Here is a 58,421-nt window from a genome sequence, read left to right as displayed (position 1 = left end):
AGTTCTCCCTCATCCCAAAATACCCTAGCACCAGCTTTGGGTTATGCTGTGGCAGGTCTCTGTGTGAACAGACATTCTACCCTGGACTCAAGAAAGTGGGTAGTGGAGATCACAGCAGGGCTGCTGGAGCTCTGCTGACTAATTCTGCACAGCTCTCCTGCTTTTCTTGGGCAGCTGTAGCTCAGACAGGATCTGCGCCAAGACTGGTACAGAAGGTGTTATTGACCTTTGTACAAACACAAGATTCCCATTGCTCTTTGGGCTCTCTGTCCCCCTTGTCAATTCTATAGCCCTCTCCTCACTCTGGAGTATGTCACTTCCCCAGGGCAGCTATTAATTCTCTCGCCAGCCACTGCCATCCTGCTGGTCAGCCAGGATCCAGTAGCAAACACCAGAGAGGAGCGCTGGGATTAGTTAAGTTTCCTCAACTAGCAGTTGGTTTTATACGGTTCCTGCCTGTATTTTGCTTTAGTATCCTCCACTGGCTGAGCTGGCCAACCACAGGGGAAGCATGGAGGGAGTCCTGAGCTTACCAGGGTGGTGGCATTTGGACTATACAGAGATACTGGTTGACTAGGCTAACTAGCCCCATTCAAGCCTATCAAGAAGACTAGTGATCACACTGAGATGAAGTACAGCACTGATGCTCCATGTGCTGTAAGACTCAAAACAAGTTAAGCTCCTTGGTGCTGCTGCCAGATGAGCAAAGCAGCTGTTTTCTGGCTGGGAGATCACAATTGTCCATTCCTGCACAACTAGTCAGACAAGGAGTAGGCAGGGTTGGGCCCACCTCCATTGAGGCAACAGGCAGGAGTGGCAAGCCCTTTCTCTGGTGCTATCACTGAGGCAGGAGCATCAGTAGAGACACAAGGTACTTCACTGGGCCTTCCTCCACAGGCTTGAGTTCAAATCCACAACTGCTCACCATGATGAACAGCTTCCACTTAGCCATAGCCAGTAATCGAGGTGAAGAGACAGGGCAGACTATGCCAAGGGAACCAGGAGCCTTTGCAGAGGCACAGGGAGTGGATGGAAAGCTTCCATAAACATGTCTAGCAGGGTTTTTGCCCTGTTGCTCCACCCACACTCATCTCAGGTTTGTTCTCATGGGGAGACTGCAGAGCTGGGCACAGAAGAGCCAGAGACACAGTATGTCTGGAATGGTTTTAATTCAAGATTCTGGTTTCACAAGCTGCTTTTCTCCTTCATCTCCACCATGCAGTTTCCAGGAGTGACATGGACAGGCCCTTCCTGCCACCCCCCGACTGCAGCACTGGCCCGAGCTGCAGTTCAGGCTGCTCTAGTGCTCAGAGACAAGCCTGCAGGACAGAGGCAGCAGTTATTAGCCATACACCCAGCCTGCACAGCCCAGGGAGGGGTAGGAGGGACAGGAATCCTATCCCTCCCATTGCCAGCCCTTTCCTGCTCAGGGCAGACTCCCACCCTGCCCAGGGCTGGAGAATGTGGCAGCTGTAGATAAGGCAGCAGATGCTATTTGAGATGTGACCACAACACCCAGAATGCAACCTGAAATGCAGAGTCATCCAGTACACAAGTTGTTGCCCTGGCTTAGTGCCCTTGTTCGGTTGCCCAGCAACATGTACAGTTCCCTTGAAGTGAATTTCTACCACTGGGCAGCTCATGCCAGACTCAGGGAGAAAGTCAGCTTCAGACCACAGTTGCACCACGGCTCAGATACTCACCACATCCATCTACAGCAGCTTCTCCTCATCCAGTCCTAGAGGAGTATCACAGCCATCCAATTGGTGATGGGGGAGAGCCCATCCTGAGGGTGCTGCTCAGAGCTCCTCCTGCCCCCCGTAAGGCCAGCAAGAGTTTAATTGAAAGGCACAGACAAGAAACCTGTACTTCCACACCACCAGGTCCCTACTTCAGGAGACCCACGTTGCCTAGCACTCCCCACCATCCATAGCCAGGGTGCTCCCCATTGTTCAGGGATTGAGGAGTACACGTCCTTTTCCCCTGGGATGAGGACAAATTTGGACTTCTCAGAGAGGCTCTGGGAGATGGAGCTGCTCACTGTAAGAACGATGTTACCTCCAGTATTAGAGGAAGTCTGTGCCCAGAAGCCACAGCCTCATGGCAGGAGGGAGAAGAGGAAGACCCCACTCCCAGGTTTCTCAGACCCAGTTCCAGAGAGACAGCTGATTCCTGCCAGGCCCTCTTATCCCATCCCACAGAGAGAAGGGGAGGCAGAGGGGCCAGGATACTCATGGGCTTCAGCAGGACAGGAGATGGTGCAGGGCTCCAGACTGGAGGGCCAGCACATGGACGTGCTGCAGTGCAGGTACACCTAGAGGAGAGGGCATGGGTTAGGGCCTGGAGCTCTTGAAGTTCAGAAGCAACCACCTTGGGGCAAGTGTAACAGGGTTGGAGCCTGCCTTTGTATCCATGTGCCAGGAGCCCCTATGGTGTAGGCACCAATGTGTGTGCTCAGGAGTTGGGGGAGCCCTATTACAGCTATGCTGAGTGCTTTGGGGGTCAGAGCAGCAAGGTCAGTGCATTGCAGGGTCCCCCTCCCTTGTAGGCAAGGAGGCAGCACAGAGTTGGTGTCTCACCCAAGCAGGACTTGGCCACATGGCAGAACTGGAGGAATCTCACCCTGCAGATAAATGAGGCCTAAACCCATTCAGAGGGAGGGAGAGCCTGGGCACAAGCAATACTGGGCGCTGGGCTGAAACAGCAGGTTAGGCTGGGAGTGTCAGAGCTGGCCCAGAGCAGTACTGAGGACAAGAAGGGCAATTCCTGCAAAATTGGAGATTTGTGCTGGAAAAGTTTATCAGGAGATTCCTTAGATTCAAAACAGAAACTGTATTTTCCTGTGGTGCTGCATTGCCTCATGGGAGTTGTAGCTCAAACACCTTCCTCCTGTGGTCTGAGCAATCCTGCATCTCCCATTGCGACCCGGGGTTCTTTCAACCCAAAGCTCTAGGTAACTTTTACTCTGTGCAAGGTGGTGTCAGGAAATAAATCAAGGGAGACACGGACATCTGGCCGATAGATGGCTGGCACAAATAGGATGACACAAGAGTGCTTTCACTTAAAGCTAAACTTTAGTCTCAAGCACTTACACACTCTGCAACAGGTTAGTAAAACACCCCCAACCCTCGATAATTACCGAAGCTGAGCATGGCTTTCGAGTGGCACCGTAACAGGCTTCTGCTGGCCAGGCTTCTGTCTGCCAATGGGGACCTCAAGATGTGTCCAGAGGGAGCGTTCTTGAAGAGCCCCTTCTGAGTAGTCCGGTTACCTCAAACTTTCCCCCTTATTTATACATTAGTAACATAATGACATATCCCTTAAAGAAAACTTGCTAAGCAAGCAGTTTTTAAAGAGATTTCCCTATGGTCATCAATTTACCAGATAAGGTTTTTTCCCAGAATGTCCATCCCTTGAGTCCCTGACAAACATTCCTGGAGGCACATATAGACAGACTTCCTGTTTTTCTAAAAGACATAGATCAGCAATTTCAACATTCTCAGCAGGAAAGAGGGCTAGCTCCTATGGGGGGAGGGATAGCTCAGTGGTTTGAGCATTGGCCTGCTAAACCCAGGGTTGTGAGTTCAATCCTAGAGGGGGGTGATTTGGGGATTGGTTCTGCTTTGAGCAGGGGGTTAGACTACATGATCTCCTGAGGTCCCTTCCAACCCTAATAATCTATGACATGGGTTAAGCTGCCCTGTCTGTGGCACCCAAAACCCCCTTCCCCTCCTGTCTTGGTTACACTGAGGCCACTGCGTGACCAATTTACAACCTGCTGAGTTGGCTACTTTTAGCAATAACCAAGTATGGCCTGCTATCTGGACTACTGTTAGCAACACTCAATAGTGGTTCAGGAACTTTACTGGTTTGCCAAAATCTCCCCGTACACCATGATGCACTGCAGTCTCCCCTCTGTCCAAGAGGGATGGTGCATCATGGAACTCCCATGGCATGCTGTGTGCCTGAGGTCTTAGAACAGAGACAGGCACAATGCTGGATGTGCAGGGCTCTCTCAAAGTTAGAGCCCATCCTACTGATTTCTGAGAGATACCCAGGTATCCACTGCTGCACTTGAGAGAATGGTTCTCTCTCTAGTTGCTGGCAGTCAAGCTTGGCTTTTTAGAGCCAGTGTCCCTCCCTAGCCCAGGGGCTGGAGGGAATGGGTGGAAGGACCCTGTATTGTTCAGAAGCCATACTGGCCCTCTGAGCACCTGCTGTGAGGCAGACTCCATGAAGGTGAAGTTTTTGACAATGAAGCGGTGGTGGTGAGAATGAAGCGGTGGTGGGAACTGCAGCCCCGAGGTGGCTCCCACGGGCACCAGCTGGGTGCAGTATTTGTCTCCTTCATACAGGCACCTGAGAATAGGGGGAAGCAGCTGTGAGAAGGTGCCCTGCATGCCCCAGGCCCAAATCAAGACCCTCACCTGGACCCCCAGTCACTTATCTGTCCACCAGGATCAGCCACTGCGGCTGGGGGTTGGTGCTGGGGGTGGCCCAGCAGTAGTGCAGGACCAGAACCAGATGGACCTCCACCTGGTTATCTGAAGGTGCTGTCCCAGGTGACAGAGTCCCAACTCCAGAGTCTCACATCCCTGTCTGCCACCAGCTTGTTCTCATACACACCCTGGTTTCCAACCATCTTCGAGGAGAAGGCAGATACTGGCAGATTGACCAAACTAATAAGGGTCAGTTCTGACTCAGGTCCAAAAGCCTGTTAAGTATTCATCCCACACAGCAGCTGGGCACTGACAAGCAGGCACCTTGGCTCCCATCCTGGAACCCAGACCACTAAGTAGCATTTGCCACTTCCCTGGAAAGTGGTGCCCTAGGCAGAGAATGGGAACTGGAACAGGACAAAGGCGTTGTTCTGCCCCACAGGGATGCAGCCAGCACCGCACCCACTGGCCAGACACACCAAGTCCAGGATCAGGGGTGGCAGAGTCACAGCTCAAGAGACAGCAATGGCAAATTGGCCATCTGGAGTGCACTGCAAGGGAGCAAAGGAGAAGGTGACCCTGACCTGTCATCTGGGCTAGCCAGTCTCAGGACACTGGAGAAGAGACTCAAGTTCTAGTGCCCGTCTGAATGGGACAGTACTCCCTCTTCACTGCCCAGGTATGAGAACCCCTCACTGGAGAGAGATACCTTCCAGTTTCTGCACCTCATCTAGAGTCCCCTCATTTCCATCTAGGTCACTGGGAGAGCCAGGCTGAGCCCCTAGCTGGATCAGGCTCCCCAGATAGGAATCCCATTGCATTAGGAACCCAGGCCAGAGGCTAAGGAGCCAGGATAACTCATTCTCCCAACCCTGGGGACTCAGAAGAGGGACAGAGTCCCAGTTAGGCCATCACAGCAATTCTTCATGTAGCTGGGAGAGGGTCATGGCCTCTGCATTGAGTGGCAGTCAGCCCTTGCCATTTCAGGCAGGGTGGAGTGTGAAGTTGATTTTTGCAGTCACCCAGCCCTTATGAGTGGGAAGTCCCATGCAGCACTCTGAGCACCCAAGTGCCAGCAAGCTCTTCACAGCCACCATCTGAATTAGGAGTTGCACACCAGCTCACTTGTGTTGCCATAGTAATAAGGATTCATCCAGTCACTGAGGTTGTAGCAGCAGCCTAGCCCTTTGCAGTCTCCTTGACTGATGGGTGGAGAGGCACAGGCTAGTCTGTCTAGGCTCTGGACAGCACTACGGAGACTGGGGCTTGGAGCATCCAGAGCTGGATGGAGACAAGCTGGGATTATTGCAGTCACAGAGAGAATGAGGCTGAGACCTCCGTCTGATTCTGCTGACCCCTCTGAGAAAGGGTAAGGTGATGCAGCTTCTGCAACTTCTGCTCCAGACATCCCTGCTCAATTCCAACCCCTCTCTATGTATTTAAAGAAATAGTCAACAGACTTTAGCCCAGGGACACTACATGCTATAGAAACACACAAGTGGCTTCCCTCCCTAGCTGTAGGTTTGCACATCTCCTCCCAATTGGCCTGGTGGTTTTCTGGGCACTCCTCAGGCCCAGCCCGAGCTGAAGAGGAAGGCGTTTCCTCAGCTGGTGTGGGTGGGAGTTGCAGAAGCCACAAATCGATCAACTTGGCCAAGTCTATTTGGCGTCTCCAGTCACCCAACGGAAGGGCAGAGACCCAGACCAGAGAGTAGGTGGAGAAAGGAGGAGAACATCAGATCCCCATTTAGTGTACTAAGGGTCTGTCTGGAGCCACTGCTAGCATTTGACTTTTACCTGTCAGGGCACCTGAGCACCTTACCCTCCCACAGAGTCTGCCCTTTGGCATCAATCCCCTCACTCCCGACCACCATCATGTAATTGCTGTTCTGAGGAAGAGCCAGCGCATTCAGGCCTGTTAGAACAGCATAAGGAGAGATTACGGGCTCTCAGCATTACCCACAACTAGCAAGGATGCCCCAGCAGCTGTCTTCATTATGCTATTTGTAGAGTTAGACAGGAGGCGTGACTGAAAAAGAACCAATTTCTTCACTTCAGTTGAAACAGAGCCCAGCTCTGCTCTTGCACACCAGAGAGCTTTTCAGGCTCTTAGTAGCTGAACTCTGGAGAGGCTGCATGGAGTCCCTAGTCCTACCAGACATGGGCATGTTTGACAGACTATGACTTGTGAACTCCCACCTTCTTCTAAATTGGAAAGAGAGCTCCACTCCCCTTTATGGCTGGGGGAGCCCAGGAAGAGAGAGCAAGTCACTCAAGCCATGCTCTGCATTGCAGCTCCGCAGGTGGTACCACCTTCACCAGCACTGTAGCCACCCTCTCATTGAAGCCTGTGGGAGGATCTCACTGCTCAGAGCAGTGACAACATTGGCCACTAACACTGCCTACACTAGAGCGCCCCCTGTTGGAGCTGCACCAGTTGGCAGTGGGGTTGCATTAGCAGGGAATAAGCCTAGTGTAGATCAGCCCTCAAATACAAGCAGCCTTAGTGAAGATCTCTGTATTACAGGAGAGGCAGCGGGAACTGGAGCATTTCAATGAGAGCACATTGTGAAGCCAGTTTTCTACCTTCTCGCCTCCCCCATAAGAAAAAGGGGATTTCCTTTGCTAGTGGAAAGCCACTCACCAGATGGGGAAGCACCGTAAGAGGCACCAACATCATGTGAGGGGCAGTGTGAGCTACTCAGAGATCAGGAGGGTCAATGCAGAGCACTGCATCACATAGGACCCATTGTTGGGTGAGTGGCAATTAAGACAGGTCTGTCTGGTTTTGATACCAAGCATTAGTGCCACAACCTAGTCACAACCCTTTGGTTCAGGCACTGCTACCCCAGGCCTTTTGCCCAAGGGAGGGAAGCAGCAGCCAATGCCATCCTGGCCACCAGCCTGGGATTCACTGACAGTTCCAGGAGACCAACGGGAGAAAAGCTATGCCAGTCCCAGCACACTCACTCCATGACATAGCAGCCAGTGTAGGAGGCATTGACTCTCACAGAGCCACCAGGGGCATGGGAGACCCAGGTCTCACAGGCAGAGTTGTTCTGTAGAGGATGCAGCTTCCCCTGGGCATCTGGTGAGAGAGCAAAGGAAAGACTGGAGGAGGCTCGTGTCCAGTGCTAGAGAAGTTAGGGTCTGGAGCCTTTCCTGGGATTCTTCCAGCCAGCCACTGCCTGACCTGCTACAGGAGACAGAGGCAGCACCAGCATTTAGCTCAGTGGTTCTCAAACTGGGGGTTGAGACCCCTCAGGAGTCATAAGGTTATTAAATGGGGGGGGGGCCATGAGCTGTCAGCCTCCACCCTAAACCCTGTTTTGCCTCCAGCATTTCTAGTGGTGGTAAATATAAAAGTGTTTTTAATTGGGGGGGTGTCACACTCAGATGCTTGCTGTGTGAAAGGGGTCACCAGTACAAAAATTTGAGAACCACTGGTTTAGGTGGACCCCTCCCTGCGCAGTGAAGGCCTTTTACCTTCCTGTGAATATCCCAGCCCTTAAAGCCACACCACTGACTAGACTGGCTCTCCTGCTATCACTGGGACAGACAGACAAGGGCTCAAGAGCAGCATAACTGAGTCCATCTCATTCAGCCCTTCCTGCTATGGACAGCCAGGCAAGACAGTCAGTGCAAGGAGACTCCTCCCCTCAGCTCAGCAGCAGGGTGACCTGCAGGCTTCTCTGGCCACACACCAGCCGACTGGGGTCCTGCCAATAGTCCCCTTCTCTCCCAGCCCCCGAACCCCTGCAATCAGACAGCAGCGCAATCACCCCCTGAGGCCAACACCCATAGTAGCCCCCATTCTGCTTCTCTGCTAGAGAACCTTGAGCCCTTGTTTGCATTTCCTTCCAGTGCAATTGCTGCTGTGGGAAAGTGCTGAGCTGGCACAGCCTGGGGCTGAAATCCTCTATCCATGCAGCAAGGATGCTATGGGCTGGCAGCAGCATCCCCATCACCAATGGCTTCCCTCTGGAGCTGGAGGGCCTCTGAGTGAGTGGGTGCCAGCAGTTCCAGTTCATGCCCAATCTGCCCTTCCCCTTCTGCCACATCCACCAATAAGGTGCACCTGGGGTAGGGGCAGGTTGTGACATGGTTGCTGACCATCACATGACTTGGCTGAGACCCTGCAGCTCATGTGAGATCACATTTGTTGGCATCTGTCCTCCGGGAGGCCATTGAGCAGTGATGTTGGAATGACACCAAATTTGGCTCTCCCTAGTGCCTGAAACCAGCTGGTGGCCAACAGGAGATATACTGGCTGAAGCACCAGGGGGTGGCCACTGCCTTGGTGAACATGACCAATATTCTGCCCCCATTTGTCCACCCTTAGAGCACGTGCTGGCCTGGGGCTGAGCGCTGCCACCACTTCGCTCAGCCAGCAGGGAGGAGGAACAAAGCCAAGGAAGAGCTTAGGGGCAGAGAACAGAGACAATCTGCTTCAGCAAAGGAGATTCCCTGAAATGGTGTTGGCAGCAATGTCATTAGTGACCTGCCTTAACTGCCGAGCTCTTCAGAGGAACCATTGCTCCACACTGGCACCTTTATCTAAAGGGCCCCACTGCCCAGTGGGAACAATGACAGGGCCACATCGTGTCCTCACTAATGTGAGGGCATTGCACTCACAAAGGGTCCGTCTGCACCTCCCAGCTGCTCTGTGATTCCCAGCGTGGGGAGACATCCACGTGCTTGCTCTACTCCAGCTAGTGGCCTCGGCAGCATGGGCAGCTCAGCATAGCAGCCTGATGACATCCCCAGAAGGCCAGGTGGGACTGCACTGTTTAATCAAAACTAATCCAGCTCTGTGTTTAAACTGAACTGTTTGGTAACTCCAATTAAAGTAGCAAACTCTTGTATATTGGCCAGTCACAGGGGCAACAGACAGCTACTATCTGAACTGCCCAGGAGAGAGCTGGATAGAGCAAAACACATGTTTGAGGGAAATCCCGGACTGGGGGGGGGGGTGTCACCCTGCAGGTAGTAACCAAGGCTGGTGGAAGCCAGAGTGTGACTGTAGCATTGCTAACAGGTTGCTGGGGGTCAGAGCTGCTGGACCAGGGCCATAGCTATACACAGACATGCAGGATGTGACCTGCATGCTGGCAGGCTGATTGTGAGTGACCCAAGTTGGGAGCTACAACAGCAAAGCATGGTAAGGCACTCCCAGTTGCCTGGCAAGGGTGACACAGCCCTCGCTAGTTTGGATTGCACCCTGAAATGTGATAGGAGCAAATGCAGAATGTATTTGCCAGAGTTCAGCTCTCATTTTAGGTGTGCACCTAATGATCATGGTTATACTGAGCAGGTGTGGACAGAGACTCCATGAGGGTTTGTTTCACTACAGCTGGACTGCCCAGGGGGATAAGCAGTAGCTTTTGATCCTACTTCCTGCCCCACACCAGGCAAGTGTCAGTTTGTATTAGGGTGACCAGGCAGCAAGTGTGAAAAATCGGGACAGGGGGTGGGGGGGTAATAGGAGCCTATATAAGAAAAAGACCCAAAAATCGGGACTGTCCCTATAAAATCGGGACATCTGGTCACCCTAGTTTGTATCCCAGCTAAGGTGGAAATCTGGAAAAGCTCTGAAGGCATGTTGCTAAAATTTGTCTGTCAGGGATGGTTTTTATTTTGGGGGAATGTAATCAATGTATTTTTTAAAAAGAAAATAGATGTGGGAATCTTGCTCGGAGGGGAGGGGGATTAGGAAGTGGGGGGAATAGGGGAGACGGGTTTGGGATCAGTGGGAATAGATGGCAGGGAAGGGAAGAGGGGTTGGGATCTAGGGGGAGTGGGAAAGACCGGAAGGGTTAGACAATGTGAGGGGTGACATGGGGTGGGTGGCAGAGGAAGTTGGGGATTTAGGAGAAGAGGGGAGCCTGTCAGTCCTGAATTTTTCCCTTCCATGTGTGTTCTGGGAGAGCTCTGCCCCTCTGTAGGGATTTGAGCCCCCCCCCCCAGCTCCCTGTGTAACCTGGGATTTGGGGGACCCTGGCCCTCTCCTTACCTCCAATGTGGGCCAGGCTCTGGCAGAGGGGTGGGGTGGAATGGTGCGGCTGAAGGTAACACAGACCAAAACAACTGAAATCCAGGAAATTAATAGCTAAGGTGCATGTCACCTAGGGGCTGAGGGGGCTGGCCAGAGTGTGTGGAGGAGAGGCAGACTGAGTGGACCTGAGGCATGGCTGGGAAAGCCTGGCTGAAGCAGGGGGAGGGGGCCCAGCTGGGGTAGGTAGTGGGGGTGAGGGGCCCAGCTCAGTGTGCAGCTTGTGTTACATTACCAAGGTAGCGTGTAGGCCTCCAGTAAGCCACTGCCTGTGATATGTGCAAACAGGAGCAGAGGGCATGAGCCAGCAAGGAGAAACTTCCTTATGTGTTAATGGCTTCTGTAGTGCTAACTAACAGCTTAATGGGTTGGGAAGGGGAGGGGAACTGGAAATGTTGGCAAGGGGGTGTTGGTGCGGGGAATGGTGGGTAAGGGCTGGAGAAGGAAGGAGGCACACCAGTCTATTCTTACATACTTCAAGTTACTGTAACCACCGTGTAATAAAGTTGCTGAGATTTTGGGATATAGACCATGGATGAGGATTCTCTCACTAGCCCAGTTAGGAACCACACATTATAAGCATTACAAAACATGACCATTATCCCATGTCCACTACAGCAAAATGTACAGGAGTGGGGAGGTGCATTAAGGTATCACATAGCAACTGTGTGGCCTAATGGAAAGACCACTGGCCTGGGACTATTCCTAGCTCTGCCACTGGCCTGCTGGGTGACCTTGGGTAAATCACATAACCTCTCTGTGCATCAGTTTCTCATCTGTAAAATGAGGATAATGTTGCAAAGGATCTACTGATGCAAACACTACATAAAAACTAGGTCTTTTTTGGTATTACTTAACCATAATAGTGCATCTACTGCAACCCTAAGGGAGAACTACAACTGCCTAAACAACCACTAACTCCTTCAACAAACAATTTTCTTTCTTTTTAAAAAATAAGGAAACTCACTGACAAAAAAAAAAACTTTATTGGCATAGACTTAAGGTTGCCTGGAGGTATCTTGTGTTCTTCCAGAACATGAACGTTCAGTAAAACTCAAAAATCTGAAAACCAGGAAAAACATAGTTAAGGTACATGCTAGTTTCACCCAGATCCTCCTAGAAGTTTGAGGATAACAGCCAACTGCTGCTTCCAGTTACTCTGTTAGCTCAAGAAGTAGTGGACTATGCTGTAGCTCTAAAGGGCCACACCCTGCTGAAGATTCAAGATCAAGGCAATATGGTCCTATGTGATGATTTTTTAAACATTTGGACTATGAGTTCTAGGCACATCCCATGTCCCATGCACCCCTCCCTCGGCCCAAGCTGCCATAGCAGGTCCAGGCCCTACATTTGTTTAAAGGAAATAGACATGAGTCTTGGGGACCCCAAGACTCAATAGACTTGGGTAGTCCTGGGTCCCTGCTGGGCTGGGAGGCAACGGTGCAAAGAGGAACCAAACCTAGCTTCCCACTAGAACTGGATTCTCTGTGCCTGACTCTCCACTGGCCTGCACCTCATGGAGCCATTTACAGCAGAGAGAGTAAAACACTTCCCTTCTGCTTTAATAACTATGGCAATGGAGCCTCAGGCCCACTCCCTCTGCAGGAACTGATGCATGAACCTGGCCATGCTCCAGCCTCTGCCAGCCCAGGGTGTGAACTGAGCAGTGGATGACTAGGGCTGGCCTCAAGGAGCCTCCCTGCTCCAGGGGGAGTCTGGTGCCATGGCAGCCCTGGAGAGTGAGTCCAGAGCTGACTGGTGGCAGATGCCCCTATCATGCAACAGGGGGCCCTTAGCAAAGGGCCAGGCTGACCCCTCAGTAGGGCGAGGCCCAGTACCAGCATTTGGAGAGAGAGGAAGGTCTGAACCCTCCCTAGGTTTCAATGGGAAGGAACAGACCATGAACACAGACCTATCTTCTGTTTCCTCCTGAGAAAGGCCAGGCAGCTCTATCCTGTCCCCCAAAATGCTTCTTGCTGAGGCAGGGTGTGGCCAAACCTCAGGGGAGGAGCTGGGCTCTTCTCCTCTGGTGCTGCAGAAATGGCCACCTGGGCTCTGGCCAATCCCAGCTGCCTGCAGGGTACAAAGGGGGCAGGCTTGGGGAGGTGCCTTATGGGTCACTGGCAGAAGAATAGTATGGCTGGGGTCTGTGGTGGAGGTAGCTTCCTGTGGGAGTGGTGTGCTTCTGGTTGCTGTATTGCCCCTTTGCCCTGGGGGATCTTAGGGGGCTGGTCTGTGGCCAGAGAAGCCTGCAGTTCATGCTGCCTCCTGGCCAGGCTGGGGCAGGTTCACTGGCACTGACTGCTTGGGGTAAGTGAGGTCAGACCTGTGTGCCCCTCCCTGGGTGTCTGGAGGGAGTCCAGGGTGTGGCTCTGTCCCAGGGATCCCTCAACCTGTCCAAGCCCTGCCCAGCAGCTGGCTGAGTCCTAGGGAGCCTGAGCAATGGCTGACCTGAGCTGGAGTTTAGGAGTCTGGGAGTGAGCCTGGCCTGGGCAGCCCCCTGCCAGCCAAGAGCCTGACCCCTCTGTGCAGGGGGGCAGTAGCTTCTTAGATGGCTCTTGTGCCCTCTTCCCCTGCACTGGCTGCTGATCTCCTTGTTCCTCCCTAGATACGGTTGGGAGGCTGCATGCTCTGTAGAATGACTCCAGCTGTGGGGTCTGGGTCTCCTGGGCTGCAGATGGCTCCAGGACAGTTGGTGCCTCCTATGCCAGCTGTTTTGTCTCTGAATGGGTGAGTGACCTTCTGGAACCTGTCTTGGGTTCTGGGCTTGCTGCTCTGCCAGACCTGACATCTGTGGGTCTCTCTCTCCCCAGGATGGTGGTTACCTGATGGTGGTTGGCATTGAGGGGATGGCTGCTGGTGAGGAAAAGGTTCTCAGGTGTCCCAGGAGCCTGCCAGGTGAGGGCCTAGTGTCTTATTCTGAATGCCCCAACTGGTGGCTGTGAATGATCTTGTAGAGAAGGTTGCTTTCCTCCAGTTAGACAAAGGAGGCCTCGATCTGCCTCTGTGGGGAAGGCCTGTGTCTCCCTCTTCTCCTCCCTGGGGTCAGGTGGCCATGGGCGGCAGGTTATATATTTGTGTGGGGCCCGGGCCCCAGCAATATTCAGGGCTGGGCGCCCTGCTCCAGCAATAGTTGGAGCTGGGTCTCTTCCCGCCCCCCCCCCCCCCCGGTCCTGCCTGGATCGGCCCCGGCCACCGCAGGTCTCCCCCTGCCGCCGCGACCCTGCCTGGAGCAGGTCCCAGCCCCCGCCTGCCACCCCCCCTCCGCGTGTTTCCCCCCCCCTCCGCCGCGTTGTGTTGCGTCCCTGCCTGACAGAACGCAGCACGCCTCTCCCCTGCCTGCTGCCCGGAGGGCTCCCAGCAGATTTGCTGTCTGCTGCCGCAGGGTCCTAGTGCCTGCCCTCCGCCAGTACTGGCAAGGCAGGCTGCCCTTACCCTGAGCCTCTCCAACCCCAAACCCTCAGCCCCAGCCAGAGCCCTCATCCCCCTGCACCCTAATCCTCTGCCCCAGCCCTGAGCGCCCCCACATCATGAACCCCTCATCCCCCCGCACCCTAATCCTCTGCCCCAGCCCTGAGCGCCCCCACATCATGAACCCCTCATCCCCCGCACCCTAATCCTCTGCCCTAGCCCTGAGTGCCCCCACATCATGAACCCCTCATCCACAGCCCACACTCCAAACCTCTGCCCTAGCCCTGAGCCCCCTCGCATCATGAACCCCTCATCCACAGCCCTCACCTCACAGCCCAACCCTCTTCCCTAGCCCTGAGCCCCCTCCTGCATCATGTACCCCTCATCCTCAGCCCCACAGTCCTCACCCTGCACTCCCTCCCCCTTCCCACACACCCCTTCCCAACCCCAAACTCCATCCCAAACCCTGCACCCTTCACCTCCTCCTGCACACCCACCCCCTGCCCCAGCCCAGAGCCTGCACCCAGCACCCTTCCTGCACCCTAATCCCCAGCCCAGGATCTGCACCCCAGACCTCCCCCGCTGAGCCCCCTCCCAGAGCCTTAGGCAGGTGGGGGCGGACTTGGGGGGGGGGGTGGAGTTGGGGGCGGGTTCTGGGCCCCACCAAAATTTTTACAAACTTGCCACCCATGCAGGTGGCCACTGTGGGGTCAGTGACTGCCCTTCTTCTCAGGCAGAGGAAGACAATGCCTGTGGCAGAGAGCACACACCCTCCTGCTTGGCTGCTCTTCTCACATAGGAGAGCCTGGCATTAATGGTCTTTGTATTGCATTGGTGCCTAAGGGCTCCAGGCAGGGCCTGGGGATGGTGACTGGTGCTGGAGGCTCTCCTAGAGGCCATGTCTCCACTACCCCTTTATCCAAACAGGTATGGATTAAATGGTGAGTCTTGGGGCTGAGAATGCACAGACCGGGTCCCCCCTTGGTGCTGGATGGTTCAGACTGAAGCCCCTCAGCAGAGTGTTTGTGAGCTGGAGGCAGGATGTCTTTCAGAGCCCTTGTGGTCCTGAGGGAGCCTCAAAGGCCCCAGCCTAGCCAGGAGGGAGCATGCTCTATAGCCTAGCCTCTTGCTCCACCTAGTCTCTGTTCCTTCCTCTTCCTCTGAGTTCCATGCTGCTTCCCATCTGTTTCACCCCAGCCCTGGATGCTCCAAGCCCCAGTGTCTGCGCTGCCATCCAGAGCCAGGACAGGCTGCCCTGTGCCTCCCCACCCATCACCCAGGGAGAATGTGAAGAACAAGGCTGTTGCTACAACCCCAGTGATAGGGTGAAGCCTTGTTACTATGGCAATACAGGTGAGTTTCTGTGCACATAAATTGTCCAGAGCTGATTGTAATGGTCCCACATGTGGGGGGCAGTGTCTGAGATACCTGGCAACAAAGCTGAGTGGGGTTTCCACGTACCCAGTCCTGTAGACAGCTGGGTGCTGGGCTAGTTAGTGTGATATATCAAGGCCATGTGCAACACTTTCCATTCAGCTCAGACTGAGGGCTGAGTGCTTCAGCCATGTCAATAACAGCCCCAGCGCAATGGCCTGGAATCCACAGCACATGCTTCATGGCCATTGCAGCTCCACCATGAGCTGTATGCTGCCAGGGTCCCTTGCAGTGCCAGCCTGTGCTCTTTGGGGTGCCCTGGACGGGTGCAGTAGAATATGGTGGGTTCTTATGCAGCTCCAGGATCAGCTGCTGGCTTCCTCTCCAGTGACCTGAGACTGGCTAGCCCAGGTGGTAGGGTGACCCTGACCCATCCTTGGCTCCCTTCCAGTGACAGTGCAGTGCACTCCAGACGGCCAGTTCTCCCTCGCAGTCTCTCGGGCTGTGACTCTGCCTCCCCTGATCCTGGACTCGGTGCATCTGGCCAGTGGGCGCGGAGCTGGCTGTGTCCCTGTGGGGCAGAACAACGCCTTTATCCTGTTCCGGTTCCCACTCTCTGCCTGTGGTACCACTTTCCAGGTAAGAGTTGAGCTGGGGGAGGCCAGGATGGGGTCACTCAGCTGGAATAGAAGGGGACTCAGATCAGAACAAGGTGCACTGGCAGGTCCCTTTCTGAGGTTGATGCAGCAACAAACCCTGCTGAACAAACAGTGGCTCCTCTGGGGCAAATCTCTGGCTTCCCCTCATCTGAAGCCTGGCCCTGCAAGAATCAAAGCTGGGGGTCAGTGACTGATCTCTCCTTGCAGATGGCTGGAGACCAGGGTGTTTATGAGAATGAGCTGGTGGCATCCAGGGATGTGAGAACCTGGAGTCTAGGCTCCATCACCCGGGACAGCACTTTCAGGTAACTCCTGGGGCTGGTACCTCCACCCCCTTCTGCTCTGCATCTCCAGAGCTGCCTCTGTCATGTGAGCCCTGCTCAGCTCATGGCAATGGTTCAGGGCCAGCTGTTCCTCCAGAAAGCTATTGCATGGCAGGTGCCAGGCACTGCATAGTGACTCTCCCCAGAACCCTGGGTCCTATCTGCTCATGGTATCTAAGGGAGATTAAAAACACAGCAAGTCAATAGAAGGGCAATACTGGGGTGTCATAGAATATCAGGGTTGGAAGGGACCTCAGGAGGTCATCTAGTCCAACTCCCTGTTCAAAGCAGGACCAATCCCCAGACAGATTTTTGCCCCCTATCCCTAAGTGGGCCCCCTCAAGGATTGAACTCACAACCTGGGTTTAGCAGGTCAATGCTCAAACGACTGAGCTATCCCTCCCCCTCTTTGCTTATGGTCTTGGGTTTCTGGGCAGCTGGAATTCACAGGTTCTGACTGATTCCTACTTCTACCCCCAACTAAGGCTCTGCAGTGCATGTCTGGCTGGCCATGCCCCACTCAGGCTTGTTGGCTCTCTGCTAGGTTACACATCCACTGCAGCTATGCTATCAGTGGGAACTTCCTCCCCCTGAGTGTCCAGGTCTTCACCTTGCCTCCACCCCCTGCTATGTTGTTATAAACAGTTAGTTAAGGCTTAAGGTCTCTTTTACCTGTAAAGGGTTAACAAGCAGTACCTGAGGAACACCTAACCAGAGGACCAATCAGGGACAAAATAATTTCAAATCCCTGTGGAGGGAAGGCTTTGTGTTCTTTGTTTGAGTTGTGTGCTCTCTTTGGATCTAAGAGAGGCCAGACATGTCTCCAAGTTCTCCTGGAGTATTTCCTACTATCCAGTATAGTGAGTATTAGAAAGGCGAATTAGTCTTATAATTTGATTTCTACATTTGCAATTGTGTGTTTGCTGAAGGAAATTCTTTATTTCTGTTGCTGTTACTGATTATTCTGAGGAGGAGGGAGGGGGAAGTCTCTCCAGTTTTTATAAGTTAGACCCTGTATTTTTGCATCCTGGTAATACAGAGATAGTGTACTTCTTTTCTTTCTTTAATAAAATCTTTTCTTTTTTAGAACTTGATTCCTTCTCTTGTGGAAATTCAGGGGAAAGGGGGTGGGAGAGTGAGTTCCTCCTGGGTTTGATTCACCGAGTTGAATCGGTGTGTATCTCTCCGGAGTAGGCTAGGAGAAAGAGGGAGGGGGGAAAGTGGGCTGCTTCCCTTTGTGTTGAGATTCAGGGAGATTGAATCTGTGTTCCCAGGGGAACTTTTTGGGGGAACAGGCAGTGTGTCAGACACTTAGAAAACTGACTGGTGGCAGCGAGAACCAGATCTAAACTAGGATTTTAGTTTAGAGGAGTCCATGCAGGTCCCCATCTTGGAACCCAACAGCTCCAAGTGGGGGAGAAGACCTATGACATATGTCCCAGCCTGTGCCCCTGGTGCTGGAGCTGCGCATTGCCACAGGTAGGAAAGCTCTGTGCAGGGTTCACACAGATCTCTTGGGGCAGGATTTGGGTCTCAGTTGGAGGGGAGCTAAATACTGTGTGGGATGGGAGGGTTGGGGACATGAGAGATTCTAGCTTGGCAGTGGAAACATGGGACAAGGCTGTGACTGACCTGTTCAGGCTGATCAATGATGTGTTTAGAATTCTACACTCACTCACTCACTGTATGGAAAGGCAGCCCTGCTCCTGCATTGTGGGCTAGATCTAGCACAGTGGGAACACTGTCCCCTGAGCTGGGAGTCCAGGCCCCCCTGAACAGCCTGTGGTTGTCAGCCCTGTATGATGCACTATACTTCTCTACATGCATCTCATGCTGACCTGCAGTGATCCCTCTGTGCTTATCTCTGTTCCAGAGCAGAATTATGGCTCCTACTATGCAGACCGAGATTACCCTGTGGTGAAGGTTCTGAGGGACCCCATCTATGTGGAGGTCCGGATCCTGCAGAGAACTGACCCAGATCTGGTTCTGGTCCTGCACCACTGCTGGGCCACCCCCAGCAGCAGCCACAGTGGCCTATCCTGGTGGATGGGTGAATGGGGGTCTGGGGCGAGAGGTTTCTATTTTGGCCTGGGAGTGCAGGGCACCATCTCTCAGCTGCTCCCCTTATTCCCAGGTGCCCATACACAGGAGATAACTACCGCACCCAGCTGGTGCCTATAGGAGCCGCCTCGGGACTGCCGTTCCCATCTCACCACCAGTGCTTCATCGTCAGCACCTTCACCTTCATGGAGTCTGCCTCCCAGTGGGCACTCACAGGCCCAGTATGACCTCCCTTCTATTCCAGTAGGGCTGATCAGTCTCTGATGTGATCCATACTCTCTAGCACTGCATGCTTGCACCATGTCTGTCACATTGGGCCTGCTCCACAAGTCTTTCCCCCTTCTGTGTTGCTGGTCTCCCTGCCTCTCATCAGGGAATAGCACCATGAGACAGAGGTGTAGGGCAAACCTTAGGCTGACTAAGTTTCTTCATCTTCCTGACCTCCATGATGCTCCTCACTGCCCAGCCCCTCCAGTGCTCTACACTAACAGGCCATTCACCCCACAGGTTCAGGTCCTGAGCTCTTGGACCCTGTAATCCAGAATGTAGCTTCACTCCCCTGTAAGCAAAGGTAGGGGGCATGTCAAGAAGGGCCTGTCCAACCTGAGCTGTGATCTCCAGCTCTGCACCTCCCCTCTCTCTCTCTCCCCTCTCTCCTAGGTGTACCTGCACTGCAGCGCCTCAGTGTGCCGGCCCTCCAGGCTAGAGCCCTGCACCCTCTCCTGCCCTGCTGTAGCCCGTGAGTATCACCACAGCCCAAGCAAGGGGATGGGAAGGAGAGAGCAGGTGGGGTGGCTGCCAGGAGTCATGGACATATCTGATCAGCCATGAACATAAATCTAGCTGGGTGACAACTGGGCTTCCTGCTCAACAAAGGGGAGTAGTTTCCAACTCACCCTGCTGCTTGCACAGCACAGTCACCTCTCTGAACAAACCAATGCAGAGTTTTCCACTCCATTTGGAACAGGGGCTCACTTCCCCTCTCCCTTCAGCGGGAGTGGCTGATAATGCAGCTCTTTCTCTGGCTTTGCCCTGAGGTGGCACTAGATGCTGAAGGGAGCTGGGCTGATGCTCTGCTACAGCAGATGCCCCACTGACTGGCTTTCCTCAGACATGGGGTGATGGAAGCATGGATGCTCCTTGGTTAACAGGACTTCCAGACTTGTCTGCTCTGTAGCTAAACAGCTGTTGTGTCTGTCGTAGGGGGCAGGAGGAGCTCTGAGCAGCACCTTCAGGATGGGCTTTCCCACGTCACCAGCCAGGGGCCTGTGCTTCTCCTCCAGGCCAGGCTGAAGAGGGAAGTGTTTCCAGAACTTGGTGAGTCCAGCCTAGTATCCTTTGTAAAAGCCTTACAACTTAGCTGTGGGGGAGCTCCCTATGGCAGGGACCTCTTGTTCCAAGAGACCTTCCAGTCAAGGCCACCCTGGGGTGACCCTACAGCGGTAGGGCACCAAGCCAGTGTGAGGCTAATTCAGTCATTGACCTGCCCATGGCCAGTTGTAAGGATAACCAGGGAATTGACTCCTGTCTCCTTGACTACCTTTCCAACCTGGCTGGCTTACTTGGGTTTACAACCCTATGGCATCGGCTAGTAGTAATATTTAATTGCTGATCCTCATCCTGCTGTGGCCAAATGGACTTGGAGGGAAGGCAGCCTCTAAACCCATCGCTGGGCATGCATCCCTCTGACTCTCCTAGCCTGAATAACTGCTCTAGAGGCATTCCAATTAGAAGCCTGTGGGAAATGCCCAACCCTGTGTTCTGAGCACACTGGTATCACATTGCCACCAGAGAAGGCTGGGGCCCATGACAGCATGGCCTAAAGAGGCAGGACTGTGGGGGGCATGCAGAGCTGCTACTGACTCTTCTGCTGGAGGAACCGCTGGCTGCACTAACCCATCCAATCTGCAGTGAACATGTCCTGTTGGCAAGGGGCTAAGACAATAATCTACTCTCAGTCTTCAAGCTGGGAAGGACTCTGGATTTATGAGAGAGAACTGGTCTCAGTACAGCATAGTGCTGGTAACTACTGTATAATAGGCGGAGTCTGACTGGAAAAGCTGGAGGAGGAAATGGTGGTTTGACAAATAGTGGAGCAGGATGGGAGTCTGATCAGGACTCTAAAGGGACTTGCCTGCTCCAGACTGAGCTTGCTCTCTTTGTACAGGGTCACCAAGGAGCACTGGAGCAGCCTGGATCTTGGCCTTAGCTGGGGTGATGCTGATGGGGACGTTGTGTGTGACGCTCATGGCAGTCATGTGGGGGAGATGGAGAAATGCAGCCTGTGAGATCAGTATGATACAATAAATACTATTGCAAGCATGCTTCCTTTTGGCTTCCTGGGCTGGGGCTGTGTGGCCTGGCCCTGGGGGAAGCAGGAGAAACCACTTCCGGGCTTGGTACAAGCAGAGTGATGGTACTAGAATGCAGAGTCCATCTATGTCCCCTGGGCAGAGCTACCATCCTGTCCATCTACCACCTGTGTCTGTAGTGGGTGCTAGCTGGGAGCAGGACACTAGCTTTCCTCACCAGCTGTCTTGCTAGTCAGTATTAGGTGCTTCTCTTCAGCTGCCCCCTCTGAGCACACAGCAGATGTGACCTGGGCATCTCAAAGCCAAACAGCAGCTGAGCACCAATAGACTCAAGACTGCTGAGGAGGGGAAAAGCCCTCTAACTGCTCAGCTGACTGGTCTTAATAATAGGAAGAGTACTGCTGCCCATGTCTCTTTGCTGCAGTGGGGTAGCGCATAAGAACAGCCATACTGGGTCAGACCAAAGGTTCATCTAGCCCAGCATTTTGTCTTCCAACAGGGGCCAATGCCAGGTGCCCCATAGAGACTGAACAGAACAGGTAATATCAAGTTATCCATCCCCTGTCACCCATTCCCAGCTTCTGGCAAATAGGCGAGGGACCACCCCCTGCCCATTCTGGTTTAGCCACGGATGGACCTATCCTCCATGAACATATCTAGTTCATGGTTGATTGGTTGAACCGTGTTAGTCTTTGCCTTCACAACATCCCCTGGCAAAGAGTTCCACAGGTTGACTGCACTGTGTGAAGAAATACTTCCTTTTGGTTTTAAACCTGCTGCCAATTAATTTCATGTGGTGACCACTAGTTCTTGTGTTATAAGAAGGAGTAAATAACATTTCCTTATTCCCTTTCTCCATACCAGTCATGATTTTTATAGACATCATATTCTTACCCTTAGCTTCCCTCCCCCCCCCCCCCCCAGCTGTAAAAGCCCAGTCTTACTATTCTCTCCTCACCTGAAAGCTGTTCCATACACCTAATCATTTTTGTTGTCCTTCTCTGCACCTTTTTTCAAATACCCTATCTCAAAAAAAAATAGGAAACAGTATCTGTGCATGTCATTCATAGAAGAGGAAGTCATCTAGTCCAACCCCCTGCTCAAAGCAGGACCAATACCAACTAAATCATCCCAGCCAGGGCTTTGTCAAGCCAGGCCTTAAAAACCAATAAGGTTGGAGATTCCACCACCTCCCTAAGTAACCCATTCCAGTGCTTCACCACCTCCACCATCCCAGTGAAATAGATTTTTCTAGCAGCAAAGAGTCCTGTGGCACCTTATAGACTAACAGATGTATTGGAGCATGAGCTTTCGTGGGTGTGACATGCATCCGACAAAGTGGGTATTCACCCACGAAAGCTCATGCTCCAATACATCTGTTAGTCTATAAGGTGCCACGGGACTCTTTGCTGCTTTTACAGATCCAAACTAACACGGCTCTGATAGTGGGTTTTTTTTCTAATATCCAACCTAGACCTCCCCACTGCAACTTGAGACCATTGCTCCTTGTTCTGTCATCTGCCACCACTGAGAACAGCTGAGCTCCATCCTCTTTAGAACCCCCCTTCTGGTAGTTGAAGGCTGCTATCAAATGCCCCCTCACTCTTCTCTTCTGCAGACTAAATAAGTCCAGTTCCCTCAGCCTCTCCACGTAAGGACAGGACAAACCCACAGGGTGCATATATCTTTCTTCCCCCCCCCCCCCATCTATAGAACACCTGTTTCAAATGAAGTCTAAGGCAGGAGGAGATCAAGGTGTGCAATACAAGCCCTTCCCAGTTGCCTCTGGAGGGAGGGGGGGTGGAGAGGCAGGGTGGTGCTGGTGTAGATTGCATCTAGTGATTATTCTGAGGGATTTGCTTTGTGTCTCTCTCTCTATTTTCCTCCTCATCTTTTTTGTGGTGTCTTTGTCTTCCAGGAAGCTTGAGCTGATCAACAGAACATCCAATCTCTCTCTGGCACTTTCCCCAAGTCCTTCAGCCAATCAGGACATCTTTAAGTAGATCTCTTCTTAGGCAATCCTGTGGCTTCATTTCACCTCCCCCTTTTTAGCTCTCACTTTGGGGAATTAGAAGGATGCAGCTCCACATTCATGGGGAGCAAAATAACTCCCCTCCCTAATTCTGTCACTGGCATTGGGCTATCAAAACAGTGTTTTTAAAATTCCCTTTATATGAGTCCTGCTATCTGTGCCCTCTGTGTATACACAGTTAAAGTGCCAGCAGGTGGCACTCAAGACTAGGTAACATAGCTTCTCCATTAGTAGGACCCCTGAAACTTGTTGCACACTTCAAGGCAGAGCTGTGCAAATTAGGTTTGGGGTATTTTGGTTCAGTGTCTGAATAGAAGAATCAGGGCAGGTGGGCTGAACCAAAGTGAGAATTTTTCACCAAAACAAAGTAAAATTCTGTTCTAGGTTCAGCAGTGTTTTGTTTGACTGGAAATGGAATCCCTTTAGCTGTTGAGGCTTCTTACCTTTTGTGGGGGGAGGGAGCAATCAGTTCAAAGTGAAACGTCATTTAAAAATGCTGTAACCCAACCCTTGTACGACTTGGAATTGCTTTTTTTCTGGCTACCCCCACTCGAGGAATTCAGCTTGAAGTTGCAAAATATTTCAGTCAAACTAGACATGCCTTTTTTGAGGGGGGAGGGAGGGAAGCTTTGTCCAGCTCTACAGCTGAGAGCTACTAGAGGAAGCTATTCACAGTGGCTCTATGGGTGGGGTGAAAGTAGGATCAGCCCTGCAGTGAAGGGCAGATGCACATACACAAAGCATAGGGCCAAGGCAACCCCTGGCAGAAGTACAGGGACAGCTCAGTGCTGCAGCAGTCCTTCAGCAGCCAAGGAACAGCTGTCCTCAGGGGATGCCCATGTGAGCTCCTAGAGGATTACCCCTGCTATCTGCATGCTCTGCTTATCTTGTGTGCCTCTAGCTATGGGCATTGCTAAACAGAGGCTGGTTTACACAGAAAGAGGGGAGTAACTGAGTAGCTAGCTTCAAAAACAGACTTCAGTGAGAAACTGCAGAACTAGATTTAATTTGCAGACTAGACACCATCAAATTAGGCCAGAATAAAGACTGGGAGTGTCTGGATCACTACAAAAAGTAATTTTCCCTCTACTGATACTCACACCTTCTTGTCAACTATTGGGAATGGTTGACATCCACCTTGATTGAATTGACCTCCTTAGCACTGACACCCCCCACACACACACGGTAAGCCAACTCCCATCTTTTCATGTGCTGTAATAATACTGCTTACTGTATGTTCCACTCCATGCATCTTATGAAGTGGGTTTTAGCCCACGAAAGCTTATGCCCAAATAAATATGTTAATCTCTAAGGTGCCACAAGGCCTCCTTGTTGTTTTTGCTGAATATCTAGCTGTGTTCCTGCTCCCCTGTAAGCATCCCTGCTAGTGCCCTCCCCATCCATCCTTCTGCTACCCTGCCCTTGCTCGTTTCAGAAAGGCTGAGCTCCTGCTGATGCCAACATGGTCACTGCGGAAAATCCAGCATGGGTGGGCATCCAGAATCAGTAGCACTGCTGCAAAGTCAGGGTATAGCTTCCCTGTGCAAATCTGTGCTGTGGGGTGTGGTTTGTGAAGTGCTGGGGGCACTCTGGCTGAAAAGTGCTACCCATGTGCAAGTTTACTCTAATCTGTCCTTCCGTTACTAATTCCTGGGACTCACGCTGTTTCTCAATCACTTCAAGTGTCTCTTTAAAGGCCTGCACCTGAGGTGTGGTGCGGGTACCTAAGCACAGGCCTGGAAGCCAGGAACTCCTACAGTGTAATGGTGGCTCTGATAGTGATTTTCCCTACAGCTCTGGGCAAGTCACTTTGTTGCTCTCTACCTCATTTGAACACTGTACAAAATGGGGAGGATAATCCTGAGCTCACTCCCAGGTACTGGGGATGATTCATGAGGGAATGGGTGGAGTGCTATAAAACAAGATGCAGGATGCTGCTGACACCATGGGATTGTGTTGGGTTACAGGCAGATCCCATAGCCAACAGCTCTCTAGCTAAGTAATGATCTGCACAGAGACTTTCAGGGGTTGAAAAAACTTAATAGTGTCTGCAGAACAGCTTCCCTAAAGAACTACAATGAACCCAGCATTTTTCCAAGATCTAACTGCCTACACACTCAGTCCAGCAGAATTTGTAAACCCCTCTGGAACAGTTCCAATAGGTGACTCTGGATAAATTATACTTTGTAAACTGTGTTATTCCCTCTGAGCTCACTTCTTCCCTTCCCACTTGCCACCCATGCTGTGCTGGGACTTGTTCTCCCAGGGAGCTCCTCTCAAGGGCGCTGGAGGGAGGTGTGGATGCCTGACACTGAGCATGATCCCACTTAGAACACGTCTGGTCAGGCTGGAGTTAGAAACACCTCAATTCCCCCATGTCGGCCCTGCAGCCTTGGGATGGCATAGCAGGTTGTGTGGCTTGGTGTCAGCCAGGACTGCTGCTACAGTGAGCTCAGTGGAGCATCTCTTGGGCTGGGGAAGGCCCCTCTCTCTTCTTCTCTACCAGTCTCTTTCTCTCTTCCCCTCATTTCTGCCTCTCCCCCCGACTCCAGCTGGGACGGGTGTAGGTTATTGCTTTACCAGAGTGGAAAAGAGAATCCGAGTACAATTGCATAAGAGCATAACCTGTGAAATAGATCTGTCAGATTAATTTCGTGCTCTCCTCTCCTATGCCCAACTGGGGCAGGAGGCAGCTTCATGGGCACCGCCCTGGCAGTTAGCCGGAATCCAGATGTCCTGGGGACTGTGACTCACTGCGGGGAGGATGTGCTGGTGCTGCAGGTGCAAATGCAACAGTGGCCAAAATCGCCTTCGCAAGTTGACCCCCCGTGAGACCCAACCCACCCCAAGGGGCTTCAGCCAATGCTCCCCCACAGCTCTGCGCACCATCACCGGGCTGTCAGGGGAAAGGCTGCTCCAATCTCAGAGCGGAGAGAGAACTGGGGGCTGGGATGGGGCTGGTGGAAATGTGCTCAGGCACCATCCCTGGGAGCAGATTGCCCCATAACCGGGCTCTACAGGGGGTCTTGCCCCTTCCTCTAGAGCAGCTGGCACTGATCACTCATGGTGGCAGGACACTGCATGAGCTGGACCCTGGCTCCAATCCACCCAGGGAGCTCCTGTGCTCCTAGTCACTTGGTGCCCCCTTCTGCCTACCCCTTCCTGGAGTTGTGTTTAGCCCCCTTGAAATCTATGGGCCCACGTGGAGGGATGTGCTGCTCAGCCAGACAGCAGGGGCAGACCCCTCCCTAAAAGATAGTCTGAGTGTGTGTTGGGCTGCTCCCTGCCCTGCCTGGCCACCAGCTGGGGGGGCTGATCTCCACCCCGTGAGCATCTTCACAGAGCTCCAGGACCCTGCCCTAGAGCAGTCAATGCAATGCTGGTTCCCAGCGAAGGCCAAAGGCGGCTGCTGGTGGTTGCCCAGCACGCTGGGCCCTTGGCAGCATCCTGATGTGTGTGCTGGGGGTAGAAAGACACCGGGCAGAGGGACAGAGCCAGGCTCTACAATGAGCGCACTGTTCCCCCTTGGATTCATGTGCCCAAGTCAAAAGACAGCGGGGCTGGGCGAAGCGGCCAAGGATGGGTTGTGAGGTCATCCTTAATGAGAGCAGAAATGCAGTGTCAACAATGCCACCCATTGTAGAGCTGTGCTTGTCCACCATGGCTGGGTTATTTCTGCTCCCAGAACAGGGCTGGGAGCAGGGCCAGTGGGGGCGGGAGGCTTGGAAGTGAGTCAGGCAGCAGGGACTGGAATGAGCCAGGGGAAAGCAGAGAGATAAAGGTCCTTTCTGATAACCCGCCTGTTAGTGCTGCACATTATAGGTGCTGATAAGATAACAGGGTGGATCGTGGGGACTTTAGCCACATTGGGCACATTGGCTAGGGACAGCCTGGCACCTGGGTCAGAGTTACTCCCCCAGGACCCTGCAATGCGAGACCGATGATTTCATCCGCTCTAAGTCATCCCTTATCTAGCTGCAAACCTGGCAGCTCTCCGCCAGCGAACTGTAGAGCCTTGGGCTGCATCCCAAGCCAGTCTGCAGCCTTGGGGTCCTGCAGAGGAGTGGGCAGGCTGGGGGAGATGGGAACCAGCTCCTGCCCCTGCCCCAGCCCTGCAAAGCCCCTCACAGGCAGCCTCTGCTCGGGGAACTTCCGTTAAGGGTGGTCCCTGGGGACGGCGTCTGCGGGGGAAGCCCTGGTAACACAACTGCAGTGCAGCCACCCTGCCAGAGAGATGCTGGCTCATGGGAGCCCAGTGGATCTATGGGACCCAGGGAATTAACAGGGCAGCTGTTTGTTCTGTCTAGTGGGGAAGCACATGTGGTATGGGAGAGCGCGGCAGGAGCCGTGTTGCCAACTCCTGCAATTTGATAGGAAATCTCATGATATTTGGTGTTTCTCTTAAAGCCCCAGCCCCTGGAGTCAGGAGATCCCAGAGAATCTCATCTCTCATTAAAAAGCCAGTTTCTAGCCCTCGTGGCTGCAGATAAAATCTGGAAAATGGGACCCGAGTCCACCTCAAAGACTCAAAACCCAGAAAGCCCATGAAAAGCCCCAGCATTGTATTGTGTTTAATAAGCTCATGATTTTGTGGGACCTGGCTCATGATGTGTGAATGGGTGGGTTGGCCATACTAGTGGATGTGCATCCATGTCCATGGAGATACATTCATGGTGTGTGCATAGGTATCTATTGCTCGTGGAATGGACAGTTTATTGAGTGACAGTATTGAGTAGTGCATGAAACATCAGACAGGGAGCCAAGAACTTCTGGGGTCTGAGGCCAGTTCTGCCACTGACTCACTGTGCAGCCTCGGGCAAATCACTTTAACCTCTCTGTGCCTCGGGTTAAGAACATAAGAACATAAGAAAGGCCGTACCGGGTCAGACCAAAGGTCCATCTAGCCCAGTAATCTGTCTACTGACACTGGCCAATGCCAGGTGCCCCAGAGGGAGTGAACCTAACAGGCAATGATCAAGTGATCTCTCTCCTGCCATCCATCTCCATCCTCTGACAAACAGAGGCTAGGGACACCATTCTTACCCATCCTGGCTAATAGCCATTTATGGACTTAGCCACCATGAATTTATCCAGTCCCCTTTTAAACGCTGTTATAGTCCTAGCCTTCACAACCTCCTCAGGTAAGGAGTTCCACAAGTTGACTGTGCGCTGCGTGAAGAAGAACTTCCTTTTATTTGTTTTAAACCTGCTGCCTATTAATTTCATTTGGTGACCCCTAGTTCTTGTATTATGGGAATAAGTAAATAACTTTTCCTTATCCACTTTCTCAATATCACTCATGATTTTATATACCTCTATCATGTCCCCCCTTAGTCTTCTCTTTTCCAAGCTGAGGTTTCCCCACCTATGTAACAAGGCACTAGGACTAGGCTATATACAGTGCATAACTGTGCAAAGAAATCAACCCCTAAAAACCAGATAGCCAATAAACTCTAAACTGCCTGTAAGTGGCAACGGTGAGAGGACCAAAGGGCATTAAAATGCCATGGAAATGGCTGGGCATAGCATGAATAGATAGGATAGAACAGAAGGCATTTCCTTCTTATTTTTACCTTAAAAATACCAGAAAGGTCAAGTCAGATCTCCTTGCTTTTCCAGGAGGACTTCTGAGAGTTTTTAGATGTTTGTTGTGAGTGCTGACACCTCACAAGGGGTGAGGCTGTTGAATCTTTAACCAAGACTTCTTTTCTTCCCAGTGTTCATTAGCCATCAAAGTTGCTAACAAAAAACTAACAGAGCTTTAAAGACACTGATTAAAAGTCTCTTCCCCTCCCCCCAGCTCAGCTTTCGCTCTCTTGCCACCTGGGATGTCACAATTTCACCAGATATCCGGCACCACAGAGTGTTCCAGGCTAGATGAGATCAGAAATTCTCATTAAAAAACCAATACACTCTTCTCTCAAATCTTGTCCCCCATCACAATGAAAGGAAAAAGGACACGGGTCCAATTCCTTCCCCTTTTGCTGGTCACTTTTCAATGTAAAACCAGAAGAGCAAAAAAGTGTCTGCTTTCTGAGGACAAGTATGAGATTTCTTTGAAAAAAAATGAAGTTTTCACCCCAAAAATTTCAAATGTTTTTGGGGGGGGCAGGGGTTGACAAAAACTTGACATTTTTCAGTAGAGTCCCCTTCCCCCCACGTTTTCCGACTCTTTCTATTCTGCACCCAACATCCCCACCCCCTGAAGAAAGGTAGCTGCTGGGTGCTGAGCATGTTTGAAAATCTGGTACTGTGAGCCCCAGCACCCTGGAAGGGTTAGCAGTAATATTATCACATTTCAGTGATGCTGTTTCTTCCACATAACACCAGGAGATCACACAGGGCAGCAGTGCCCGTGCAACCATTTAGGCAACCTAGGCAGTTGCCTAGGGCGCTGGCATTTGGGGGGCGCCATTTTCTTCGGATCTTCGGCCGCCCCGGTCGCTGCCAGCATTTAGGCGGAGGGCGCTGGGGCAGGGGAGTGTGGGAAGGGCCACCTGCAGCAAGTAAGAGGGGGGCGGCATGCAGGGGAACTCCCTGCCCCAGCTCACCCTTGCCCCGCCTCCTCCTCCCCAAGCACATCGTGGCCGCTTCATATCTCCCGCCTCCCAGGTTTGCAGCGCCTAAGCTGATTGGCGCCGCAAGCCTGGGAGGTGGGAGAAGTGAAGCAGCCACGGCGTGCTCAGGGAGGAGGCAGGGAAGGGGTTAGCTACTTCACTTCTCCCGCCTCCCAGGCTTGCGGCGCCAATCAGCTTAGGCGCCGCAAGCCTGGGAGGCTGGAGAAGCGAAGCAGCGATGGCATGCTCGGGGTGCTTGTGCTTGTGCGCAGAGCAGGGCTGTGCTGGGGTGGGGGTTGGGTGCCTCAGGGCAGAGGGGGGGAACTGCCGCGGGGGGGCGCCTCAGGGTGTGGGTGTGGGGAGGAGGGCGCAAGGTGGAAGTTTCGCCTAGGGTGCGAAACATCCTTGCACCGGCCCTGCAGGGCAGGGAGAGGCCCCCCGTGTTGGTGACACAGCTGAGATGGAAGCTGCAGCCGCAGCCAGACCTGCACAACTGAACCTCAGACAAGCCAAGAATCAGTGGCACAGAGGGGTTGAAGTGGCACCACATGTCCTCCAGCCAGAAGGCTGCCTCCAAACTTTTTATAATTTCATCTGAATAAGAGAAAGAATTTCAACTTTTGTCCATGTTAAGCAAATAATCCAGGTTTAATATCTCATTGCTCAACCATTTATCATGAACTCATATGGAACTCCTGACCCCAAATTCACCTCAGCCATGACAAAAATCAATAGGGCTGTATATAAGAGGGATTTTCAGAACAGTATGTAAGAGCAGGATCAAGATAATTATTGTGAGGCTGCAGGTGATTTGCTCACCGGGAGGTGGGCGGGCGGACAGCTGAAGGCCCCTCCCGCAGCCTCAGGCGAGGAGCGACTCTGCAGGTGCGAAGGCATCACGAGCAATTCTCTAGCCGCCTCCTTAGGAGCAAGCTGCAAGGCTGGATGCTGATCTGTTAATGTCATAGGAAAACAACGGCCCTAATACACGCTGCGGGGGTGGTTGCAAGCCCAGGGCACAGAGAGCTGAAAATTCTCAGGCTGGGGAGCCGGAGCCAGCCAAGCCAAGGCAGGGAGACACAGCCCTATTCATTTCCCTGGGAGGGGCCCGGATCACGCCCCCCGTGTCAGCCCCGGGGGCGGTGCAGCGCAGCGCCGCAGAACGCATCTGTCGGCGCGGCTCCTGCAGAGGCGATCAGAGCGCGCTGCGAGCAAACCCAGACAGGTTTCCCTTCGGATGGCTGCGCGTTTGCTTCGGGAGGAGAAGGTAAGCTCGGCTGTGGCGTCTCTCCGCAGCCCCGGGCAGGTCACCTCAGTAGCCGAGGTGTGTGCAAACGCGTGTGTGAAGGGGGCACGGCGGGCTGGTAGCGCCGCCTGGCACTGCAGGTGCTGCTCACGCCCTATTTTCAATTGCTTTGAACTTTGCCAGGCGGTGACCGCTTGGGCTGAAATCTCCCGTGCCAGAGGGCTGGCTCGGGCTGAACCTTTCGGGGAAATTTCAGCCAAAATGGCCCAGCTGTTTGTGAGAACGAGCCCTGGGCAAGCCAGGCTGTTTGCCCGGGTACCAGCTCCCTAGCCGGGCTGGGAGCAGCGATTGGGATGGGGGCGCCTCTGTGTCGGGGATGGGCCTTTCCTCCAGCTCCCTGAAAATTCCCCCCCCCCCCAATCTGACCCAGTTAGAAGGAGGTGCTGAAAAAAACTGCAGTTAGCACATACTGGGGAGAGACTACGCAGCTCTATTTCCAGGGGATGCCTGCACTGGGCATGCTCCGGGCGGGGCGGGGCCAGTGTCGGGCTTTTGCTCTTGCAGTTTCCGGCTCGGCTGCCCGGGGCCGGGGCCAGGAGCAGAGGGCCTGGCTCTCCTGTGCTCTCGGGGACCCTTCTGCTGGCCCCAGCTCCAGGCGGTGTGGAGGAGGCAGCTGCCTGATTCCAAAGCAGAGCGTACAAGAGGATGGGGGTGGGAGGGGGCTGGAACTGGCTGTGCTAGGAACCGGGAGCTGGAAGCAGAGGCTATTGGGACTGTTTCAGCAAAAAGACTGGGACTGGGGGCTAGCCGGCCGGGGTGGGGGCAGAAACTGAAATCAGACGAGGGACTGGTGGAGACCGGGGCTGGCTGGGCAGGGAGGCTGGAACTGGGAGCCAGTGGGGTTAGGAGAACGAGGGAGGGAGACAGACCTGATAAGGAGCTAGGGTGCACAAGGAGAACCGGGACTGACCAAGGAGCTGATGTGGGGAGGCGAAGGGGTGCACTGAGATTGGACATGGAGCCCAGGGAAGGAGACTGTGAGACCAAGGGGCCAGGAATATGGGCATGGGATGGCCCTTGGTGGGGGTGGGAGACACCGATCAGACAAGGATCTGGGAGGGAGGAATTGGAACTGGCTGGGTAAAGAGACTGGGACAGGGAGTCTAGGACTGTATGGACAAGTAGACTGGGATGAGAAGCCTGTGGAGTGGAGATTAGGACTGGCAAGGATTGAGGAGCAGGGAGGGGGCACAAAACTGGGACAGGGATAAATTGGAGAGTATGGGACAGAAGGGGTCAGCTATAGACGAAAGAGGAAGAGGGGTCTGTGCTTGGCTCGCTAGAGCACACCCCTTTCCAGAGCCTGGAATGGAACCCAGGGTCCCTGAGTCTCATCATTCTTCTGTGGTCAGCAAATATCTCTGGAAGCCACTGACTATGGGTGTGTTCCATTCTCCCCTCTAGTGCTGGTCCATGTAGAGGATGTCAACCTACTACTGCTATCGGCTCATTAGCTCAGGTGACAGGTCTGCATGGTGGATCTAAAGGTTCCAGTGTTGCTGATGTGGGTGTCACTAGGATGTCACATGATGGAAATTCTGATTATTTTTTTCAGTTTGCTTTTTAAAAAACCTGTGAAATTGCAACCTTAATGCTGTTCTTTTAATGTAGTAGTTGTGTGTAAAGTCAAGCATGCAAAAGTTAGGAAATACCAGGACGAAGGTTCCCTGTGCAACTAGAAGAGAGGATGGAGGGAAGAGTCAGAGCCCCTTGCTTGAAAGCAAAGAAGACAGATCTCCAACCCCACAGCTGTCTGGATCCACTTAAAGCGACAGGATACTTTTGGGACAGGCTCTTCCTTGTACAGGGGAACGTGTTTAATTCCAAATGGCCATGGGAGTAGGCAGGGTGTGTAGGGTATGTCCGAGTGAGGCTCTCAGCTGCTCCAGTCACTGCAGGAAGGTATTCCTGAGCCTCTGGATTCTGCCCCAGGAAAGGGAGGAGTTGATGGTCATGTAAGTTGCATGGTCTGATTTTTAATGCCTCCCTCAAGAAATTGCATCACAATGGCCCCAGTGGGCCAGCTTCTATTGCCCTGCCACCAAAGAGACAAAATAACCTTCACAGCTACAGCACTCGGGCGCCCTTGGTATCTCCAAAGATATTGGGCTGGAACCTGCCATTGTAATTGGGTAGTGGCCCTATACCCAGTTTGCATGAGTAGAAATGATTGTGCTTGGTGAAGAGCAGTGGAGGCCCATTGGGGCTGATTCTCAGGAGTGTGGAGCAGCCACAACTCATGTTGGCTGTGAACATGCCTGGCTGAGAGGAGGATGTTACTCCAGATTTAATTAAAAGATCCTGCCTAGTGAAGTCACTTGTGTGTGATTCTTTCATCATGCACGTGTGATCTGGTATTTCTGCTAGTACAGGGGGTAGAGCATGTGAAGAATGAATGTTGTGTCATGGTTGCATCAGGGGAACTGGGAGCCAGGATTCCTAAGGTCTATTATTAACTGTGCCCCTGACTCACCGTGTGACCTCTGGCAAATTGCTTTTCCTCTCTGTGCCTTGATTTCCCTTCTCTGAATGTGGAGGATAATGATACTGACCAGCAGACAAGACGGGTGAACTCCAAGTTCTAACTGGGAGCACCCAACGCTATCCTTATCCACCGCACTCCTCACCCTCAAAGCACTTATTCAAAGATTCCAAGTCCAGAAGGTTTAGGTTGAACATTAGGAAAAACTTTCTGTCAGGGTGGTTAAACACTGGAACAAACTGCCTAGAGAGGTTGTGGCATCTCCATCGCTGGCGATTTTTAAGAGCAGGTTGGACAAACACTTGTCAGGGATGGTCTAGAATAATACTTAGTTCTGCCATGAGTGCAGGGGACTGGACTAGATGACCTCTCCAGGTCCATTCCAGTTCTATGATTCTATGAGTTTGTGATTGTGAATTGTTGGCCCCAGAACTGGACACGGGATTCCAGCAGTAGTCCCACCAGGGCCAAATACAAAGGTAAATTAAAGTCTCTGCTCCTACTCAAGATTCTCCTCTTTATGCATCCCAGGATTACATTAGCTCTTTTGGCCATAGCGTCCCACTGGGAGCTCACGCTCAGCTGACTCTCCACCACGCCCCAAAATCTTTTTCAGAGTCACTGCTTCCCTGGATAGAGTCCCCCATCCTGTAATTATGGCCTCTATTCTTTGTTCCCAGATGTATACGTTTAGCCATATTAAAATGCATATTGTTTGCTTACGCCCAGTTTACCAAGTGACCCAGATCGCTCTGAATCAGTGACCTTTTCTCTTTATTTACCTCTCCCCCCATTTTTGTGTCATCTGCAGACTTTATCAGTGATGATTTTATGTTTTCTTCCAGGTGATTGATAAAAATGTTAAATAGCATAGGATCAAGAACTGATCCTTGCAGGACTCCACTGAAAACAGGCAGGCTCAATGATAGCTGTAAATGGGGAATCATCAGTTAGCCAGTTTTTAATCCATTTAATATGAGCCATGTTAATTTTATATTGTTTTTAATCAAAATGTTGTGCCGTACCAAATCAAATGCCTTGCAGAAGTCTAAGTATATTGCATCAAACTATTAACTTATTAACCTAACTTGTAATCGCATCAAAAAAGATATCAAGTTAGTATCATTAACACTGTTTTCCATAAACCCATGTTGTTTTGCATTAATTACATTACCCTCCTTTACTTCTTTATTAATCAAGTTCCGTATAAGCTGCTTCATTATCTTGCCCAGGGTTGATGTCAGGCTGACAGACCTCTAATCACCTGGGTCATCCCATTTACCCTTTTTAAAAATTGTCACATTAGCTTTCTTCCAGTTCTTCTGGAACTTCACTAGTGCTCCAAGACTTGTTAAAAATCAATAATAATGGTTCAGCGAGTTCTTCAGCCAGCTGTTCATAAAATTCTTAGATGCAAGTCATCTGGACTTGCTGATTTAAAAATATGTAACTTTAGTACCCTCCATTTAACATCTTCCAGGGATACTAGAGGAATGGAAAGAATGTTATCACCATATGATGAGACTAAATCATCTGTTTTTTTCCTCAAATACAGAACAGAAATATGTATTGAATACTTCTGCCTTTTTGGCATGATTATTGATAATTCTACCATTTCCATCTAGTAATCGACCAATACTATTCTCAGGATTCTTTTTGTTCCTACTATATTTAAAAAACTCCTTATTGTCCTCACTCGGTTAGCCATAGATGGCTCCTTGTGTCCTTTTGCTTCCCTTATCAATTTTCTACAATTCCTAATTTATACTCTTAAGTACCAACTTCCACTCATATATACACACACAGAGTAACTCCTCACTTAACGTTGTCCCAGTTAACATTGTTACGTTGCTGCTCAATTAGAGAACATGCTCATTTAAAGTTGCGCAATGCTCCCTTATGTTGTTTGGCAGCCACTTGCTTTGTCCACTGCTTGCAGGAAGAGCAGTCCATTGGAGCTAGCTGGTGGGGGCTTGAAACCAGGGTGGACCAGCAGCCCCCCCATCAGCTCCCTTAAGTTGTGGCAACTGCCCAGCAGGCTATCAATTGCCGGGCAGTTCAGCTGTCCCTCCCCCCACTGCTGAGTGCTACTTCTGCCCTCTGCCTTGGAGCTGCTCCTGGGAGCCTCCTGCTTGCTATGCGGGAGGGTGGGGGGACGGTGGCTAATGTCAGGGTGTCCCACTTCCCCTGCTCCTGTACCCCATCTCTATAGGGTGGGAACAGGACAGGGCTCAGGATGGAGGGAGCTTGCTGGGAGCAGTTGCTGTCTCCTCTTGCTGATCTACTTAAAGGGGCAGTGTACTTAGAGTGGGGTCTGTGTACTTAAAGAGGTAGTGTGCGTCACACACACACACACACACAGTGTGTGTCTCTGTCTCTCTCTCTGCCATGCTGTGTCTCTTCCCTCCATTCATGCTGCCTTGTAGAGTGTGAGGCTACTCTAACAACAATATGTTAACCCTTGAGGGCTCAACCGAGGGCTAGTTCATCATTTAGCAGTAAGGCATTCCCTGGGAAATATCCCACCCTCTGACTTTACCACCTCAAACAAGCTTCACAATCATCATTGCTATGTACAGTATTAAATTGTTTATAACCTAACCCCCCTATTTACATTAATTCTTATGGGGAAATTGGATTCGCTTAACATCTTTTTGCTTAAAGTAGCAAGTTTCAGGAAGATAACTACAGTATTGGGTCAGGCCACACGGCTACAGGCGAATGTTAGAAGGCAGATATATTAGTCCCAGATTAAGTAGATAACAGGGGCAGTTCCAGAACAAGCAGGAACTTGCTGGAACCAATTAAGGCATGCAGGGTAATTAGGAGCCAATTGAGAAGAAACTGTTTGAATCAATTAGGACAGTCTGGTTAATCAGGGCACCTGAGTTTAAAAAGGACCTCATTTCAGTTTGTAGTATGCATGCAAGGAGATGGGAGCAAGAGGCACTAGGAGCTGAGAGTGGGAAGGCGTATTGCTGGAGGATTGAAGAGTATAAGCATTATCAGACACCAGGAGAAAGGCCTTGTGGTGACAATAAAGAAGGTGTTGGGAGGAGGCTATGGGGAAGTAGCTCAGGGAGTTGTAGCTGTTGTGCAGCTGTTCCAGGAGGCACTCTAGACTTCTGCAGTCCACAGGGCCCTGGGCTGGAACCTGGAGTAGAGGGCAGGCCTGGGTTCCTCCTAACTCCTGATCAGACACAGGAGGAATTGACCTGGACTGTGGGTTCTACCAGACAGGAAGGTCTCTGGGCTGTTCCCTGACCCACGTGGTGAATCTCTGAGGTGAACAAATCCGCCAATAAGCACAGAACCCACCAAGATAGAGGAGGAACTTTGTCAGAATAGATGTAGTTTTATGGTTGCCTTTACTTCCCTCTAAACCAAGCTGGTTTACTAATGTCGGCCAGTATCCCTCTCCCCACTCAATAGACAAGGAAAGTAAGGCAGCGAGAGGTGAAAAGGCACCACAAAGGGGTTGTGAGGCTTAACCCAGTAATGTCTGAACTGCCCTGAGATTCTCCATTGGAAGGGGCTGTAGAAAGGCAAAGGATTGGTATTAGGAGCAGCCCCAGGAACAAATTATGAATCTCATTCCCCCTGTTGCTGGTTTGCACAATGTAATTTATTGGTGGCTGAAAGAAACGAGCCCAGCCCAAGCTCTTAGGGACCTTTGAGTGATCGACGTAAAACACCCATTGACAAAGCCAAGGGAGGGTGATTCCCTGCGCCTTCAAGGGGATCTCTGCTGGTGTGTGTCTTAAACACCTTTTGCTCCCACTCTCCATGCCCCCCAAAGCCCCAGGGCTGAGATCCACCCTTGTGCAGGGCACCACAGATCCTGAGTGGTGTCTAGGCCTCACGCTGACCCCGGGGTGAGGGGTGGATTGCACACATGAGAACAACATGGCATTGGCTGGGTGCTGCTGGGTAGACCGGAGGACCCCAGACCGAGTCCTGCTACCACTCAGAGGCTGCTTTAATGACCTTCTCTTTCCCCCCCCACACTCCCTCTCATGGGGGCTCGGGGCTCGGATGGAGAGGCACTGTCTGAGTGAGACAGCCAGCCCTGGCTGTGGGAGACCTGCTCCTAATGCCCCTCCGTCCTAGGAGATGGGTGTGATGGTGGATCAGCAACCCAAAGCCAGCCCCTCTTGATCCTTGTGGTGGGGACCAGATTGTAACCATCACAATGTTGTTTGTTTTTAATGTCCCCTCCCAACTCCAGCTCTCCAAGGATCTCCCTTCCTTCACCACCACTGCTACCACCAGGGCGACGAGGAATGGGGGAGCAGGCAAGGAGAAGGCTCTGTCCAACCAAGAGGACTTGGGAGGAGACCGGGGCATGACAGACGATATCTTTGACAAGAGCTACTGTGAGAAGGAGGGCCCCAAGCCTGCCAGGAGATACGTCTGGAGGAACATTGTCCTCATGAGCCTGCTGCATTTAGGGGCCTTGTACGGGTTGTGGCTGATACCTGCAGCAAAGCCTGTCACCTTGGTATGGGGTAAGCAGAGGCTGTGACAGATTAGGGAATATGTGTGTGTTAATTATGAATTCTATTTGTGTGTAATTGTTACCATCACTGTGGATTTGATTATAGAATCATAAAATGTAGGGCTGGAAGGAATCCCGAGATGTCATCTAGCACAGCCCCTCTCTCTTCCTCCTCTCCTCCCCCTCCCCCCCCCCGCTCTCCGCCCCCCGGACTGAGGCAGGAGCAAGTAAACCTAGACCAGTCCTGACAAGTGTTTGTCAAGCTGGCTCTTAAAAGACTGCAGTGACTGGGATTCCACGATCTCCACTGATGATTTATTCCAGTATTTAACTATCCTTACAGTTTTTCCTAACATCTAACCTAAATCTCCCTTGCTGCAGATTAAGCCCATTACTACTTGTCCTGCCTTCAGTGGACGTGGAAAAAATTGATCACCATCCTTTTTTCTCCAAGTCTTTAACATATTGGAAGACTGTTATCAGGTCACCTTGAGTCTTAGTTTTTTTTTTAAGACTAAACATGCCCCTTTTTTTAACCTTTCCTTACAGGTCACTTTTTCTAAAACTTTTTTATTATTTTTGTTGCTCTTCTCTGGACTTTCTGCAATTTGTCCACATCTTTTTTTAAAGTGTGGCACCAAAAACTGGCCACAATACTTCAGCTGAGGCCTCACCAGAGCCAGGTAGAGCGAGACAATTACCTCCTGTGTCCTACATACCACACTCCTGTTAATACGCCCCAGAAAGACATTTACCTTTTTCGCAACAGCATCGCATTGTTGACTTCTATTCAATTTGTGATGCACAATAAGCCCCAGATCCGTATCAGCAGTATGACTACCACGCCAGTTATTCCCCATGTCGTAGTATATGTCGTAGTTTGTTCTTGAAAAATCCATGTTGGTTATTACTTATCACCCTGTTAGCCTGTGGGTGCTTGCATGTTGAATAACTTATTCCATTATCTTTCCAGATATCCAAGTTAGGCTGACTGGTCTATAATTCCCTGGGTCCTCTTTGTTCCCTTTTTTTATAGATAGGTACTCTGTGTGCCCTTCTCCGTTCCTCTGGGACCTCACCCATCCTCCAGGGGTTCTTAATGGCTCTGAGATTGGTTCAACTAGTTCCTTAAGTGCCCTAGAGTGAATTTCATCAGGCCCTGCCAACATGACTACATCTAGCTTATCCAAATATTCTTTAACCTGTTCTTTCCCTATTCTGGCTTGTGTTCCTTTTTCTTCATTATTAATATTGATTGTGTTAAACATCTGGTCACAATTAACCTTTTTACTGAACACTGAGACAGAACAGGTATTAACCACCTTGGCCTTCCTGGTGCTGTCCATTTTAACTGTCCGGCCGCACTAATAGTGGACCTACACTTCCCTTCCTCTTTCTCTTGTTCGTAGAACCTCTGCTTATTGCCTTTTATGTCCCTTGCTAGCTGTAGCAGTGTCTTAGCCTTTCAGATTTTGGTCCTGACATGCTGGTGCTGTCCTTTTGTGCCCCTCCTGAGCAATTTGTCCGTGTTTCTACTTTTTGTAGGATTCTATTTTGATTTTTCAGGTCACTGAAGAGCTCCCGATGCAGCCATATTGGCCTCTTAGTATTCTTCCTCTCTTTTCCACTGGTCACAAGCTCCTGAAGGACAGAACTACTGGTGCAGAACCAAGTCGGATCTGTTGCACGGCCGATGGACAGGGTGCTGTAACCCCAGGCCCGGTCTAAGAATGGGGGAATTGTATGATTCCACCCCGGGAAAGGTGAAGGCCTGAGGTGGTGCTCTCAGGCCAGGAAGAGGTCAGAGCATGCAGCCAGCCCGGTAAATGTGACTTATTGGGGGAAGCCTGGTGGGATGATTGTGACAGTGGTGAATTTCCAATAAGTGACAACAGCAGTAAAAACAAGTATTATAGAAGGAAAAAGCAAGAGAAAAAGGGGCTTGTGTTCTGGTGGGGAAGAGAGTAGGGAAGGGAAGAATGAGTTCTGAACGGCTCGGGACAGATCAGTTAATCAAGTTGCGCAAAGAGAGGAAACTAAACTCAAAAGAGCTAGAAAGGTCAGAGCTGGTGTCTTTGCTGTATGACGATGACTGGAGGCAGAATGGGGCACCAGCACCAGCCCAGGACCTAGACGAGGGTTCCTGTTCTCTTGCAGCCCAGAATGGCCCAACTCTCAAATCAACAGCGGCAGGGGTGGAGGAGGTGCAGCTGGAGGAGGAGAAGCTGCAGCTTGAGAGAGAAAAGCTGCCCTTGGAGGCCAAGCAGCTTGCTGACTGGTATCAGGCCAGAGCAGAGCAGGAGAAGCAGCACCAGCATGAGCAGGCGGAACAAGAACCACAGAGAGAGCACGAACTGGACCTTGCACAAGTGAGGAGCCAGGGACCGAGGGATCCAGTAAGTGGGGCTAGTACCAGGAATGCCAGCTCTGCAGGGGGCATAGCTGCTGAAATGCTTTCCCGGTTTAAGGGGGTGGGGATATCAATGCCTGTCTCTTGTGACTTGAATCTAGGCCCCCCCCGAAAGATTGGCATAGAGGCCTCCAGCAAAAGAGATGTTGCAGTCTCTGGGGATCATGATCAAATTATAGGCGTCTTGCTCCTTACATTTCAGCTGGCTCCCAGGCTTATGGGTCAGGCCCTACCAAATTCATGGCCATGAAAAATGTGTCATAGACTGTGAAATCTGGTCTTTTGTGTGCTTTTACTCTATACTATACAGATGTCATGGCGGGACATGAGCATTTCTCAAACTGGGGATCCTGACCCAAGAGAGGGTTGCGGGGAGGGGGATTTGCAAGGTTATTTTAGGGGGGTCATGGTATTGCCACTTTTATTTCTGCGCTGCCTTCAGAGCTGGGTAGCTGAAGAGCGGCAGCTGCTGGCCAGGTGCCAAGTTCTGAAGGCAGTGCCCTGCCAGCAGCAGCACAGACGTAAGGGTGGCAATGCCATACCATTCTATCCTTACTTCTGTGCTGCTGCTGGCAGCGGCTCTGCCTTCAGAACTGGGCTCCCAGCCAACAGCTACCTCTCTCTAGCCACCCATCTCTGCAGGCAGCGCCACTGCCAGTGGCAGCGCAGAAGTAAGGCTAGAAGTACCACAACCCCCTCCCCCCCCCCAAACCTTATGACACACGTATCCCCCACAACTCCTCTTTGGGTCAGGACCCCTATAACTACAACACCGTGAAATTTCAGAAATGTAAATCATGAAATGTACTATTTTTAAAATCCTAGGACCATGAAATTGACCAAATAGGCCATGAATTTGGTAGGGCCCTACTTATGGGAAAATATTTTAGAAGGAAAAAGGGGATGACATATATATGGAGGTGGCAGCTAGCTGGGGGAACCTCTGCAAGTGGGCAAAGGTTGGGGGGCCTTGCTGCCTTAGATGAGCTGTATGAGAGATGTAGGTTGGAACAGTTTTATGATCTGTGTCCCCGTGACCTTAAAATGTGCTTAAGAATCAGAAGCCTTGAAGACGTGCATCAACTTCTTGTTGCTTTAAGTCCTTTTTCTCTCATGTTGTGCTTTGTTCCTGCTGCTAAGATTAAACCATACAAAGGCTAAACAACACTTTGGTTTAAGAAGGCTGTCTGGTCACTGTGTTCACCACTGGACACAGCTCCCGAAGGAAAGAATCGCAGGTCTGCCCAGTCGGACCTGCTGGGTAAGCATGGTTAATCCACAGAGTACTGTAGCCCAGAACCTGGTCTGAGGGTGGGGGAATCCCAGGATTCCATCCCAGAAGAGGTAAGGGCACGAGGCCTAGTGTCCGAGGGGGTGAACTCCGACCTGTCTGAGGTGCAGTTGTGACACCACCTCTTCTTGTGACCAGGGTTCCTGTGTTTCCTGCTGAGTGCTCTGGGGATAACAGCGGGAGCACATCGCATCTGGAGCCATCGGTCCTACAAAGCCAGCTTGCCCCTCAGGATCTTTCTGGCCATAGCCAACTCCATGGCTTTTCAGGTAGGAATCCTTTTTGCCTCTTCCCACGTTCCTCAGCCTTGAAGGAAAGCAGCGAGACCCCAGCTGCAGCCACACATGCAACAGAGAAGCAGGGGAAAGTCACATTCCATTATTCTACCATGTCTCCTGTAGAAACATTTCCCTCAGAGCTGCATCTCCTCAGCTGTGCTTGAGTCTACATTTTCCATGGGAGGGGGAGACTCAGTGTTGCTGGGGTGGGGGAGGGGTATTGGGAGTGCACCCATGCAACTCTGCATGCAGCCCCGTGTGTGCTGACTTCAGGAGACGCTGAGGATACTTGGCACCTCCGGTGGTGGGCTGTAAAGGAGTCAGTATACCCCAGTGGTTGGAACTGAGGCCTGGCACCCGTATCCTTCTTTACCACTAACATGTTGTGTGTCCTGCAGGTAAATCACTTCCTCTCACTGCAAGAAGGATGGTCTTGTGGTTAAGGCACTAGACGGGGATGCAGGAGACCTGGGTTCAATTTTTGTCTCTGCCACAGATTCCCTGTGTGACCTTGGCAAGTCTCTATGGGCCTCACTCTTCCCATCTGTAAAACGGATGATAACGTTACTTGCCTGCCTGCAGAGTGATGGGCAGGAGAAATCCTCCATATTATTGAGATTATGTTGGTGCTCAGACTCTGCAGTGACGGGTACCATAAATGTGCCTGGATAATACCTCCATTTCCCTGCTGTAGGACGGGATGAGATTTAACCAGCTTTTCAAAAGTGCTTTGGGATTCCTGTGTGAGAGGCAATGTACATGGGAACCGTTTTCACTAGTAGTGCTGGTCAGAATAAACATTTTTAATAAAATCATGAACATTTCACCATTTTCAAAACTGGTTTTGAAATGGACTGATCTTTTGGCTTAAACGTAATCTCCTAGAGAAATGTTTATAAATAAAGGTTTTTTCTGTTTTTGAACATTTTCAAAACTGAAATTTTTCCATTTCAAAAGGAAAAAGTGTTTGTGGGTTTTTTTGTTTTTTGAGACTGTTTGACTTTAAAAAATAAATCCCACCCTGGTGCTAAGCTGAGCAATGGGAGTAATTTGCAGCGGTGGTGTAGCCATGGTAGTCCCAGGATATTAGGAAGACAAGGTGGTGAGGTAATATCTTTTACTGGACCAGCTTCTGCTGGTGAGAGAGAAGCTTTTGAGGTACACAAAGCTGAAGGTCTGAAGAAGAGTTCTGGGTAGCATGAAAGCTTGTCTCTTTCACCAGCAGAAGTTGGTCCAATAAATATGACTTCACCCACCTTGTCTCTCCAATCAGTTAGCAATGCTGCTGAGGAGGGGGCAAACCAAATCCTGGAAATGATCAATTTAAAAAAAAAAAATTTCAAAGGTGGAAGGTTCTGAGGAAAACTGAGATGTTTTGGTAGAAAAAAAATTTTTTTTTAAACTTGGCCAAATTCTGTTAAAACAAACAAATTTCAATTGAGTAATGTGGCCTAACTCTAATCCTTGCTGATCCGATGAGTCATCTAGCCATGTTCATTCCAGAATGACATCTATGAGTGGGCCCGAGATCACCGCGTCCACCACAAGTTCTCCGAGACGGACGCGGACCCTCATAACGCCACACGGGGCTTCTTCTTCTCCCACGTTGGCTGGCTGCTGGTGCGCAAACACCCCGATGTCATTGAGAAGGGCCGGAAGCTGGACATGACTGACCTGAGGGCTGACAAAGTGGTGATGTTCCAGAGGAGGTGAGCTGCATGCAGCCGGGGTAGGGGAAGAAAATAGGGTGATAGTGGTGCAAGGTGAAGGGCAGGTGTTGTGACCAATGTATCACTGGGGAACCAAAGGGGTTCTGAGGCATGGCATCTGGCTACAGGAATCTCTCACGGGGGTAATCAATAGGTGGACTGCGGCCAAATCTGGACTGCCAGACACATTTGAATTGACCACAAAATCTTTTATTCACTTATCATTATTTTTGTATCTTCTCTGGAATCTGGATCTTGACTAGACCTTGACCAAGACATTTGGACCTTGACAAAAAAATAGACTACCCCTGCTCCAGAGCAAAACTAACCACCTTGTGAGTCACCCCGGATCCTTTCTGCAGGTGACCAGCCCCAAATGAAGTCAATGGGACGGTTCAGGTGTGTTTGGAGCATTGGGGCCATTGTTTGCAAACCTGGGCAGAAATCCATGAGGAAAAAGTTCCGTCCAGCACAGCAGTGGGATATATTACATGTTTTCCTTTTTTTTTTTTTAAAAAAAAAAAAAGGGAGAGGAGGAAGTGAGGTCAGAAAAGGCAAGGGCAAGGCTGCTGCCTCGCTGGGAACATCATTGGCATAGAGGGCCCAGTGCCAACCTCTTGTGTTAAACATGTCCCGCTGCTGTGGCCTTAGCAGGGGTACAGACACACACACCAGCTGCACTTAAACTCCACCATCTGATGTCTCCCCCTGTGCAATCTCTCACTTGCTGGGATTGGGTTTTCCTCCATCTAGCCCCTCCCCCGTTGCACACACACAGCCCGGTTCCCCAGGGCAGCCGAGCACCAGGCCTCCCCCAGTGTGAGTGACAGGTTCCCTGACAGACGGAGGAGAGGAGTCTGCTGCAGCTCACAGGTAAGGAGCCAGAACTCAAGCTGCAGCAGCACATGCCCTGAGATCTGGAGGTACCTGGTTTAATCCCAGGTGCATCAGCCAAGATGGCAGCTGTCGCGCTTCCCCCCCGTACAAATGTGACCTGGCAGCAGTAATGATAAATGGAGCCCCAGGAAGCCTGGCAGCTCTGCTTCACAGCACCTGTACTCCGTTCCCAGCTCTTCTGCTGGGACCTTCTTACCCCTGCCAGCGGGGGTGTGGCTCTCGTGTGCCCAGCCTATCCCCTTTATTCTCCTGCGCCCACTTTGTCGCTGCCCTTGTTTTCCTTTTTCTCCAGCGGTAAAACCGGAGCAGAGGTGGGCTGGTTCTGTGCTGTTTTCTTTGTATAGTTAAAATTTAGCACCTCTCCCCACCCCTGGAGACTCAGCCCTGTAGATGACCTGAACTGCCCGTGCCCCTCAATGCTCGTCCATGGGATGCGCCTGCCCACTAACTCTCTCCCCGTTATCTGTTTCCTGGCAGGTTTTACAAGCTTTCTGTGGTGGCCATGTGCTTCCTGTTCCCCACCCTAGTGCCCTGGTGCTTCTGGGGGGAATCTCTCCGCAACAGCTTCTTCCTCCCTGCCATCCTGCGCTACGTGCTGGTGCTCAACGCCACCTGGCTCGTGAACAGCGCTGCACATATGTTTGGCAACCGGCCCTATGATCGAAACATCAACCCCCGGGAGAACCGCTTGGTCACATTTGGAGCCTTAGGTACGTTGGTGGCACCTTTTAATTCCAAACCATTTCACAAACTGACTGTGAATGAGACAGGCAGAGATCACTGTGCCCGCCACTGAAATGCAGCTGTGTCTGGGGAGGAACACAACAGCTGTTCGGTAGTGCATAGCAACAGCGCACGAGAGTCTGGGAGAGACGGGAAGAGGAATAACATCCATTTATAAAACTGGGACGGGGGAGATTTTAGGTGCATAATTACATGATTTACATCAGGATCTGACCCTAGGAACCCCAATATTCCTGCACTCGCATACGGGAAAGCCAGAAGCACATAGACTCCATCTGGGTGATCTTGCCCACGCACCTGCAGACCTGCGCATTCACTGGAGTGTCTCATGCTCTAGTCAGTGGGTACATAGGGCAGTGGGGTTATCTTCTCCAGTGTCCTGCATATAGCACCTCTGTATCTCACAATGAGATTTATTTGCCCTGCCTGAAGGTCTCACCGCCTGTTTGTTTTAATGACAAGTGCCCCCGCTCTTTTTTTTTTTTTTTTTTTTTTTTTTTTTTGCACCTCTCTGAAATGTTGCTTCTGAAATAGCTGGGCACACACAGCCAGAAGTGCCCAGTGGTTTCTGGGTGCTAGAATTGAGAAGCCAAGTCCTGATTTTCAGAGGTGCTGAGGACCTGGGAAAAATGAGCCCAGAATCGCCATTAGCTTTGTACTGCTTTCCTGAGCCAGATTCTCAGCTCGTGTGTATCGTAGCTCTGTGGACTTCGGCAGCACTGCACTGATTTACATGAGCTGGGGATCTGGCCCCAGACTTTCACTAGCGAAAGTCGGAGCTGCACAGTTCCCGTCTGGATCTAAGCTTCTCAGACTCTGGGGATGGAAGATGGATGGGCGGAGCCTCCAAGAAGGGCCAGGACTCACTTCAGATCTCGCCAGGAGCTCAGCCAAAGCGAGACGGCTTCTCTCTGGGAGATGGAGGAATCAGAAGCCTCACTAGGCTCTCTGAAGGGGGCCATTTTAAGGGCTTTAATAAGGGGAGGCCCAGGCACAAGCAGAAGTGCCAGAAATATCCTGAGTTTTCTCACCCAATTTGACAGCTTCAAGAGGGTCAGGTAAAGAGCTAACTGAGTTCTGGCCGGACCTGTGCTGAGATTAACTAGCCCTCACTGTTTCTCCCCTCCAGGCCACCCTGGCCTCCTCACATGCCCTTAGCACCATCCTGGTCCTCCTCCGGTGTTGGACTCAGTGCAGAGGAGACAGGGCTGGTGGGCGATGTTACACATGGGCAATTGAGGCTGAGGAGTCTAAGCTGGTGCAAATTGCACACCAAGTGTTGGAAGAGGGGAGAGCAGCAGGACAGCCAGCCACCACGGGCTGCTCAGCCCCTACTTCCCACTGCCTTTCCCCACCCACTCAGGGTGCTGCGTGCCTGGTTCTAAGCACTGTCCCTTTGTGACTGGCCGTTTGCAGGCAGGTCCCATTGACATTCTTCCCGCCTTGGCCTCTCACCGGTGCATCATCACCAGCCTGTCGATGGGGGAATGCACACGTGGCCAGTGCTGCCACCACCACCTTGTCGCACCCTGCTCAGAGCAGGGTCGATGGCCCAGTGGTAGCAGTGCTCGGGCTCACCCCACGCTGGCGCTTCCACTGTTGGAGCAGTGCCAGGGATAGACCAATGCTGGGAGACTTTCTAGAAACCCTCGTGCAGGCACAGCCTCGGCACGCAGAGCCCAGGGCCTGGGCCAGCTCCCAGCGAAGTCTGGGCTGCAAGGGGAGGAGGATCGGGGGCTGTCCCCGCCCCAAGGGGAGCACAGTCTGCATTCGGCACAGATGGCCCATTCTGGGGACATGGTGCCCGAGCCTGGGGAAGGGGCTTCTAGAGCGTGACAGTTTCAAACCCAGGTTCAGGTGCATTTACAGTGTCTTGTCCCTGCTCTACCATTCCAGGCGAAGGCTTCCACAATTACCACCACACCTTCCCCTACGATTACTCCACCAGCGAGTTCGGCTGGCACTACAACTTCACCACGGCCTTCATCGATCTCATGTGCCTCCTGGGGCTCGCCAGCGACCGCAAGAAGGTCTCCAAGGAGACCATCCTGGCTCGGAAAATTCGGACTGGTGATGGGAGCCACAATGGCTGAGGGCCCATTTCTCCCCCACATTTTATTTCCCCCCATGCAAGCTGGGCACAGGGTTTTATGTTCTATTTACTAACCATTGAATAATGCTACCAGGTTGCTTCAGATGATGATGATTTTAACCCTCCTGCACAATGTATTTTAAATGATGTATTTAAGACCTATAACTTTTGTCTCTCTAATGCTCGGCCCTCTCTCTCCTCTCTTCTTTTTTTGTTCTTTTGTCTCTCTGGCAAGATCTTTCTCTTTCCCTCTAATCCCTCCATGCTTCATTCTCTCCTTGGCAGGGAGCTGGTTGAAAGCCTGTCCAGGGCAGATCATGCCAGTGGCTGAAGAGTTGAGCCAAAGTCAGGGACTCTTTCCCTAGAAATCCCCCCTTTCCTGCCTCTGGCTCTCCTGCCCTCCCAGGGCTGCTGATTCAGGGCAGACAAAGTGGCAGCTGATGTGGCCACATCCAAGCGAATTGATCCTGTGTGTGACCAGCTAGAAAGCGGGGATGATGCTATGTCAGAGACCCAGGGGAGCCTCGTGTCTGTGCAGATGGGCTTCCTGCAGCCAATTAACAAGTACCTGATAGAAACTGACACCAAAGCAGGGGACACTGAGAGGGTTAAAGCATGAGAAAGTTACAGGGTCCCAGCCCAGTGCTCTGAGTGACCCCTTCCCAGCACAGCCCCTCTGAAGCCAGGGGGGAGAGCCACGGCTACTGGGCAGATCCAGGCTGGAGATGGGACTGAATTGTCCCACTGTGCTGGGGGCAGGAAAGCATGTTAGGGGGCCCATGATCAGCTCCCAGCCCCTTCCAAAGCAAATCAGAGATGCCTTGGGGACAGTAGCTTCCTGTTGCACATTGTGGCCATTCCCTCTGCTATCGGTGAGGAGGACACAACTCCCAGTGGGAAGCACTGGTGCAGCCATTGCCGATCATTCGGGGTATTGGCTAAAGCATCTTGCTCGTGTTGCTGATGGTGGCCATTCCCATAACTCCCCCCAACACACGGTGCTAGAGCAGGGTGCTGGCGCCTGGGCCGTGTGTAATTCATCCCCTGCAGACAGGTCCTTCGCTCCGGCGAGGGGGTCCGCTGCACAGCGCCTGGGCATGGAAGGTGCCTGTTTCACTCCTTGGCAGCACTGACAGTGAAGGCTAATGCCAGGCGGACTGCACTGTCTGAGGCCTCAAGACATTGGGGGAAGGGTTAAAACCCTTGTGCGTTTCACCCCATAGCACTTGCAGATGCCACGGACGGGCTTGGTGGGATGAGGCCCCATTCCCATCAGCCACTTGCCAGACAGTCCTGGGTGAAAGCTAGCGAGGTGCCCAGGCTGCTGGATCCTGGGGCAGAGCTGGGAAAAGCTGGGCTGGGGTGGAGGAATGATGCTGAGATGCTCCTTCCCCCACCCCAGCTGTGCTGCGTATCCTCAAGGGCAGGCTCCAGCCTTCCCATGCAGGCCAAGGTGAGCACAGCACTGCTGATGTCTTCCTGTGGTCACAGAGCTCTTGGTGTCAGCCAAGAAGTTGTTCCTGTGCTTTGCCGTGACCAGAACTGTCCAGCTTTGCAGCCCAGCAGAGCAGCCTGCCCTCTGACTGAGCTAGTGAGATGAACAGGCTCAGGAGCGGGCCACCCGCATATAATCCAGTCGGGAAGCTTTTAATTCCTGGGCTCTAAACCCGGGAGGTGGATGGCTGGGTGGGATTCCCCATGGCTGAGATTTATACCTGCTCAGAGGGTGGCTGTGGATAGTTTTATCCAACTGGATACAAAGAAACTTGCATGTCATAATCCTGGGCCAGAGCCATCCCTGGTCCAAACCCCACTGACTGGAGTCTACACCCTGGGTGAATTTGACCTCCCCCAATAGTTCTTCCCTCACCTCGTGATCCGGACATGTTGAGTCGTGTATCTGAAGAGTAGATTGCATCACACAACATGCTACGGCATCCACCATCCTCTCAGGAGAAAAGCAAGGGGTTGATTCGGGCATTGCCTCTGAATCCCAAGAGTACTGATCACATCCAAAAATCCTGACGCAGTGGGGAAGCAGAGTGGAAGTAGCCAAACAGCGCCGGTGTTTGCCCAGTCACTGTTGGTAGATTGGCATACATCTCTGACTGCCTTAAGTCTATAATACACATAGGAGTATTGACAGCTATTTGCAGGATGTTTTTCTTTCCATGATGAATTATGGAAATTTGATTTAATTAACTACCACCATCAAATTGTGGGTGCAGGTGATTTTTGAATGTATTGAGTTAGAATTTGTTAGATTAAGGAACAGATGCATCATTTTAAATAGAACCTTGTTTGCTTTGTATTTCTTTCTTTGGTGGCATGTTTGTATCCTAAGTGTGTTCTCTGTGAGTTTAGCTAAAGTGAATCGGAGTGAGAGGTGGACGTAGACAAAGCACCAGCATGTCTAGTGGCTAGAGCACCAGGCCTCCTGAGCTCTATTGCCAGCTTTGCCACTGACTCAGTGAGAGATCTAGGGCAAGTCAGTTAACTTCTCCATGCCTCAGTTTCCCTCTCTGTAAAATAGGGATAGCACCCTACCTCACAGGGGTGTTGTGAGGCATAATTAATACTTGTAAAGTGAGAACAAGGTGTGGAAGGCGCAATATACATGCTAGTGGTGGCAATGGTAGTAAATGACTGGATTGCAAACAGTGTTCTCAGCCCCTCTGGTATCCTGGAGACGGGACGTGCAAGTGTTGGATAAGAAGTGAAGGATTGGAAGGTTGAATCTGTGCATCGTCTAAGCTCTGTTGCTATTGAAATGTGAGTGGGATACAACTTTCCTGGTTCGGTTTCTGCATTCTAAGATCTCCGTGTTTTGTCTACTGAAAAACTTTGAAATAATTTCTACTAATTTGGAATCAGGCGACTGGTTGTGCTGATCTGAACTGGTATTTGTTCATAATAAAAGTTTACTTTAAAACTTGACTGCCTGACTACAAAGGGCTGGGCGGGTTGGAGCCATCAGAGGTTGCTGTTACTGCAGATATTTCCTCCTATGAGGGTTCAGGGGAAAGGGAACCTGTCTCTTTAAATGTGATTTGAGCTGGTTTGAGTAGTGCTCACTCTGGCTTTGCCAGAATTAAATTCCCTTTCTTTATCAGAGGCACGCCTTCCATTTAGAGGGACATTTTTTGCCTGCATGTTCTGTAATACTTACAATTGATAAAAATAACCAGGAAGGATTGCATTTTCTAGTTTTACATGTGCCTGGCTGGTTAATAAATTCCCATAATGTTCCAGTAAGTGCTGCTGCTTTGGCGAATTTATCTGCCTGTTCATTTCCCCTTTGTAATGGGCCCTTCCCTTTTATGCACTTTTTTATTTTGACCATCCTGACCTTGCTAAATTCTACTGCCAATTTTTCTATCTGCTGCCAAAGGATTCTGTTTAATTTCAGATCCATCAGATCCTTCCGATGCCAGTGGATACTAAATCCTTAGTCTTTTGGGGGGGGGGGGGGGCCTCACTAACTTTTGCCAAGTATTTATGGTGGGATATGGAGAAAAAGCAGTTACCTTGTATGAGGTGTTTAAAAGACCACAATGAACCTGAACAGAAGAAGCAGCTAGTACATGGGGAAAGCTTGAAAAGAGGGTTAATAAAGTGCCTACTGTGGCTGCCCCCACCGAGTTCCCCTTTGTGTTGTATCCTAGTGTTAAAAATTTCTGTATTGTTAGTATGATCACTCAGGATACTGATGCTGGGGAAAGACCTATTGCGAACTATAGCAAGTGGGTGAGGTGTGTGTAGTGACCCTACTGAGGCACAATATTTTCCCTTTTTGTCCCCATCCTTCAGGCACTAGAAAACCACTTGAAATCTGGGGTTGGGTAACAGGGGACGGCACCTCTTTCTTTTGCAGGTTTTCCACAGCTGTTTCCAATTTTTTATTCTCTTGGTTTATCTGTTCGAGCATATCATGTTTCTGGACTGCCTGCTGCACTGCTAAAAGAGCTTGGGCTATCTAGTACTCGACAGCCTTGGATGCTTCTTCCAAAGCCTGGGTTACCACTTCTACATCCCTGGGTTTTTTTAATTACTTGCCTGGCCAGTATTGTGGCATGTTGTTGTTGTTAGACCTCTTACTGTTATGGCCATGTAGCAGGGTGAATCCCTGCTCCTGGTTTTAAGGGGTTTAAAAGCCGCTTGGCAGGGCTTGAGAGCTGCTGCTCTCAAGCTGGGCTGATTGGGGTGTGGCCCAGCTGCGGCTACTTCCCCAATCAGGCCACAGCTGGCCCCTATAAAAGGCTATGAGCCAGGAGCCCAGTCAGTCTCTATCTGTTTCTAGAGGGAGATGGGCCTGGCTGCAGGGAACTGAGACAAGGTACCTAGGGTGAAGCAGGGCTGGGGAAAGGCTGAGGAGCTGGGGAAGCTCCAGCCTAGAAAGCCCCAGGCTGTGGCCTAGCATAGGGCAAAAGGTACTGGGGGTTGCAGAGGGCAACCTAGGCGTAGGCCAAGGCAGCAGGTCCAAACCCCCTTTGCCTGTGATGAGTGCTGGCTACTGCAGTCTGCCCCAGCGAACGGGGGCTAGATAGAGACTGGGCAGTAGCCACTACTGAGGCGAAGTGGGGATAGTAGGGTGGGGGTTCCCCTGGGAAGGGGAAACCCGGTTAAAGGGGCACCGGGGTCCTGGGAGGGACACAGGGGCCAGGTGAAGACAGGCGGATCACCGGCCTGCAGAGGGCGCTCCAGCGCTGCAGAGAGCTAATTCCCCAGAGTCACCAGCAGGAGGCGCCGCAGGGGTGAGACTGACCCGTTACAGGCCATTAACTGCAAGATTCTACATTACGTACTTTTGTTTTTCAAAGTTTCAGTTTCTGCCATTGCTTTACATATTCCAGTCCATATTCCCCTACTTTTTTTTAAATTCATATGGGCCCCCCTTGCTGGAAACCCAGCAGGTCCAAATTACATCAAACTCTGGGGGGATTTGCAGGGAGGGGATAAGGGGGTTCCCTAGCTCATGGTTTTCATCATGTTAGATCACAATTCCTACTGAGGACAGCTCCCTTACTTACCTGATCAGTGGTCGTGGGTCACCAGTGGTGGTGGTTGTTCAGCTGCGGTGTGTGTTCTCTGTGTGCGCTGCCCCAGCTCTGTGCAGACATTTGGCACAGTAGACATCAAGCAAACCACGCAATGACCACAAGATCCATTAAGGTATGAAAGCACCCAGCCAGGTTTATTGTCAACGAAGCACAGTACTAGCACCTAGCAGACTCTTCGAGGTTACTCAGATGTATGTCCATGACAATGGATGCAGCTCAGTGAATGGCGGGACTTTTCATTTCTCCCCCCCCTCCCCCCAAGACAGTCTGAGATACATCTTTATACACTGATACAAACAAGTTACGTACTGCCTCTGACATAGTTAATGCCCCTGATGTGGCTAACTATCAGCTATCTTCTTGTACATGTTTGGTTAAAACATTTCTATTCATAGAATCACAGAACTGGAAGGGACCTTGAAAGGTCATCTAGTCCAGTCCCCTGCACTCATGCCAGGATTAAGTATTCTACTGTCATCCTGACCTTATCTTTTAGAAGGGGTCAGTGTGCTCCTGTTATCCTTAGGGAATGTTTTTGTACCATCCTTGATATGGGGATGTTCTGGTACCACTCTTCTGAAATGTGTTTGTGGGAATATTCTGTGCCTCGTGCAGAAACACACATTCCTAAGAAGTGCTACCAGCCCTGTTCTTGCCAGATTCTGTGAACTTGCAAGTGGGAAGAGCCTGACATTTGCTAATTTTGCTTTATATCAGCAAAACTTGCCTACTACTTTTACCTCAGGCCTCTGATACAAGAGCTTATCTCTACGGCTGTCTTCCTCCTACAGCGCTGTGCAGTCACACCCCTCAATGCGGGACGCTAGCCATCCCTTCTACCAGGGGTTACTTCAGTTTAAATCCCCCCCATGGCCTCTCACCAAAACACTGCAGCAGCTGATGGATATACACATAATACACAGCACCTCAGCAAAACATGAAATGCCAGTGGCTTGGCTCTGGGCACGGCTGACCGTGGCACAGGACTTCAGTAACCTCATGCTGCACAGTAGGGGAGGAATTTTCCTTCTGTGGTAGCGTCCTGTCCCCTTATCCTGCAGCTGGGCAGAAACTCTGTTAAACGGGGCAGAAAGCCACTTCCCCCCCATAACTGAGCAGTTGTCTTGGAAGCTGTGGTAGGGCTGGACCATCGGTAGCTTCTCTACACAGGGTCTCTGCTGTCATTCTCATAGCCACTGTTGATCACCAGGTGTGGCTCCTACATATGCATGATAGGACAGATTTCCCATAGTGGGGTTTGGGAGGGGTCAATTCTCACAAGCCCCCAAACATTACTCACCCCTCAAAATCACAGATGGGGTCCCCTAGTCAAACACCTGAATCGGACAAAATGGATGGACAGCTTCTTTATGAGGGTGCTGATATGCAGAGGTGGATTAAGATTTATTGGGGCCCTAGGCCCACAACCCCCTGTGCCAAAGGGCCCTGCCCCCTGCTCTTCTTTCTCCCCCATGCCCCCTGGACTGGCCAGGAGCCCTGAACCCTCCATCTGCCATGGGTGGTGCACCCTGGGGGAAGGGACATGGGGTGGGGGCTGCTCGCAGGCAACCCAGCCCCTGCCCTAGGCAGGTGCATAGGTCAGGGCTCTCTCAGCTGCCCAGGCTCCTTGGGCAGCCCTTACCGCAGCCTAGGACAGTGGTCCCCAAACTCTGGGTCATGTCCCCCTAGGAGGGCATGCAGGAATGTTTGGGGAGGCATGGCAGGGCTCTATCCCACCTCTAGCTGTGGCTCCACTAACAGCTGCAGCTTTGGCCTCCTGACTGCAGCCCCTACTGGCCCCAGGCCACAGTGAGGTGTAGACTGGGTGAGGGGGAGAGGGGTGACTGAAAAAGTTTGGGGACCGTTGGCCTAGGCTGGCAACACGTCCCATTTTGGCCCTAGATGTCCTGACTTTTTTGGGAAAACTGGTGATCAGTTGGCAAGAGCAAACAGGACAAATGCCCAGTTTTGCCAAAAAGGAGCTTGGGGGTTTGAGAGTGGTGGGTGGGGAAGAGGGAGAGGGGCTCGGGAGGGGCCCTCAGATCAGTTCTGCGTGGGGGGAGAGGGGCTCAGGCCAGCTCCGTGGGGGGAAGCCCCTTAGGCCACTTCTGTGTGGGGCTTGGGCAAGTGGGTCGGCTAGCTCGGGGCGGTGGGAAGATTCTCACCCTACCACAGGCTCCTTCCTCCAGGTGGGCCAGGGTGGGGGGCAGGAGCAACAGGAGAGCAGGGTGGAGGGGAGAGGAGGAGCAGGGAGTGGGATAAAGTGCTAGTGCTCCTGGGGAGCCCCCAAATTGGCTGGGGCCCCTGGGCATGAGCCCCATGGGCCCATACAGTAATCCCCCCACTGCCAACATGCTGAACTAGAGCAAAACAGAACTGGGACATCAGCAAAGATGGACTAATACCCTTCCAGTGGAGAATTATTAATTATCTCTGCTGACAGCTGCCCCCTCTAAGCTCCCTTTGAACATCAGAATGGCCAGACTGAGTCAGACCCATGGCCCATCTAGCCCAGTGTCCTGTCTTCTGACGGTGGCCAGTGTCAGATGCTTTGGAGGGAGTGAACAGGGCAACTATTGTCATCCGCTCCTGGCAGTCAGAGGTTTAGGGACACCCAGAGCATGGGGCTGTGTCCTTGACCATCCTGGCTAATAGCCATTGACAGACCTAGCCTCCAGGAACGTATCTAGTTCCTTTTTTAACTCAGTTATACTTTGGGCCTTCATAACATCCCCAAGCAATAAGGTCCGCAGGTTGACTGTGCATTGTGGGAAGAAGTACTTCCTTATGTTTCTTTTAAACCTGCTGCCTATTAATCTCATTGGCTGACCCCTGGTTCTTGTGTTATGTGAAGGGGTAAATAACACTTTTTCTCCTCACTAGTCATGATTAGACCTCTGTCATAGCCCCTCCCCTTAGTCCTCTCTTATTCTAAGATGAAAAGTCCCAGTCTTTTTAATCTCTCCTCATATGACAGTTGTTCCATATCCCTAATCATGTTTGTTGCCCTTCTCTGCACCTTTACCAATCCTAATATATCTGAGATGGGGTAACCAGAACTGCACACAATAGTCAAGGTGCAGGCATATCATATATCCCTTTCCTAATGGTTTCTAACATTCTGTTGGCTTTTTTGACTGCTGCTGCACATTGGCCAGATGTTTTCAGAGAACTAGCCACAATGATCTTTCTTGAGTGGTAACAGCTAATTTAGACCCCATTGTTTTGTATGCTTTGGGATCCTGCTGCCCAACAGTATCCCACTGCCAACTCATGCCATATTGGTTGTTTTTCATAAAGCCCCAAGTCCAGGACTCATAATGAGGTAGGAATCTCAGCTTCTATTTTTAAAAAGGACATTTCTAGCCCTCATGATTGCAGAGAAAAGGTTGAAAATATGGCTGCAAATCCACAAGGCAAATAAGAACCCAGCACTTACTGACGGGCGGTTGATTTTTTTAAACCCATGCTTTTAACCCAATCTCATTATATTGGGGCCACCTGACTTGTGATTTTCAGATCCCTGGTGTTGGCCGTATGGCTACATGTTCACAAGGAGAGCTGCCAGACCATAATATTAGGCACCATGAAGAACCTTTACTTTGTCTTTCTAATAAAAGAAAGGTGATTTAAATCTCTTGTTTTTAACAGCCCTTATCATCCAACCCATTTACTCAGGATGATTATTAACACCAGAGCTATCCTGCTTAGCTAACTTGTTGTTTGTTGCTCATATCTCAGCGCTTTGCTCCATAATCAGGACAACGGAGTTCAAAAATCTCAATGCCAGTATGAAATGCTGAAACTCTGCAACCATGATAGGTTTAGGAGGGTGGGAACTCTACGAGTTAGAGCAGGTGGCTGGGAGTCAGGACTCCTGGATTCTTTCCTCATCACAGCTACTCACTCACTAGATATATCACTTAGGCCAAAATTTTCAAAAATGGCCTGGGATTTTAGGTCCCTCCATTTTAGTGTTCCCAGCCTGGGCCCCGCAAATGCCCAATGCTGGGCATTTTCTAAACAATCAGACCCAATGTGTCTCAAGTTGGGAACTCAGAATTCAGAGGCTGCTCTTGAAAATTTCGACTTTAACCCCTGGTACCTTTTTTCCCCATCTGGATCCTGGGGAGGTGGCTTTGAAATGGTTCATGTTTGAGCTCCCCAGAGGGAAGGTAGTAAATTTGCCCTAAATGTTATTTGAAAATATCACCCAGTTCTTGAGTAGCTGCAGCAACCTGATGAACCATTGCCCAACGTGGTAGAATAGACAATAGAATCCTAGTCCCAGCACATTGCAGTAATGGGTTCTAATCACAGGCCAGGGAATATGTGTTGGACTAGCCCAGAATCCTGTCGATTTGAAGATACCAGTTTCATCTGACCACATGACCCGCTCTCGGCTCACCAGTCCATCTGTGAGGGCGTGTACAGAGCCCACACCAGTCAGGAAAGCATTCCTGGGGAGGGGCCAATCAGCCCCGCCCTGTGACACATGAAGCAGGTATCAGGCTTAGAGGAAGGAGCTAGAAAGGGAGAGCCCAGCTCAGTTGGGGCATGGCTGGGCCGAGAAGTGGGAGACGCTGCTGCCTAGCAGAGCCTCCCTGTAGAAAGGTAGGCCTGGCAGATGCTTGCTTGTGTGGCTGCCAATGACTGACCCAGGCTTGTAGGAACCTAGCCTGGGCAGATGCATTTGTTTTCTTAGTACTCTGCTCAGCCTGGGGTTACGTGAGAGGAGAGTCTCTGGAGGATTGAGCCTGGGAGAGGTGGAATTGTTACATGAGTGAGCAGAAGGCTATGTCACCTCAACCTAGAGCACGATGGAGGCTGGGCAAATCAGCTGAAGAGAAACTGAGGCAGAGCCACTGCCAATCTCCACCATGCCATGGGGAGTGCATGACCACACCATCTCTCCTCATTCATTCTAAAACTCCAAGCCACTGAGCAGCTCCAGCCACCAAATAATCAAGCTGTCTGGTGTGGTGTGGAATAAAGATTTGATCAGCCCTCCTGTGGAGAGCTCTATGTAGGTCACTCCTGGTCACTCATGCCTAATGAGCCCATCTTATTTTATATATTTATGAGATTTTCTTCTTTCTCTCTAGCCTCCCCCATTCCGATCCGGCAGATCTGTGTGCAGGTGGGGGGATTCCTGTGAAGAGAAGAGATGGGTTTGTGGCTGAGGTGCCAGCTTGCATCTCAGAGATCTGCTCAATTCTTGGCTCTGCCACAGACTGACTGCACGACTTCAGGCAAATCACTGAATCTCTCTGTGCCTCAGTCTCCCCGCTGTAACGTGAGGATAATGCTTCCCTTCTCCCATGCTTTTGCCTAGTTGGCTTATCAGCTTGTTAGGGCAGAGACTGCCTCTCTCTAAGTGTATGTTCAGCACCTAGTGTCACACTGCCAGGAGCTGCTCATGACTCAACATGCCCACCTCTGGGTAGAACAGATTGTCAAAAAAGCAGGGCAGACACTGAGCTGGTGGTATGTTCTATAATTAGATTTCACCAACCCTGTAACAAATGTGATCTCCTGAAGCACTATAACACTTACCCTGACTCAGTCAGTCCACTTGAGCACTCCAGTCTATATTGCCACCCACACAAGATGGACTGATTGATACAGTAGTTGGTTGCTATGCACCAAAGATCACAAAAGATGCAGGTTTGTTCCCAGTCCCAAGAGTCGAGTCACTCACCCCAGGTCAACTTGTACCTCAGATTTCTCACCAAAGACAACCACTCATAGCCAATCCTGTAATAAACTAACTACAGGTTCATTAACTAGGACAAATACATGAGTTATTTACAGGTTACAACAGGTAACATATTAACTCGTTTGTGCATCAGTCTATGGTTCCCAAATGTGACAGAGTTGCAGTAATGTCAGTAATCGATGTCTTTTAGGGCTAACCCTGGGAATCTCTGCTTCTGTTCCCTAGCTCCAACCCTGAGAGAGTCCAAACTGCGAAGAGATGATAAATCTTCATGTCCACTCCCTATTTCCTTCTTCCCAAAATCAAACTGATGGGACGAAACCTTCTGCACATAGCCTGTGCAGGGGCAATTAGCAAAGTCTTTGTATCATGATGTTCCACAATGGCCCATTTAATTCTGATAGTTCTTCTTGGTGGGAGGAGGAACCATGCCTCCTGCCTGAGGTCACAGGTTCAGAGCAGGTATTTTTACAGTTATAAAACAAAACTTTCATATCTCCTTATAGCACGCAATACAGATGTTACAAGTAAGAATAATGCATGCAGCAACTTACAAGCATTTTAGCGAGACTAAACACATACCATCTTGAATGATAGTCGCATACAGGTGAGCTAGTCTGGTTTCCAGCTATGAATTTGTCAGTGCCCAGCTGTTGCCTACAGCCTTGGCAAGAGCTGGCACCTGGTCTTCCAGCGTCACACCTAGCACAGTGAG

The 58,421-nt window shown here is 51.3% G+C and overlaps 2 protein-coding genes across 7 annotated transcripts; both read left to right on the top strand.

The window, feature by feature from the left end:
* Window positions 1-12,617: 12,617 nt before the first annotated feature.
* Window positions 12,618-22,742, top strand: LOC123374574 (zona pellucida sperm-binding protein 4-like). 6 transcript variants are annotated; one of them, XM_045024657.1, is made up of 10 exons: window positions 12,618-12,801; window positions 13,100-13,221; window positions 13,305-13,389; window positions 15,100-15,255; window positions 15,728-15,915; window positions 16,143-16,240; window positions 18,393-18,540; window positions 18,980-19,058; window positions 19,523-19,636; window positions 20,487-20,626. In XM_045024657.1, exons 3-10 carry the CDS (start codon window positions 13,320-13,322, stop codon window positions 20,624-20,626), a joined length of 993 nt encoding a protein of 330 aa, XP_044880592.1. In that variant the 5' UTR covers window positions 12,618-12,801; window positions 13,100-13,221; window positions 13,305-13,319. The 6 variants fall into 6 exon arrangements, with proteins under 6 accessions (XP_044880592.1, XP_044880590.1, XP_044880591.1 ...); XM_045024658.1 differs by having other exon boundaries at window positions 12,621-12,649; XM_045024653.1 differs by lacking the exon at window positions 12,618-12,801 and adding an exon at window positions 22,550-22,742 and having other exon boundaries at window positions 13,157-13,221; window positions 20,487-20,603.
* Window positions 22,743-30,330: 7,588 nt separating this feature from the next.
* On the top strand, window positions 30,331-49,864 carry LOC123374652 (acyl-CoA desaturase-like). Its single transcript, XM_045024838.1, has 6 exons — window positions 30,331-30,487; window positions 37,237-37,516; window positions 41,346-41,476; window positions 42,989-43,194; window positions 44,569-44,801; window positions 46,732-49,864. Exons 1-6 carry the CDS (start codon window positions 30,458-30,460, stop codon window positions 46,926-46,928), a joined length of 1,077 nt encoding a protein of 358 aa, XP_044880773.1. The 5' UTR covers window positions 30,331-30,457; the 3' UTR covers window positions 46,929-49,864.
* Window positions 49,865-58,421: the final 8,557 nt, after the last annotated feature.

Source organism: Mauremys mutica, chromosome 7, assembly GCF_020497125.1.
Source record: "Mauremys mutica isolate MM-2020 ecotype Southern chromosome 7, ASM2049712v1, whole genome shotgun sequence".
NCBI classification, from domain to species: domain Eukaryota; kingdom Metazoa; phylum Chordata; order Testudines; family Geoemydidae; genus Mauremys; species Mauremys mutica.
This window is presented reverse-complemented; position numbering and strand designations above follow the sequence as displayed.

Bases quoted from the DNA above. Each gene is read 5' to 3' on its own strand.
- LOC123374574 (XM_045024655.1), top strand. The intron at 15,916-16,142 runs GTAAGAGTTGAG...CTCTCCTTGCAG, and splicing joins CCTGTGGTACCACTTTCCAG to ATGGCTGGAGACCAGGGTGT. The intron at 18,541-18,979 runs GTATGACCTCCC...CCTCTCTCCTAG, and splicing joins AGTGGGCACTCACAGGCCCA to GTGTACCTGCACTGCAGCGC.
- LOC123374652 (XM_045024838.1), top strand. From the start codon at position 30,458: ATGGCTGCGCGTTTGCTTCGGGAGGAGAAG. The intron at 43,195-44,568 runs GTGAGCTGCATG...GTTTCCTGGCAG, and splicing joins GTGGTGATGTTCCAGAGGAG to GTTTTACAAGCTTTCTGTGG. The intron at 44,802-46,731 runs GTACGTTGGTGG...CTACCATTCCAG, and splicing joins GGTCACATTTGGAGCCTTAG to GCGAAGGCTTCCACAATTAC.